Here is a 72,089-nt window from a genome sequence, read left to right on the forward strand (position 1 = left end):
TACCATATAATCTTTTTGCTTCCAAGTACATAGCAACAAAAACATATATAAGAACATACACAAAATTATTAAATAGTAATTGTGCTCAGTCCTATCTGACTCTTTGTGACCCCATGAACCGGGACAGCCAGGCTCCTCTGTCTTTGGGATTTTACAGGCAAGAATATTGGAGTAGAGTGCTGCTCCAGGGGATCTTTCCGACCTAGGGATTGAATCTGCATCTCTTGGGTCTTCTACATTACCAGGTGAATTCTTTACCACTAGCTCTACTTGGGAAGCCCTTAAAAAGTAATTACCTCTGATTGATTATCTGTATTTTTAATATTTCCAAAATTAGCATGTTTTTGTATGTGATTAAATGCAAGTATTTTAGAGATAAAATGCAATTTTTTTAGAGCAGATTTGAAGTATCCTGAAAAAGACATGGAGTAAAATTAAAAACCATCCCCAATGTAACTACCCAAAATAAACATAATGTGTCATACACACACCTCCAGTCTTTCTACTGTTAAATATATATATATAAACATAGGGAAATAATACATTATCCTGGGTTATATGTACTTTATAAACATTTGTCTCAAATAATGTCCCAAAGTATAAGACCTATTAAAAACATGATTTTTACTGGCTACATAGTATTTTTACATCATTTTATAAATCCTTAAGTAACTCTGCTGCTAAGTCGCTTCAGTCATGTCCGACTCTGTGCAACCCCATAGATGGCAGCCCACCAGGCTCCGCCGTCCCTGGGATTCTCCAGGCAAGAACACTGGAGTGGGTTGCCATTCTAGGGTTAGATATTTTCATTGCTTCCAGGTTTTCACTACCATTAAAAAAATATTAAAATGGCTAGAAACATGTGTCCCAATGTTCATTGGAGCACTATTTGCAACAGCCAAGACATGGAAGCAACCTGAATATCTATCTACAGAATGGGTAAAGACAATTTAGTACATTTATACAATGGCATGTTACTCAGCCATCAAAAAGAATGAAATAATGTCATTTGCAGCCACATGGATGAACCTGATTATCATACTAAGTGAAATCGGTCAGGAAAAGAAAGACAAATGCCAAATGATATCACTTTTATGTCGAATTTTTAAAAAATGATACAAATGAAATTGTTAACAAAACAGAAACAGATTCACAGACTTAGACCATAAATTTATGGTTTTGGGGGGAAGGACAGAGGGGAGGTAGAGATTGGGAGTTTTCTATTCATTTATTTATTTTTACAGCAGGTCATTGTTGGTTGCCTATTTTAAAAAGAACACTGACATGTAAACACGGCTCTTTTTAAAATAGGCAACCAACAATGACCTGCTGAAAAATAAATAAATGAATAGGAAATATTAAAATGAGACCCCGTATAATAATAGATGCTTCAATGACCTGCTGTAAAAATAAATAAATGAATAGGAAATATTAAAATGAGACCCCTTATAATAATAGATGCTTTGTTCCTAATATAATCTCAAAATAAGTATCCAGACAGGGTTTGTTAGCTCAAAGAATGAGGCTTTAGATTCTTATTAGCAATCACTCAACAGAACACTTGCTCTGCACAGCAGGAAGGAAACCTTGATCATGCTTTTTAATCTGCATTTTAAAAATCCTTAAAAGCGTTTCTACGTAAATATACCTTAGCTTGACCTAAAAGAAAACAGGAACTTAGTGGGCCTTTCACCTATTTCAGAATCGCAATCCGCTACCACCATTAGAACTTTCTTAAGCATGTAGAATTTTTCCTAAGCCATGAAATTAAAAGATGCTTACTCCTTGGAAGAAAAGTTATGACCAACCTAGACAGCATCTTAAAATTACTTTGCCAACAAAGGTCCAATACCTTGGCCACCTCATGCAAAGAGCTGACTCATTTGAAAAGACCCTGATGCTGGGAAAGGTTGAAGGCAGGAGGAGAAGAGGACAACAGAGGATGAGATGGTTGGATGGCATCACCGACTCGATGGACATAAGTTTGAGTAAACTCCAGGAGTTGCTGATGGACAGGGAGGCTTAGCGTGCTGCGGTTCATGGGGTTGCAAAGAGTCAGACACAACTGTGCAACTCGACTGAACTGAAGCATTTATCCAATAATTTTCCATGTAAATGATGCCATTGTTTATTATGTAGATGCGAATGTGCACATGTATGTATGTGTGTATATGTGCCTATATGTTTAGACATACAGACCCACACAAACATGTACACTGTTACATATGTCTGCGTGCAATTCTGACTCTTTTACAGAGGAAAACATGTTACCTCTTATTCTGAACTTTCCTCTCAGTTAATAATAGTATTGCCTCTCTTTCTATATCAGCATGGAATCTACCTCATTCTTTGAATGACTTTTAAATGTCACTTAGCATTTTAATCTTTTTTATGCTACAAAGTAGTTCATGGTATGGATGTACATTATTTAACAGTTTCTTATTTATGACCATTTAGGATTCTTCTAGAAATTATTTTTAATACATATAAAAAAATACACAAAAAAGGAAGCAAATTTAATTTTGCTTGAATTGGTGATGGAATATGTTCAGCTTTATTGGTCATTGAATTCGTTCATGTGTGCATTAATTGCCTCTTCTTGTATATTTCTATTTTTATTAGGCTATTAATCTTTTCCTTGATTTTATGAGTTCTGCCTATACTTGGAATAACTTTTTGACACATAGCTAAAATATATCTTGTCATTCCTTGTTTTTTGTTTTTTAATGTCTATTTTAATTTTTTTCCCAACAATATTAATCTTTTCCATTAAGATTTTGGGGTTTAATTGCACATATATTTTCTCTACCCAAATTATGTTGTCTATATTTTCTTTAAGTTATATTATAAATGACTTAAATAGTTAATTAAATTTGTTTGTAAAGCCACTTTTTTAAGTTTCCATATCATAATATGGCAAAAATTTAAACGGAAAAAAATGATAGATTTCATGTTATAAAAGACGACACAGAGATAGGGCCATTTCTCTGTTGTGTGTTGGGAAGAGTTGTTTTAATCTGCCCTTCATTGCTGATGTCAAAAAAAAAGGTAGATGTAGTCATTGAAAGGGTCGTGTAATTTTTAACGGGGTAGCCTATAGTCATATCCAAATGCCAGCTGAAGTAATTACATTTCGCTTATAAGCAGTTGCCAGTATAATTTCAGTTAGAATGCCACAAATGGATGGATAAAAACCGGAGGGCTTGAAACCTATTCAGGTCACTAGAAGATAAATGAGATGTGTGACTGGAGATAAGCTCAGAGGTAGAATTAATTTTTAGGCCGCTTCTAATGACCAAAAGCCAATGACTTGTTACCAAGACAGATAGATATGAGAAATAAATAAGTAAGGGAAGGTGAGGAGAAGAAAAATGATATATTATACAAAATATAATGGGGGTTTCCCCAGTGACTCAGAGGTAAAGAATCCACATGCAATACAGGGTACCTGGGTTCAATCCATGGATCAGGAAGATTCCCTGGAGCAGGGCATGGCAACCCGCTCCAGGATTCTTGCCTGGGCAATCTCATGAACAGAGGAGCTTAGCAGGCTGCAGTCCAGAGTCCCAAAGAGTCAGACATGACTGAAGCGACTGAGCATGCACATACATGCACAGAATGCAATAGCATGATTCACAACGTCTATTTCATGCCAAGCTCTATTCCAGGTTCTTTACACAGAAGGCCCATAAGAGTCCATGTTATTATTCTCATGAAACAGATGAGGAAAAGAGATACAGTAAGTGATCAGGAAGATGAAATGGTCACCCAGCTCACACAGTCATTTAGGGGCAGGGGTGGCATCTGACTCCAGATATTCGGACTTTAAGCTCTGTCACCCTCCGCTGAGATATACTTTCTTGAAAGTCTCATTTGTCCCCGTTCTGAACAGCATTCTCAGAAAGAAGCTCTTGACAGTTTGTTTTTAATTTCCCAATCTCCTCCTTGTTTACTGTTTTCCTTATTCAATAATTAAATGAGTTAATATTTATAAAGTACTTAAAACAATGCTTGGCACATAGTAAGCAGCATATACATTTTATTAATGAATAAAATAAAGAAGCTCAATTATCTTTATTGAATGCTTATTGTGTTGCAGGCACTCTGCCAGATACTGGAAATACAAAGTTGAACAAGGGATATAAAATCTTTGTTCCCTTTGACCAACCGTCAAATAGGGGGAAAAAAAAGACAAATTACAATTTCATAAATAATTTCATAACTTGTGGAAAGTGCATATACAGAACTATGATGTATCTTGAGAGCACCCAGGTTAAGAAGATCCTAAGATTCTAACCGTTGATCTGAGAACCAAGTGATGATAAGAAGGTAGGCAAAAGAAAGCTGGGGAGAGAGTCTTCTAGAAAAAGGGAAACTGAGGTGCAAAAGCCCTGAGGCAGAAAGGAGACCATCCAAGAAAGTTCAGTGCATGTTGAACAAAACCAAGGGGGGACATTTCAGGGGAGACCTCAGCTTCCCACAGGGTCTGCCTCTGCACACGCCTCAGCTTTTATTTCAGCTCACCTCTCTGCAGTACCCACTGCCTGGCATCACTCACTCCGTTTCTCACCAGCCCAGCTTGCTCCGGCTCCTTCCTGGTGCACTAGGTTCTGACCACACCTTCTCTCCCTCTACATGTTGGGCATCCCAAGGTTCCATCTCGGGCTCTTTCCCTTACACAGTAGATGTGAACCAGGTGAGCTTAACTGGTGTTAATCCTTCGCTTCCATCTGTTTCCTGGTGACTCCCAAATCTGCACATACTTAATTTTCTGCACAAATTTAAGAAACTTTATATATCCAGCTCCCTAATGTGTGGTGTCACCTGTGTGTCTCCTGAACATGTGCAAATCAGTGTGTTCAAAACTGAACTCCTTCAGCCCCTGCTGGGCTTTCTCCTCTCCGTTTTGGTTTTTAGTAAGTGGCACCACTATTTATCAATTGCATAAGCCAAGCCAGGAGGACAAGGGGGTGACAGGGCATGAGATGGTTGGATGGCATCACCTATTCAACAGACATGAGTTTGTTAAGAAGATCCTAAGATCTTCTTAACCTTAGGATTAAGATCTGGGAGAAAGATCTGGGAGATGGTGGAGGACAGGGAGGCCTGGCATGTTGCAGTCCATGGGGTCACAAAGAGTCAAACATGACTTAGTGACTGAACAACAACAAAACCAAACACCTAGAAACCATCTCTCACCTTCTTTCTCTCCTGTATGGGTTATCAGTCACCAAGCACCATTGCCTCTACTTTCTTCATATTCTCGGAGCCTCCCAACTTCTGTCTATGCCCCTTAGTTCAGGTTCTCCTTTTTTTTTTTTTTGCCAGTATTGTGTATTGGCCATCTAAATTCTTTCCCTCTCACCTGCTTTGTCTCAATCTATCTCTCACATCGTTGCTGGAATGAACTTGCAGACCTGTGGTAAGTTCACACATTCCCTCCCTCTTTAGAAACCCTTCTGTGACTCCATTGACTGTAAAAGTCAATCAGGGCATAAGGTCCCATAATGAGGCTCCATGTGTGAGGCTCCGTTTCCCTCTCTGGCCACTCTTCCTCTTTGTCAATTCTCATCTGGCACAAAATTTCACCTTGGTTCTAACCCAGTCGTGGCCTTCCTCCTGAAGCCTTTTGAAAGTGTTTCCCTCTGTCCTTTCTCTGAATGCTCCCTAGACTAACCTCTTCTGTCTCAGTAAAGCTGCTGTGATCCCATTGTAGAGCAGGGCTTCATTCTTCGCTTGAGGCCCAGCATCTTTACGCTAGCAGGGCAGCCGTGATGATGCTTTGGGTCCTCGAGTGTTGATGGCAACTCTGACCCAGATCCAGCCGTCCTGAAGTGACTCTACGTTTCCCTTCCACGGTGGACCAATGTACGTGTTAGCAGTTGTCCTTGGGGAAGGACTGAGAAATTGTGTTCACTTGCCATTGTGTTGCAAGATTAAGGATCCTTCTGGATACGACTCTAGCACCAACTCCTCAGTGGGTTCTGAGTTGGAAAGCTATCTCATATACAGAAACTGGAAAGTGTGAAATATATGGAGCTAGCATTTCTAATATTTAAAAAAATCAGGTGCATTATTAACATTTTACAAATAAGAGAAGCAAGATGCAGTGAGCTTGTGTAATCTGTCCATGTGATAAAGCAAACAGGCGGCAGCACTGCTAGAAATAAGGTCTGCCTTAAGGGACAGCTCACTCTGCTTCCGCCACTCAATTCAGGCCCCATCCGAGCAACATAGTCTGACTCAAAAAATACCTTCACCTTTGGGATTTCATCCATATTCCCTAGAGATCTAAACCTGTCCCCTTGTATTAGTATATACAGACTGTTTTGGTTCAAACTCCTGCTTTATTCCTAATTCATTTTCTATCTTAAAGTAAATCATCTTTCTATAGATGTTTCACTTTTAAAATATCAATATCAACAGTGCCTATATAATAGAGTTGGTATGAAGACTCAATGAGCTAAAGTATATAAAGGACTTAACAGGATATGGGGCATGTAATAGCCTCATTAAATGTTAGCTACCATCAATGTCACCAAATTATTATTGAATTATTATGCGTTATTACTAATTAAATAATATATGTAAAGGAATTAACACAATACCTGGAACAAAAACATTATCCATTGCTATATGATTTTAATATTAGTAATACCATTAATAATACACTTGTTTTTCCTGTTTGAGTGTGTTATTTTGGAAAAGTGAAGGGAGGGAGTTGGGAAGACTGGAAGACATTGATCAAGAAAGCCTAATCTCCCTCTTTTTCAGTGAATAAATGGAACATCATTTCTGGGGGAAAAAAAAAAAAGAAATATATAATGCATGAAGATAGATCCAGTCCTACCAAGAGTTTTCAAAAAATGTTCATATTTGACAGTTCTTTAAGGTATACAGCCAGAGAGGGCAATGGCACCCCACTCCAGTACTCCTGCCTGGAAAATCCCATGGACAGAGGAGCCTGGTAGGCTACAGTCCATGGGGTCGCTAAGAGTCAGACACGACTGAGCGACTTCACTTTCACTTTTCACTTTCATGCATTGGAGAAGGAAATGGCAACCCACTCCAGTGTTCTGGCCTGGAGAATCCCAGGGACCGGGGAGCCTGGTGGGCTGCCGTCTATGGGGTCGCACAGAGTCGGACACAACTGAAGTGACTTAGTAGCAGCAAGGTATACAGCCCCTGGAGAAGGGAATGGCAACCCACTCTGGTATTCTTGCCTGGAGAATTCCATGGACACAGGAGCCTGGTGGGCTACAGCCCACAGGGTGGCAAAGAGTTGGACACGACTGAACGGCGAACACACACACACAAAGTATACGACAGTTGTACATACATGGCCGAAAGTTGAATATGTTTCTAAATACATATATATATATATTTCACACCTTCCAGGGCCTTAGCTGTTGGAAGATCATCACTGCACTGCTATGAAAATCCTTAACACTACTCTCAGGGGTGGTCTCGAGTTTAGTGTCTGTGCGCATTTGATTCAATCACCTTTGAGCTCATGCACCGTCCTTCACGTTCCCCCAGTTGGTAATAGCCCAACCCATCACCCTAATTCATTGACGGGAAAGCAAAATGAGGCATCCATTTAGAAGACCGTTCGGTAATTTTTATGGTAGTAGTAAACACACACTTACCCAGAGTTGACCTAGCAAAGTCCCTGCTACATATTCACTCAAGAGAAATTAAAACATACATCCACACAAGGCTGAACATTTACAACAGCTCTGCTAATAACTGCCAAACACTGGAAATGACCACAATGCCCATCAGGTGGTAAATGGATACATAATTGTCAGATCTCTGTCCAGTGGAAAACTACTCAGCAAAGAAGGAAAAACTCCTGAGATATGGTACAGAAAGGATGCATCTCAAAGCATTATCTTCAGTAAAAGGATAACGACTGAATGAGTCCCTTTGTATATCATTTAGAAAAGACAAAACTACAGTGACAAAGCTCAGATGTGTGGTTGCCGGGGGCTGGGTGTTGAGGCAGGGGTTTTCTGACAAAGAGGCACAGGGAAATCTTGAAGGGGATGGATTTTGAGAACGGTTATATCTGTACACATTTGTCAAAATGCATTGGACTACATACTTCAAATAGATGGATTTTAATAAACCATAAACCTGACATTTAAAAAGCACAACAAAAGCATCCTTCTATGAATCACAGTTAGAAAAAAAAGGCATATAAAACTCTTTTTAACTGCAATTTGAATATGATGTTGGCACAGTACCATTTAATTACACCATCTTTTTGTGCTTCAACAATTTCATTCATTTGATACTATTGAATTTCTGTACGTACTATGGGTATAAAAATCTACATAATTAGAAAGGAAACAAGACACTGTAAAGACTCATGACTTAGACATACTGGTCTAGCAGGCTGTCTCTTGACAGTGTCCTGCTTGGATATCTGTGCCTTGTGAAGAATGAGACAGAGGAAGAAAAACCAGAGAAAAGAAGATGGAACTGACCTATTGACCATTCCTGACTCTCAGGATGTTTTCAAAATGAAAATCCCTTTGGTCTCTTTCTCTTCTTTCAAGTTGTCTTCCTAAGCTAAGTTTTACTGCCTACGGATAGAAATTCAGGGAGGCCTATGATTTTTTTAATTATGCTAGCATAACATTTTATGATCACTCTAAGTTGAAAAGTGTAATAAAAATTTATAATACCCAGTGTGATACACAAACCAATGCTCCAATTTTAATCTGGAGGCAAAGTTTCAGATTGCAGCCATCTGTAGATTTGCCTCCTGCCCATCAGAGCTTCTCATCCACCTTCAGGGAAGGGATTCTCACTGACTTCTTTTTATCCACATCCACTTTCTTCCCCATTTACCATTCAACACACATCTAAATGTTATAGCTGATCCCTCCCCGGCGGGATCCTGTGGGGAAAATGAGGAAGAAGGTGCAGTGCAAGTTTATTTGAGTCTCATCAGTGAATCAAAATGAAGCCAGACAAACACAAGAATAAAATCCTCCTGTTAGTTGAGAACTCTCAGGTAGCTGTCCTGGCATCTAACTTGGTGCTGATCCTAAATCATTTCACATATTGTCAATTTCAGAAAAGTGTACCCTGTAACTACAATGGAAGGAGTCACTACGCAACCACAGGAAAGATCAAGCATCTTTGTTTCCTGGCTAACACGAAGGACCATTTTTTTTTCTATCAAAGACAACTCTGTCTAATTTTATTACCCCTACCTCCTTTGCAAGGGCCTTCCCTGGTGGCTCAAATGGTTAAGAATCTGTATGCAATGCAAGAAACCCTTGTTCGATCCCCATGTCAGGAAGATCCCCTGGAGAAAGGAATGGCTACCCACACCAGTATTCTTGCCTGGAAAATTCCATGGACAGAGGAGCCTGGCGGGCTACAGTCCATGGGGTCACAGAGAGTCGGACACAACTGAGTGACTGACACACCTCCTTTGCCAAAGTTACTCAGAGGCCCAACACATAACTATGCCTTGCTTTCTGATAACTAATGGCAACCCACTCCAGTACTCTTGCCTGGAAAATCCCGTGGACGGAGGAGCCTGGTAGGCTATAGTCCATGGGGTCGCAAAGAGTCGGACACGACTGAGCGACTAAACTTTCAACTTTCAATACAGAACAAGCCCTTACTTTCTTAAACCTTCCCAGAGCCACTCATACAAACCCAAACCCGATCACAAACACATTCTCAGTCCCTTATCTGATTGGCTCCACAGTTCTTCATGGTATAACATTTTGCTTGCTCTAGCAAGTTAATAACTTTAACATCATTTGATTACATTTGTTCTTGACTGGGTTTTATTACTTGTAAGATGGCTTTGCAGTCTCTGAGCTTGCCAAATGCTCAATAGCCGATTCTTCTCTTCTGACCATGTCCGTGAGGTCCTTGGATTTCATGTGGGGTCCCTCCAACCACAACACTTGTTCCATGGGAGATGTATTCTGTTTCTCCATTGCCTCTTCACATGGCCCCTGTTTATTTCAGAGTTCTGTGGCATATAAACTCGCCACTGGGCTCCCAGAAGTCTTCCTAGGAAGAAGTTGACTCTGAGATGATGAATGGCCAGCTCACTCACATCTCCTACATGTCTCAACTGTGATCCAAGGGAAAGAGTCATGCATTCTTGTTGCCAGATACACTTGGGCAGAGAAAGCCAGTTCCAAGGCACCCACGGCTCTTCCTTACCCTTCCAGCAAGGTTGCCTACCTGCCCGAGTATCTTGCAATCTGGATCTCTCAGGTGAGAGCCAGGCATCATTTCTTTGTGCATCCCAACTTCAGGAGGCTCAAAGAATAGCTTATGCCGAAGAAAAACATCTCACTCTCTCTAGAATCTCACTCTTTTGTGCAGTTTCAGGCTGTCTACCAATTCCTAGGAATCTTGACATTTCTAATCATTAGCCAGTCACGTCTCTTTTAGGATGTCCACATTTATTGTACGTACTGGCTGGTGTCTTGGTCAAGACTACTAATGTAAAGTGCTGTCTCTTCCTCTAATATTGTGACCATTCTGATAGCTTCACTTTCCAGGAATTCTCTGGCCGTCCAGCGGTTAGGACTCCATGCTTCCACTGCAGGGAGCACGGGTTCTGTTCCTGGTCAGGGAACTAAGATCCCACATGCAGTGCACCACAGCCAAAAGAGAACATTTAGGAAACATTTATATGTATATTAAAAATGGTTTCACTTTTCTACAACTTATAGAAGTCAGAAATTCAAAACTAGAACTTTTCTTATTCTTTACTCTCAATTCCTATTTCCATTGGTGGTAGAACTTTTATAACCTATAGGCTTTCAAGGAAGTTTAGTGCCATACAACTAGTATTTTTCAGTCAGATCAAGGTTACTGGTTCTGTCCCAGTCAGATCCGTGGATGCCACATAGGTTGTCCTTCCCTGGACCTCATCAAATCTCTCTCCCCAATTCTACACCACCTCTGCCCACTGCCTCTCCATGCCAGGCCGGGAGTGATGTGCTTACGTGACAGTCTGCCCACTGATAGAGTTCTTACCACCCTTTCCTTCTCGATTTTTCTTCCTCATTTTTGGCAAATGTCGGGGTGCCTTTTAAAAACAGAAAAGGCTATGTAGATGTTTCTTTTTTGTTTTAAAATTTTTCAAGCTTGTAGCTCCTTATTAAGCTTTTAAGTCCAATTTGTAAATCCCACTGTGCTAGGGATTCCAGCTGATTTTGGACATCATTTTAAATGAACTTTTGAATAACTTTTGGTTCCACTTGGGACCTTTTAAAACAAAGCATTTTCAAGTATTTTAGTTTTCTTATTTTAATGTTTTAATTCCCTTTAAATATGTTACTTGACTTAATAGTTGCAAAGCTTGTTTGACAACTTACAGAGCCTAGTAATTAACAGCACTGATAAATAAAAAAGTGCATCATTGTATATATTTAGTGATATAAGAAACAATGCATTATTTTATATTCAACTTCATTATTCATGGATTTAATATGTGCAAATTCACCTATTGGCTAAAATGTAATTATAACTCCAAAATCAGTATTTGTAGCATGTTCAAAGTCATTCACAGGCATGTGAATGCATAGAGCAGAGAAAAATTTTGATTGTCTGCCCAGTGAAGTCAAGGAAGGTGGTGTTCTTTTTTCTTATTTCAACTCATAATAGTAAACAAGTATCTTTTCTACAGTTTATCCAGTGCTACATTTTTTTTCTGCATTTTTGTGTTTTGTTGGTTATTTCTGTATTCATAAATGGATCCTAAGCAAGGTGCTAAAGTGCTGGTTATTGTCTCTAGGTAAATAGGACTGTGATGTGTCTTACAAAGAAAATAGGTATATTGGGTAGACTTTATTCAGCCTGTTCACTCATGGCTATTGGCCATGCATGAGTTCAATGTTCATGAATCAACAATATGTATTAAATAAGGTGTCTTATCTATAAAACACACATAAAACAAGGGTAGGTATTGATTTGTTAATGAAAATGTTATGATCAGGCGCTCATAACCTAATCTATATTTCCCCTTGAAATCAGAATTCTGTATTCTCTAATTTGGGTTTCCCAGTGGCTCAGTGGTGAAAAAAAAAAAAAAAACTCTGCCTACAATGCAGGAGACAACAAGACAGGAATGTAATCCCTGTGTCAGGGAGATCCCTGGAGGAGACAATGGCAACCCACTGCAATGTGCTTGCCTGGAGAAGCCCGTGCACAGAGGAGCCTGGTGGGCTACAGTCCGTGGGGTCGCAAAAGTGAGACAGGACTGAGCGACTAAGCGCAGCGGAGGACTGCACTTCAGAGTGTGTCTCCAGGGGTTCCAGAGCGTTCCTGAGACCGTCCAGCAAGCCCCACAGAGGGAAAACAGGTGGGGTGACCAGTACTCCAAACAAAGGAGCTCTGCTTTTACAGACATTGTTTGTCTAGGCTTCAACGTTAGTATTCCATTTGAACAAATAGTTCCGTGACCAAAATCTTAAGAATACAAATGTTAACAGTGTAAATTATTATACATGTTCACTCTTAACAATAATTAAGGTCTTTTTAAAATTCTATATTGGATTATAGCCAATTAACAATGTTGTGATAGTTTTAGATGAACAGCAAAGGGACTCAAGCATACATATACATGTATCCGTTCTCCCCCAAACTCGCCTCCCAACCAGCCTGCCACATAACACTGAGCAGAGTTCCCTACACTATACAGCAGGTCATTGTTGATTTTCTACTTTAAATATAGCTGTGTGCATGTGTCCATCCCAGACTCCCTAACTATCCTTTCTTCCCATCCTTCCTCTCTCGGTAAGCATAGTTGGTCTCTAAGCCTGTAGGTCTGCTTCTGTTTTGTAAATAAGTTCGTTCGTGTCATTTCCTTTTAGAAGAGCTGGGTTTTTAATATAGGAAATAGGAATGACAGATATCCTCAAGTGTAGATTTGATTACAGTTGGTCTATGGTGATTACTCAATACACATTCAAGAACTATGTACGTCCTACAAAGCCGAAGGGATTTCTATGGCTGCCGTGATTGATATGGATAGATCTTAGCATGCTAGGAAAAGAACTGGGTTAGTAGAAGGAAGGTAAGATATATTCAAAAACTATGTAAGTCCTACAAAGCCGAAGGGATTTCTATGACTGCAGTGACTGATTAAGGATAGATTTTAGAATGCTAGAAAAAGAACTGGGTTAGTAGAAGGAAGGTAAGAAATATTTCAAAACCATAGAAAAACAAAACAACTGTGGAGTACTCTTATCTTCTTACAGCTTCAAATCATAAGATAAAAAAAATAGAATTGATACCTGTTTTCTTCTGAGCCCTCATCCATTAATACAACCAGCTAAATATAGACATCAAATAGTTTAGAATGAGGGGAAAAGACTCATACTACATCTGTAGAGGAAAAAAAGAGAGAGAGAGAACAATCCTGCATGTTAAATTTTAATTTAAAAAGTAGATAGAGGTTAAAAAGTGCTTTAAAAATAGTTCCCAATAAGTTAAGTTGTTAAATTTAACAATGGCCTGTACTACCTCTCGCCTTCCCAGAGCTGCCATCCACTCTCGCTCTCCTATGCCTCTGATTAATGCAACATTTATAATACATGGCGCTTGAGTGGGCCTACAGCACTATGATGAGCTGAGATGCCTAACTCTTGTAAAGATTCTATAACCAGCAGCTGGAAACTAAAATTAGGATCAAATCATTTAAGTTCAAATCATGTAAGTTCCCCTAACATCTGTCAAAGACTAGGCCTTTAATCTTACGATTAGGAATGGGTATTGCCATATGAACAGAATGTCCTGGTTAATCCAGTCATCAATGTTAAAGTGAAGCTTAAGGTGATTTTAACTCTCTGAAGACTCCACCACACAGGGACAGAGGCGACACCTGAAAAGCAAGACTTTTTGTTTTGTTTGCTTTGTTTTGTGCTGCTGTCTGTTATCTCAGTGAGTTCTCTAAAGGGGGGAAGTATTTCTCGGTTTCTGTATGGAATGATCAAGATTTTTGCTCTGAAGAAGCCACAGAGGGTCAAGGAAGGGTTCTCTGAGACCAGCAAGTGTTGTCATGGAGATATTTACCTTTCTTGAATGATATCTTTACACCTTATCTTTTTTCTCTTCCTTCTGCATCTCCTAAAAATCTAAAAGATTGGTGAGGACCAGTAAGATGGAGACACATTAAAACGTCTTCCTAAGGTTAGGGGATTAAACACAAGATGCATATTTCAGTATTCAGGTAAGCAAAGAGTAATTTTTAGCATAAGCATGTCATATGCAATAACTATTGGAGATAATTGAAAACTATACATTATCCAGGGTTCTCCAGAGAAATAGAGCCAATAGAGGATAGATTTGTAAATGTATATGAGATTTATAATACAGCATTTGTTCATGTGATTATCTAGTGTGAGAAGATCTATGATGTGCTGTCTTCAAGGTGGACACCCAGCAAAGCGGGTGATGTAAATATGAAGGCTTGAGAACCAGGGAGTCAGTGTAGATTCCGGTCCAGATCTGAAGGCCCAGAACCAGAAACACCAAGGGCACGATTGAGGGCTCAGCGCAAATAGTCAAACAGAGAATATGAATCCTTCCTTTGTCCACTCTTTATTCTATCCAGGCCTCAACAGAGTGAACGATGTCCTCCCACACTGTGAAGGTCAATCTGTATTACTTCATACCTGTGGGTATGCTCAGTCGTGTCTGACTCTTTGGACTGTAGCCCACCAGGTTTCTCTGTCCATGGGATTTTTCAGGCAAGAATACTGGAGTGTGTAGCCATTTACTCCTCCAGGTGATTTCCTCCTCCAGAGGATCTTCCTGACCCAAGGATGGAAACCACATCTCCCCCATTGCAGGCGGATTCTTCACTGCTGAGTCATCAGGGAAGGCTGTGTTACCTCATCTGCCAACCCAAATGCTAATCTCTTCTAGAACCACCCAGAAATTCTGCTCAACCAGATACTTGGCCATCACATGATCCAACTAAGTTGAAACATAAAATTATCTATCATCTTATATTAAAAACTGTGCTATTTTTCTGAAACTCAGATTTAAATGGGTATCTTTTTTTTTTTTTTTTCTGTTTGATAAATCTGATAGTCTTACTAGGCACATAGATAGTAAAGTGTGTTTGTACATTTGGGGACACATCCGTTTCTGAAGTTCAATTATAGCATATCTGATTGTGTCTCTGTAAGAAAGATTTTGCTTTTCCTAAAAAGAGAGTGAATTTAGAAATAACTTATGATTTTTAATTATTGTTGGTTTTTCATATTAATATAATTTCTCCCTCTATTAGTTCAAAAAGCAAGCAGTTTGATGCCATTTGACTTCTTTGGATGATATGACTTGGGATAATTAGAAATCAAATGCTGACAATGGCTGATTGAAATTACAACTAACATTTGTAAATGACTTCAAGATTCATAGCTAGAAAATATGTCCAAAACCTCCAATACTTTCATTGGATTTTTTTCTTCACTTCCATATAAATATCATTATACCTTAGCTCAGAGGAAAAAGATTATGTTCTCAAGCTTGGGAGCTGCAAAACTTTCTTCTTCCAATAGAAAATGCATTTATAAATCATTCATTAAACCTTAATAAATTTCTTTTCCAATACACTCTGCTCCATTAGGTATCAAAATCTTGTAACAGCTAATTATAGAATGTGAAGGTTACATATTTTTCAGACCAATAACTTTAAGATGCTAAAGAAAAGATCAAAAGATTATTTTTAATAAAGCTCAGCAAACCAAAAAGTGTAAATAGCATGGGTGAAGAAGCTTGGAAATGTCAATATGGTTTCTATATGAGATTGTACTTCTTTTGTAAGTAAACAAGAAAAAGAATTTAGGCAAGCCAATTTTTGCTAACATTCACTTTGGTTTAAATGGTGACATATGTCTTATTAACACAGGTTAAAAAATAGAAACTAATTAAGAAAATGCTTCATAATTTTTTTAAATGATTTTCCTTATTTAAAATTGCAATAAAATGTTTCAAATATACAATGGTAAATATGTAAAATGTCTATCTCCCCCATATAAACTGATCAAGAAAAATAGAAAGGTAGAAAAATTAGAATATTTTTCACAACAAATGTTGTTGTTTAGTCACTAAGTTGTGTCCAACTCTTTGCTACCCCATGGACTATACATAGCCCACTAGGCTCCTGTTATGCAGAATCTTCCATGGGATTTCCCAGGCCAGAGTACTGGAATGGATTGCCATTTCCTTCTATGGAGTCTCTTCCCTACCCAGGGATTGAACCCCCATCTCCTGAATTGGCACATGGGTTCTTTATCACTGAGCCATCAGGGAAAGAGAAGAAAAAGAAGTCTTAGTTGCTTAGTCGTGTCCAACTCTTTGTAACCCCATTACAAAGAGTAGCCTGCCTGGCTCCTCTGTCCACAGAATTCTCCAGGCAAGCGTATTGGTGAAAGTCACTCAGTCGTGTAAACTATTTGAGGACATGACTGTATAGTCCACGGAATTAGAGCCCATTGGGTTTCCCTGGTGGCTCAGAGAGTAAAGTGTCTGCCTGAAATGTGGAATACCCAAGTTCAATACCCGGATCAGGAAGATCCCCTGGAGAAGGAAATGGCAACCCACTCCACTACTCTTGCCTGGAAAATTCCAGGGACAGAGGTACCTGGTGGGCTACAGTCCATGGAATCGTAGAGTCCCACATGACTGAGCAACTCCATGGAATTCTCTAGGCCAGAATACTGGAGTGGGTAGCCTTTCCCTTCTTTAGTTCTCCTGCATTGCAGGAGGATTCTTTACCAGCTGAGCCACAAGGAAAGCCCAAGAATACTGAAATGGGTTGCCATTTCCTACTCCAGGGGATCTTCCCCATCCAGGGATTGAACTTGGGTCTCCTGCACTACTGGCAGATTCTTTACCATCTCAGCCCCCACGGAAGCTTGAGCCACCAGGGAAGCCCTTAATAGTCATTAGGAGCAGGTAAATCTACTTATTAAAAAATCTAGCTGAATTTTGCTAATTACAGAACCAGAATTTAAAGAGAAAATATTTCAAATTTGATCTTAAATAGACCAGTCACAAATAACCATAATTCTCTTTAAATGGACTAGCATGCTGAGTACAGCTTTCTGCCATGTTGATCCTAGCTCCATGACAGAGGGTTAAGCTATACTTATCCAGTGACAGGTCACACTTCAGAGTCTGCTGGATTTTTATTGACACAATACACAGGCTGGAGCCAAGAATGCACTGAAGGCAGGCAGAGTACAGATGACAGGGAAGAGTCATCACTCTCCTAACCATAGAGAATTTGTGGAAAATAAACCCAAGTAGAAGGAATGACTTCCTTCCTGTTACACCCTGAATGGATCTTCTTGTCTCTTTGTTGTTTGGTGGGGGAAGTCATCACTTGGGAGCCCTCAGCATTGTCTTGGCTCTTCTCTGGCGGCCGGCACACATGTGCAAGTCTACTACAGAGAGTAAACTGAGTGTGACTGACACACAAGGAGCGTATGCAGGCTGGCTGGCGGGCACTTGGTTTGAAGCAGGCACAGATATATGTTTAAAACAGGCCCTACTCTTTTAAACTCTCTCTTCCTCCTAATGTTCTTCTAAGTAAACTGCGTCCTCTGTATTATACAAAGCAAAAATGGCAAGATGGCTGTAAAACCACTTTTTAGCCACTACAGTCACTGTTAAAAAATCTTTTAAAATGTATCTTGCATTTTGAAATGAATATGGTATTGTGATATTTTATTAAAATTGTATTTTTAATTTTCTAAAACCATGAAGTGACAACAAAGGTCAATACACTTTTCCTCTTTGAATAAAATTGTATTAAGCTTTAATAATGTTTTTGCTTGTTCTTTATTTCTCTTCTTATAGAATCTGTAGAAATAAATAGTAAAATAAAATCTTTTGGGGTTTAGCCAAAACTTCTTTTTTCCTTAATTAAAATGTAAAATTGACCATTATATATAAGGCTTTGTGAAATTTAACCTTCTTAAAGCTGAAAAAATAAAGATCAAAATAATTCAGTGTAAACATGTAAAAATAATACAACAATGCTGCATTGCATATTTAAAGTTTGCTAAGAAAGTAGGTCTCACATTACATGCTCTTATCAGAAAATAATAATAATAATATTGATCATAATAATAATAAGAGTGGGGAGAAACTTAGGAAGGTGATGGATATATTTATAGCCTTGATGGTAATATCAGTTTCATAGGTGTGTACTTATTCCCAAACTCACTGAACTATATACATTAAATATGAACAGCTTTTTATATGTCAACATTTCAGCAATATGGTTTTTAAAAATAATATCAATTACAGTTTAAATTTGTATTATCATTTTATTACTAATGTTAACTTATTAAAAAAAAAAAGCCTTTCAAAATAAATCACCATGGTCTGAGATTAACCATTAACACCAGGTGGTACAGTGGGAAAGAATCCATCTGCCAATACATGAGATGTAAGAGACATGGGTTAGATCCCTGGATCAGGAAGATCCCCTGTAGTAAGGAATGACAATCCATTCCAATATTTGCCTGGAAAATTCCTTGGAGAGAGGAGCCTGGCAGGCTACAGTTCATGGGGTTGCAAAGATCTGGACACAACTGAGCACATAGAAGCACATAGATTAGTGCATTCAGAGGTGTCATACGTTATATAACACAAATAGGAGGGCTAAGCAACTCTAAATACTTTAGGAAAAGACAAGGGGAGTGTCAGAGGGAAACGACGGCAGTCTTCTGGGTAGAATATGAATTTGGGTGTGAAATGGCTTGAGAAGACCTTGCCTCATAGCTACAAAGGATGATTGATTAAGCAGGGACTTAAGGGCTTCTGGAGATACTGTGGATTTAGAAAAAGGTAAGAGAGTTACAATATAAGTGACTCAGAATGAATCAAAACTAGGAGAGGCTGAAAAGCATGCAAGCCTGATTTTCATTCTCAGCCATTCCTTCCATCTTAGATTAATTCCTAACCCACCTTTTAATACTCTGCTCACACTTACTGGGCTTCCCAGGCAGCACAATGGTAAAGAATCCACCTGCCAACGCAGGAGATGCAGGTTCCACCTCTGGGTCAGGAAGATCCCCTGGAGAAGGAAATGACAACCCTCTCCAGTATTCTTGCCTGAAAAATCCCATGGATAGAGGAGCCTGGTGGGCTAAAGTCTCTGGGGTTGCAAAAGAGTCAGTCACTCATGATTCAGGGACTAAACATCTTGGATTACCCAATTCTTTTGTTTCCAGGAAGCCTTTCACTTTATTTACTTCCAGACAAAGTCAAGAGTTTTTCCTCAGAGCAACTTACTTATACCCCATTTAAACCTATAGTATCAGTATTTTACTCGACTTTTGTGGAACTGTGGTCCCATTTCACAATACCCTGTACAGAGTATAGGATAAAATGGTAAATCTTTGGCATCCTTGAATTTAAAATTTATATTTAATTTACTTGTGAGTTATCTCAAAACAGTATGGTTCATAATAATATACTATTTTAATGGTGTCCAAAAGATGATGTGTGAGAAATTTACTTAGCCAATGATCCAGTTTTCATGTTATAACAGCTACTAACATTTAGATATATTATCATGCAGCTTATAGGAAATTATAAAAATTGACAAATTATGCAAGATCCCCATGATGTACCCTTCACAAAACTCCAGATGACCCTCTGTAAAGACACTTCGTGTTGAATTGACTGGATTTTTACTAAGTGGATTAGAAACTAATACTGAAAATAACCGATTCCAAAGTGAAGGTGCATATTTGGGGCAATCATAAAGCATACGTTATGTTTTCTTTGCTAATACTACCCCTTAAAGTTGAAATGGAAAACATTTTTTTTCTGGGCCTAAAAAATATCTACATTTCAATGTATAAAAGAATATCACATTTCAACGTATGCTAAGTCTGTTCAGACTGTTTGGGTATAATTTTTTGACGTATCATTGAACCAGGATTGAAAACCACTTGATTTCAACATATAATTCAACTATAATCATGATCAAATACTTTAATAAATTTCCTCACTGCATCCAGGAAAGTTAATACGTTTGATTTAATATGAAGATCTAATTAAATTCAATAAAATTTGAGCACCTGTTGAAGGAAGTATACTTAACAATATATTTTATGTCAGATTAAAAAACTACATGAATGAATGAGGCACAGTCTTTTTTTTTACCCCCCAAGGGTTTGACAATTTAACAAGGGGAAATGAGGCAATCACAAGAAGAAATAACCAAAATAAAATATTTTAAATAGTAAGTATCCTAAGAAGTGTAAACATTTAATTCAGTTTTCAATAAGAGCTTAGGGGGAAAGTTTTGAGAAAGAAGGTGGATTTGTAGGATGAGCAAAAATGTGGCTGCTATTGAGGGAAAGATAGAAACAAAGGCGGAGAGTCAGGGAGAACTAAACAGACTAGAGAAGGAGTCTTCTTGCACGGTTCCGTCAGGTGAGTACTAACTAGTGAGGTAGTCGGTCCCTCCCCGACCAGGTCTCTCCCCAGTGAAGACGGGAACACAATCAGTGTCGATCAGAGATGCTGTAAAGCACCAATCTTTCTAAACCGCAGTCAAACCTCACTCCAAGGATCCGATATGAGCCACGTACTCCTTTCAGACATGCAGGTCAGTATCCTTCTTCTCTCGTTGAATATTTTTATTTTATTACCATTTGTAGAGAGACAGTCTTAGTTAGCTCTGAATAATTATCAAGCAGGTGAAACTGGAGCCAGCTTCTGGGCAGGAGCAGTTTCCCCTGAGGATATCTGAAATTACGAAATTATATCTTCTAGTCAAGTGCCCTATTTGTTTCTAATTCAATGAAACAAAGGATGGAAAAGGAAGAGCTTGACACAGAGAATTATTTTCAAATGAAAAAAGACATACTATGTGTTTGAAGAGAAATGATGGCACATGCTTTTTCTGCTTTTTGACTGACCTTGAGAGAAAAAGTCCTCAAACAGTATATCTCCACAGAGTCACTGAAGTTTGCGCTTCACCCCAGTGGACAGTATCGGGGCATACTTCTGCAGCTCAGTGGGATCCTCATGCCAGCAGTGAAGTCTGATTGCTCACCCCAAGTGGACACAGGCCTCCCTGGTGGCACTAGTGGCAAAGAAGCTGCCTGCCAAAGCAGGAGGCACAAGAGATGCAGGTTCATATCCCTGAGTCGGGAAGTCTCCTGGAGGAGGTCATGGCAACCCACTCCAGTATTCTTGCCTGGAGAGGCCCATGGACAGAGGAGCCCCATGGGCTACAGTCCACAGGGTAGCAAAGAGTCAGATGTGACTGAAGTGACTCAGCACGCACAGCGGATAAGGGAATATGTCCTACCAGGCTTCTTCACAGCAAAGCTGTAATGTTTATCAGACAATCCTTCCCATGAAATGAAAGCAATTTCCTAAAAAGATGGATATGGAAGAAATTTCACAACCCAGAGAATATGTTTTTAGGAATCAAAATGTCTTTAAGGTCAATGTAAAGTCATCACAATATATCAATGCTACCCACTATTTGGCTATAAAAATGAATTTTCAAAATTTAAAATTGAATTGCAATATCATCTTTGGTTGGGAAGAGGCATTGGTGCAAAATAGGACCTTTCAAGTTAGAAAGATCTGAGTCCTGATGCCCAATATATGACCATGGATAAATCTGATAGCCTTACTGAGCTTGTTTTGTCCTCTGCAGAATGGAGGAAAAAGATACCTACATCATAGGCTCATGGTTATTAAGCCATGTAATTTAAATTACATAGTCTAAATTAAATGTTATCTCCTTTTCACTGATTTCCAAATTGGAAAACATACTTGGCATTGCTTAGTAATGCAGCCTGTGTCAAAGGTTCTTTAAAAAGTAGATACAGAAAGTCACCTGGATTTCATCAGTCAGAACAATGTTGTGATGTTATAAAGTACACTGATATTAGTCTTCAATTCCACAAGATGAGAAACTTTTCTTGAGAAAGAGCATGAGACAGAGAAAGAAGGAGATAACAGGAAATCACGGTCAGAAAAAATATATATATGCAAAAAAGAAAGTGAAAAGAATTTCCTGAGGTATCAACCCTTTTCAAAGTTGAGAAATAATTTCCAGTACTGAACTGAGTCACACCATTCATTCATTCATTCACCTATTCATCCACTCATTCATTCTTGCCACCAATAAATGTCCAATGCCTCCTTTATGACAGACACTTTACTAGTCCCTGATGACATGATGACTAAGAGAAGATTCCAGCATTGGGCAAAAGCATAGCCAAGGGACCCAGCAAAAGAATGAACACTGAGTCTGCAAATTCATGGCAGAGTGACATTTGCTTGGAGGAGCCAGAAGTTTTAAATCAGTTTATATAAAAACCCAGGTTGACATCTCATCCCCTTCCATATTATACAGCTATTTATTTTACAAGAACATCCAACAATGATTAAAGCTTTTCCAATAGCCACATTTTCTCATTATGCCCTCTTACAAAAGTTGAGGAGATGGATGACCAAGATTATACTATCAAATCCATGACAACCACCCCACTTAACCCATCAAGGATGGGTCCCTAGTGTGCTTTCTAATCTGTTGTTCATGGAGCCTAATAGCTCAGAGTATGAGGTCCCCACTGCTTCCTTTGCGTAAGTTCAAAGAATAATACATTTCAGAGTCAAGAAGTAGATCTTGATGTAAATCTTCATCAGTCCTTCTTTGCTTTGCATGACCTTGTGAGTGCATTCATTTGCCTAAGGGTACGTAAGCCACAGTTCATTCTTTTCCTGAACAGAGCAGTACTAGTCTACTTTCTTGCCAGGATTAAGGAGAGTCAAGTAACAAACACTAAAAGAATTGTTAGTCTCACTTGTGGATATTTCAGTTAAACCTCATCTCTTCTGGAGATTCTAAATATGCAAGATTGGCTAATTCCGTAGGAGTTCACCTAGACATCTTAAAACGGGGCCTGCAGGGTGTAGAGTCTGGCAACCATAAGCCTTCAGACTGAAGAGAATGTGACCTTTTGAATCATTTGTATGATTATATTATTGTATAATATCTTTTTATTGCCTAAAAAGGTTTTTAAAACCCTTTTTACTTAACTTATATGCAGAGTACATCATGTGAAATGACCATCTGGATGAAGCACAAGCTGGAATTAAGATTGCTGGAAGAAATATCAACGACCTCAAATATGCAGATGACACCACCCTTATGGTAGAAAGCGAAGAAAAACTAAAGGGCCTCTTGATGAAAGTGAGAGCTGGCTTAAAACTCGACATTCAAAAAACGAAGATCATGGCATCTGGTCCCATCACTTAATGGCAAATACATGGGGAAATAATAGAAGCAGTGAGAGAATTTATTTTCTTGGGCTCCAAAATCACTGTTGATGGTGACTGCAGCCATGAAATTAAAAGGCACTTGCTCCTTGGAAGAAAAGCTATGACCAACCTAGACAGCATATTAAAAAAGAGAGACATCACTTTGCCAACAAAGGTCTGTCTAGTCAAAACTATGGTTTTTCCAGTAGTCACCTATGGATGTGAGAGTTGGACCATAAAGAAAGCTGAGAGCTGAAGAACTGATGCTTTTGAACTGTGGTGTTGGAGAAGACTCTTGAGAGTCCCTTGGACTGCAAGGAGATCCAACCAGTCCATTCTGAAGGAAATCAACCCTGAATATTTACTGGAAAGACTGATGTTAAAGCTCCAATAATTTTGCCACCTAATGTGAAGAACTGGCTCATTGGAAATCACCCCGATGCTGGGGAAAATTGAAGGCAGGAAGGGAAGGGGACGATAGACGATAAGATGGTTGGATGGCATCACTGACTGAATGGTATGAGTTTGAGCAACCTCTGGGTGATAGTGAAGGACAGGGAAGCCTAGCGTGCTGCAGTCCATGGGGTCGCAAAGAATCAGAAGCAACTTAACGACAGAACAACAAAACTCATGGATTGGAGAAAGATTAAAAATATGGTTAATATTAATGGAAATTTGGAAAGTCCTGAATGACAGCTGCCCAGAAATTCCACCTCATATCACCATCAGTCTCTCTTTCAGTTCACCAAACATAGTGAGACTTTGATGCTGATTAACAAATCTCTGGATCTTTTTATTAGTATTTTTAAAAACACGTTGTTTTTGTGATGTTAAGGATCACTATCATGTAGGTGGATGGAATGCCCATCACAATAGGTCCTAGTTCAGTAAACAGCATCATCGTTCTTGCTGTTGCTCAGTCGCTCAGTTGTGTCCAACTCTTTGCCACCTTGTGAGGTGCAGTTCGCCAGGCTTCCCTGTCCATAACCATCTCCCAGAGCTTGCTCAAACCCATTGAGTCAGTGATGCCATCCAACCGTCTCATCCCCTTCTCCTCCCACTTTCAATCTTTCCCAGCATCAGAGTCTTTTCTAATGAGTCAGCTCTTGGCATCAGGTGGTCAAAGTACTGGAGCTTCAGCCTCAGCTCAGTCCTTCCAATGAATATTCAGGACTGATTTCCTTTGGGATGGACTGGTTGGATATCCTTGCAGTCCAAGGGATCAAGCACCATAGTTGGAAAGCATTGATTCTCCAAGACTCAGCTTTCTTCATGGTCCAACTCTCACATCCATACATGACTACTGGAAAAATCATAGCTCTGACTATTCAGATATTTTTTGCAAAATGATGTCTCTGCTTTTTAATATATTGTCTAGATTGGTCATAGCTCTCCTTCCAAGGAGCAAGTATCTTTTAAGTTCATGGCTGCAGTCACAGTCCTCAGTGATTTTGGTGTCCAAGGAAATAAAATCTGCTGTATATCTTTATATAAGATAAACTTCTTATCATGTGCTATCAACAAGGCAGATACTATTTTAATCTCTGAAAGTGAAAGTGAATGTTGCTCAGTCATGTCTGACTCTCTGTGACAGCGTGGACTATACAGGCCATGGAATTCTCCAGGCCAGAATATTGGAGTGGGTAGCCTTTCCCTTCTCCAGGGAATCTTCCCAACCCAGGGCTCAAACCCAGGTCTCCCACATTGCACGCAGATTCTTTACAAACTGACCCATAAGGGAAGCCCATTTTAAGCTCTGGGCAAGTGCTTCTGAGAATTTACAAGTGTGGGAACTTAAAACTTCTCTCTGGGTGAGAACAAGTAAACCACGCTTCTTCCCAGGTGCAGCTGCAGTGCAAAGAGCATGTGCTACTCCAAGTTCTATGCCAAGTCCAGGGGAACAAGGCAATGACAGTCCAAACTGGCCTGCTCTCTTCCCCAGTTACGTAGATAGTGTTCGTGGAGATTAGAAAGAGCACCCGCAGAGGAATCAGATGGCTCTAGATAGAAATCTGTGTGTCAATAAGACAGTAATGTCAAGGATTCCCCACCTATGAAACGGGAATGGTTGGAGCCACTATTAAAAAGTAGAAACCCTATTTCTCAGGGCTGTTGTGAAGATGCCTGCAAAAAATTAATGCACACTGCTCAAGACAGCATTGAACCAAAAATGTAAGTTGTTGTCATTATGATGTAAACACCAGACACTAAGATATTAAGGAGTAAGAAACACTGGATGAGGGGATATATTTGCCACCCAGAAGATTTTAAGCAGGTTGAGAAAGAAAGCATGTCTTATCTGTAACTGTCTCTAGAATCCAAAATTATGGTACCTTTTGCAGAGAAGATACAAAATAACTACTTACTACATTGAAATCACCTACATCAATGTGTTACAGATTTTCATATTAAAACCTGCACTATTTTGTCCTTACAGTTAGATGATCTGGAAAATGTAACCTGTACATAGCAGCAAAGCAAGGAAAATTTTTATTCTGACTCTTCTTGAAAAAGAACACTCTAGAAACATTGGGGCTGACTTAGTATTTCCCCATCACCTGTTACTGAAGTCCAGTTTCCACCCTTTTCAAAATATACGCAGTCCCTGTTACTGAGTCCAGATTCATTCTCCTCACCACCACATGCCAGGCCAATAAGTCAAGAGACAAGTTTCTGGGACAAGGAATAACTACTTTATTCAGAAACTCAATAGATGGAGAAGAGCCAGACTACTGTCCTAGAGAACCATCTTATCAAGCTAGAATGCAAGCTTCTTGTAAAATAAAAGAGGAGAGGATGTGGTTGTTACAAACTCCTTGCTGTGAGAATCCTTTGTTCTAGAAGCTGTCCACACAGGTCTTGTCACATAACCTACAACAAGACAAATGTTACTCTATAATCTGCAACTTTTTATCACTATAGGACTCAAACTTCCGCACAGTTGTGCTCATCTCACACGCTAGTAAAGTGATGCTCAAAATTTTCCGAGGCAGGCTTCAGCAACACGTGAACCGTGAACTTCCAGATATTCAAGCTGGTTTTAGAAAAGGCAGAGGAACCAGAGATCAAATTGCCAACATCCGCTGAATCATCAAAAAAGCAAGAGAGTTTCAGAAAATTTTCTATTTCTGCTTTATTGACTATGCCAAAACCTTTGACTGTGTGGATAAGAATAAACTGTGGAAAATTCTGAAGGAGATGGAAATACCAGACCACCTGACCTACCTCTTGAGAAACCTCTATGCAAGTCAGGAAGCAACAGTTAGAACTGGACATGGAACAACAGACTGGTTCCAAATAGGAAAAGGAGTACGTCAAGGCTGTATATTGTCACCCTGCTTATTTAACTTATATGCAGAGTACATCATGAGAAACGCTGGACTGGAAGAAACACAAGCTGGAATCAAGATTGCTGGGAGAAATATCAATAACCTCAGATATGCAGATGACACCACCCTTATGGCAGAAAGTGAAGAGGAACTAAAAAGCCTCTTGATGAAAGTGAAAGATGAGAGTGAAAAAGTTGGCTTAAAGCTCAACATTCAGAAAACTAATATCATGGCATCCAGTCCCATCACTTCATGGCAAATAGATGGGAAAACAGTAGCTGACTTTATTTTTGGGGGCTCCAAAATCACTGCAGATGGTGATTGCCGCCATGAAGTTAAAAGATGCCTACTCCTTCGAAGGAAAGTTGTGACCAACCTAGATAGCATATTAAAAAGCAGAGACATTACTTTGCCAACAAAGGTCCATCTAGTCAAGGCTATGGTTTTTCCAGTGGTCATGTATGGATGTGAGAGTTGGACTATAAAGAAAGCTGAGCGCAGAAGAATTGATGCTTTTGAACTGTGGTGTTGGAGAAGATTCTTGAACGTCCCTTGGACTGCAAGGAGATCCAAACAGTCCATCCTAAAAAAAATCAGTCCTGGGTGTTCATAGGAGGGACTGATGCTGAAGCTGAAACTCCAATACTTTGGCCACCTCATGCGAAGAGCTGACTCATTGGAAAAGACCCTGATGCTGGGAAAGATTGAGGGCAGGAGGAGAAGGGGACGATGGAGGATGAGATGGTTGAATGGCATCAGCGACTCAATAGACATGGGTGTGGGTGGACTCTGGGAGTTGGTGATGGACAGGGAGGCCTGGCATGCTGCAGTCCATGGGGTCTCAAAGAGTTGGACACGACTGAGCAACTGAACTGAACTGACCTGAATGAATAGAAGAGTGTTATACTTTTAAAGGTATAGCCTTGGGAATTGGCTGTCCTGTATGTCTCAGTCTATAGGCAACATTCTTTCACAGAAGGCGTAGAGCCAGCATGACTAAGTACAGTCAACAGAACCCAGAGTTTAAAGTAAAAGAAGCAAACCCAACATGGAGTCAGATTTGTTCTTCCCTATTCCATCGCCAGTGTTCCTCAGGCATCACCCGGCCTGTCTCACTCACCCTGTCCCCGGCCTGACTGCTACAGACATTTTATATTGAGATTGCTGACTCAGAGATCAATGATGTGGATTCCACGCACCGTGAGGATGAAGAGAAGTAATATAGAAAGAGTAATGTTTCCTTATGGAGCTCACAAAATGCCAGCCGCAAAGATAAACAGTTTGAGATATAAGCTAATAGGTTAGGCACTAAAATACAATGTGAACTTGATGATCTAAGATTTTTTTTCTCCAGCTTTAAAAGTCTATAATTTTACACTGTGTGAGAAGGAGAATAGTTTCTATTTAATGAGGTAAGTTTTAAAAATTATTAAAACATGTTTTCTTAAATATATGCCATCTTCCCTTTACTATGTCATAAACAATCTATATTACCTAGTCAATGTTATGAGACTAACTTATGGGTTTGAAATGCAGAAAATGTGCACACAATGATTTTGTGAAATGTTTATGCTTCTTTTCAAGTGATAAAATAGACTAATACGTGTATCTCCATTTTCACTTACCTAATAGGCTCTTCCTCATAACCATTTCTTTATATACAGAACAGAAGATACAATAAGTAGAAACTGCCAATGAATTTGCAAATGACATTGTTGAGCTCTGCTAGGGAGAGCATTACCATCTAATGGGTATATTTAGAAAATATTTATTCAGGACCTGATACTTTCCACAGTGAAATGACAGTGTTGGCAAATAATCATCCAAAGACATTCTTAGGTTTGGTTATACAAGGTATCACCTTGAACTTTAAAGCCATTGCTCAACCAAGGCCATTTTGTAAAGAAGTCTTTCACGTGGCTACTCTGTAGAGAGACGTTTGAGTCTTGATCTTTTAAAATGCTACTTTTAAAAATTCAACAAAAGGGCAAGTGCAGTGTGATTTCACTTATCTGAAATACTTAAGAGTAGTCAGACTCGTAGAGACAGGGAGTAGGATGATGATTGGCAGGTCATAAAAGGGACTGGATGGGGGAATCAGATCAGATCAGATCAGTCACTCAGTCGTGTCCGATTCTTTGAGACCCCATGAATCACAGCACGCCAGGCCTCCCTGTCCATCACCAACTCCCGGAGTTCACTCAGACTCATGTCCATCGAGTCAGTGATGCCATCCAGCCATCTCATCCTCTGTCGTCCCCTTCTCCTCTTGCCCCCAATCCCTCCCAGCATCAGAGTCTTTTCCAATGAGTCAACTCTTCTCATGAGGTGGCCAAAGTATTGGAGTTTCAGCTTTAGCATCATTCCTTCCAAAGAAATCCCAGGGCTGATCTCCTTCAGAATGGACTGGTTGGATCTCCTTGCAGTCCAAGGGACTCTCAAGAGTCTTCTCCAACACCACAGTTCAAAAGCATCAATTCTTCGGCGCTCAGCCTTCTTCACAGTCCAACTCTCACATCCATACGTGACCACAGGAAAAACCATAGCCTTGACTAGACAGACCTTTGATGGCAAAGTAATGTCTCTGCTTTTGAATATGCTATCTAGGTTGGTCATAACTTTCCTTCCAAGGAGTAAGCGTCTTTTAATTTCATGGCTGCAGTCACCATCTGCAGTGATTTTGGAGCCCCCCAAAATAAAGTCTGACACTGTTTCCACTGTTTCCCCATTTATTTCCCATGAAATGATGGGACCAGATGCCATGATCTTCGTTTTCTGAATGTTGAGCTTTAAGCCAACATTTTCACTCTCCACTTTCACCTTCATCAAGAGGCTTTTTAGTTCCTCTTCACTTTCTGCCATAAGGGTGGTATCATCTGCATATCTGAGGTTACTGATATTTCTCCCGGCAATCTTGATTCCAGCTTGTGCTTCTTCCAGTCCAGCGTTTCTCATGATGTACTCTGCATAGAAGTTAAATAAGCAGGGTAACAATATACAGCCTTGACGTACTCCTTTTCCTATTTGGAACCAGTCTGTTGTTCCATGTCCAGTTCTAACTGTTGCTTCCTGACCTGCATACAAATTTCTCAAGAGGCAGATCAGGTGTTCTGGTATTCCCATCTCTTTCAGAATTTTCCACAGTTTATTGTGATCCACACAGTCAAAGGCTTTGGCATAGTCAAGAAAGCAGAAATAGATGTTTTTCTGGAACTCTCTTGCTTTTTCCATGATCTAGCAGATGGGGGAATGGCTACTGTTTAATGGGTACAGAGCTTCAGTCTTACAAGATGAACATTATGAACAAATTTAATACCATTGAATTGTATAGTTAAAATGGTTAAAACAATAAGTTTTATATTTACATATATTTTGCCACAATAAAGTTTTTTTTTTTTTTAAAGAAAAGAACCAAATATATCTGAATCATTGGAGCTAGGATACTTAAATAAAGAATACTGTAACACTGAATTTAAGACACAACTATAAATCATCGTGCGTACTCCAAAAAATAAACTGGCACCAATTAAAATATGATATAATGAGTTCATTACTTTAAGATTGTATTTCACATGCACTAAGATAATTCTTCTAGATTTACTCAAAAATGGATTCTGATAATATAGCATGATAATGCATACTTAAAATGAAAATTATGTTGAAGGTGAAACTCCAATACTTTGGCCACCTGATGTGAATAACTGACTCATTGGAAAAGACCCTGATGCTGGGAAAGATTGAAGGCGGGAGGAGAAGGGGATGACAGAGGATGAGATGGTTGGATGGCATTGCCAACTCGATGGACATGAGTTTGAGTAAACTTTGAGAGTTGGTGATGGACAGGGAAGCCTGGCATGCTTCAGTCCATGGAGTCACAAAGAGTCAGACACAACTGAGCAACTGAACTGAACTGAAAATGAAAATTCAACTGACATGAATTCTTGTAAGTTTTCCTAAACTTTTCCTCATGCTCAAAATCTACCTCTTTAAATCACTTTTGGACTAACAGTCATGACTGTATTTTACTATACAAGGCAGTCCTTGGTGAGTTCAAGAGCATTTGTAATAAAACATTCTAAGAATGCATTAAAAGCATTGTGTCTCATTGGTTTCCTAGCTCCTGAGGCAGGCAATTATTAGAGTTAAGCTTAATTTGGCCTCTGGCTTTGGGACTGTTCTGAACTTGTCAAATCCATCCTTTCTCCTACCTTTCCCCCAACACTTTGTTTCCTAGTAATTAAAAAAAACAGGGCCTTAAGTGCATCATGGAAACTGCCAACATCCATTTCTGCCAAGTTCAGGAGCTACGGATGTGCCTTGCTCACAGCCATGCTACCTTTCTCTAGACGTGTCTTGATTTCTGAGATGTTAAAAATGTTGGGGAAGAAGCACTTGCATTCCTTTTCTAGGGCTGCTATAATAATCTATCACACACTGGGAGACAAAGGAACAGAAATTTACTCTCTCTCAGTTCCAGGGGCTAGAAATCTGAAATCAAGAAGTTGGCAGGGCCACGCTGCTCTGAAGGCTCTGGAGAAGAATCTTCCCCTTCCTCTTACCCAGCTTTTAGTGACGGCTAGCGTTCTTAGGTAGAATACAGCCACTGGTGTTAAGGTATATGTGGATCTAGCTCATCTAATAACCATAATAATGCATAGTTGTTGTTCAGTTCCTAAGTCGTGTCTGACTCTCTGTGACCCCATAGACTGCAGGACGCCAGGCTTCCCTGTCCTTCACCATCTCCAGGAGTTTGCTCAGGCTCATGTCCACTGAGTCAGTGATGCTATCCAACCACATCATCCTTTGTCACCCCTGTCTCCTTTTGCCTTCAATCTTTCCCAGCATCAACGTCTTTCCCAATGAGTTGTCTCTTTATATCAGGTGGCCAAAGTATCAGAGCTTCAATATCAGTCCTTCCAATGAATAGTCGGGGTTGGTTTGCTTTAGGATTGACTGGTTTGATCTCCTTGCTGTCCAAGGTACTCTCAAGAGTCTGCTCTAGTGCCATAATTCGAATAGTAGGTTGTCCCAAATTTAAATACCTGGTGGAAAGGAAGCCATTAACTTGCCCAGAGTCACAAAGTTAATTGCTAGAGAACCCTAGACTTGAATGCGCATTTGTTCAATGAAACAGTCCATACCTTATAGTTTCCTTGTGCTGAGCATGGCACAACCGAGAATGGTGCTCTTATTTTCCATTTACTGCCCATCTCCACACTTTAAGGACCCAGCCAGGCTCCCAGAACTAAACTCTGTAATCTGCAGGCAGCCCTTCCCTCACCTCCAGTCGGGTTCTCCCAGTGGGGGGTAGCAGCAGGAGAGAGGAGGGTGGGAGCAAGAGAGGGAAGTACAGGGGTGTCAAGCGCCTGCTCTGCTCCCGGGCCAGCAGTGGCCGCATATTCCCGAGGAAGTCTCTGACTGAGTGGTCCATCTCCAAGCACCACCGGTCTACTTGGGTTGCAATGATGCTTCTTTCAGGCATAGGCTGGCTCCTGAGTCCTTTACCACCCATCTTTGATCTTTAACCCTGCTCTTAGCTTTGTAAAAAAAATTGGCTAAACTTTCTTCAATCGCCCATGAGTGTGCCATCTGTTTCCAAACAAAGGAAACGGACGGTGTTTGCTTTCACAAACTAGCAGGATAGGTCAAGACTTTTTAAGGTAGAGGGAGCACCCTCTCCACTTTACTTTTCAAGAAAGAAGAGAGATCATTTTCTGGGGAGACTAGAGGCAGAAATGCTAAAGACAAACGTGAATTGTCTAAAGAGTAGTACTTAGAACCATTAGTGAGAGATTGAATCCAAGTCAAAGATAGGCTATTTCTCTTGAGAACAGTGTTTTCTTATCTTTACATCTTTTACTATGTATAAGTCCCATGCTAGCAAGCCCAAGATTTTGAAGATCTGTTTCAATAATGATGATAAAATAGCTACTTTTTCCATTAGCCAATCTGGAATACCAAGCTCAACTTCTGTAATGTGAGCAAAAGCAAGAAAATTTTTTTAAAAAGTAAATATTTTAAAAGACTCCATGGATTAATGGAAAGAAAATCATTATAATTCTATTATTCCTCCTAAACCACCATTTTTTCCTACTTCTGTCCTAAATCTACTTTATTAGAATTTATGAGAGGCTACAGATACCCGACTGAGGACCACTTGTTAGACACTACAGACGTATTAAATGTTTAGACAAATACCTTCAGAGGACACTAGAAATTAGTTTTTAAATTACACTTTATATATTAAAGTCATCTTTCTAAGATGTATTAAATTGATCTCATTGTGACAGTCACTAAGAAATGGAAATGGATCTTAAATGTTTTTGATATTCAAACTTACTGCAAAACTATTGATTCCTTCTGTGTCAGTAGATTAAAGACAATCATTTAAACTAAGGCCAATTATACATTCAAGCAAATTATCTACCTTGGACAAATAGGATTCTATGGACAGTGATATGCTGTCAAATAAAAATAATTTTACGGCTACGTTTTCATGAAAATAATTTTAAAAGTTCTCCAATGTAACTCCAGTTTCCTAAATCACCCAATAGTCTCCTTACTTTACCCTAAAGTTGTTCTCATAACTCACTACATTCTTTGCTAATGTTTTTTAAGCAACATCGCTAAAACATACTTGAATTGTACAGAAAAGATTCAGGGGAAATTTACTTTCTATTGCTTATTTTTGGGTAAAATTCTACTTTGACTCTCAGCTGGCAAGAAGTTTAATTAATTAGATGTCCCTTGAAACTAATATATGACTTTCACACATCTGTGTAAAAAAAAAAAAAATCAACTCAGGATACAAATAGAATAAAACAAGCTGTAAAAAACAATAAGCACTTCTTACAGGTGTTGGCTAAGTGTCTAGATTCACTTATACATAGTTTCTCAGGAGGAAGAGAAGTTAAATTCCTAAAGTCACTATCCTTTCTGAAATGATTTGATGTTTAAAAGACAGGCAAGGAAACTTTTTCTAATGCTTCATCACGGAGCCAAGTATCTGATCAGTTCAGTTCAATTCAGTTGCTCAGTCGTGTCTGACTCTTTGAGACCCCATGAATCACAGCATGCCAGGCCTCCCTGTCCACCACCAACTCCTGGAGTTCACCCAAACTCATGTGCATCGAGTCAGTGATGCCATCCAGCCATCTCATCCTCTGTCATCCCCTTCTCCTCCAGCCCTCAATCCCTCCCAGCATCAGGGTCTTTTCCAATGAGTCAACTCTTCCCATGAGGTGGCCAAAGTATTCGAGTTTCAGCTTTAGCATCAGTCCTTCCAATGAACACCCAGGACTGATCTCCTTTAGGATGGACTGGTTGGATCTCCTTGCAGTCCAAGGGACTCTCAAGAGTCTTCTCCAACACCACAGTTCAAAAGCATCAATTCTTTGGCACTCACCATTCTTCACAGTCCAACTCTCATATCCATACATGACCACTGGAAAAACATAGCCTTGACTAGACAGACCTTTGTTGGCAAAGTAATGTCTCTGCTTTTCAATATGCTATCTAGGTTGGACATAACTTTCCTTCCAAGAAGTAAGTGTTTTTTAATTTCATGGCTGCAATCACCATCTGCAGTGATTTTGGAGCCCAGAAAAATAAAGTCTGACACTGTTTCCACTGTTTCCCCATCTATTTCCCATGAAGTGATGGGACCAGATGCCATGATCTTCGTTTTCTGAATGTTGAGCTTTAAGCCAACTTTTTCACTCTCCACTTTCACCTTCATCAAGAGGCTTTTTAGTTCCTCTTCAGTTTCTGCCATAAGGGTGGTGTCATCTGCATATCTGAGGTTACTGATATTTCTCCCGGCAATCTTGATTCTAGCTTGTGCTTCCTCCAGCCCAGAGTTTCTAATGATGTACTCTGCATATAAGTTAAATAAGCAGGGTGACAATATACAGCCTTGATGTACTCCTTTTCCTATTTGGAACCGGTCTGTTGTTCCATGTCCAGTTCTAACTGTTGCTTCCTGACCTGCATATAGGTTTCTCAAGAGGCAGGTCAGGTGGTCTGGTATTCCCACCTCTTTCAGAATTTTCCAGTTTATTGTGATCCACACACTGATTTTCAAATGATGTAGTCCAATAGAGACTCCATGTTTAGTGCACTAAACATGAAAAGCTGCTTATTATAATGTTATAACATCTTTTATATTTTTACACAGCTTTCTGTACAAAGGTTTCTGATAGTTCAGAGATCACACCAAACTTTCCAATGACCTTCTTATGATTAATCATTGTCTAATTTTGCTTGGCCTCTGTGATGAACTTCATCAACATCCCCATAAAAATGATAATCTGGGCCCTTGGACTTGAATCTGTTTTGAGTCTTTCATCAAACACTGGGTTTTTCTCACCATACTGCGCCTGTGGTAACACAGAGGACAGAAGTCTTTAGGAAGCCTACATCTCCCCCGAAATTCTGGTAACAAGGTACAACCAGGTCCACACAAATACGTTTATTAAATCAAAGAGCAGTAACCCACTTATTCAGGCATTGCTTCTATCACCAAATAAGGGACTGTAAGGGGTAGACAACATAGAAAAAAGAAATGGTGCCCTGGTTCATATTCTGCCTGTAAGATCCTTGCCTATAACTCATGATAGTTGTTGCCATTTCTAGAACAATATAGTAATAGGAGGAAATAAGCTGATGAAAGGTTGTTGTTGAATCACGTGAAGACACCGGGATTCTTGGCCCCCAGAGGAGAAGAATTTAATCTGGGGCCAGAGACGAGGCTTGATCGCTCAGAGCTTTTGTGTAATAAAGTTTTATTAAAGTATAAAGGAGATAGAGAAAGCTTCTGACATAGGCATCAGAAGGGGATTGAAAGAGTACCCACTTGCTAGTGTTAACAATGAGGTTATATAATCCAAAGAATGTCTGGAGGTTGTAAAGACCTCATCAGACCTACTCCCATAATTTACATTTTAAGATAACACTGTCCTCAGGCAAGATACATCCTTGTAAAGACCAGGTCTACTCCCATAATTAACATTTTAAGATAACAGAAGGTTTAATCCAAAGACTGTCCTTAGGGAGGGTACATTATTGGTATATAATCCTAAGGAATGTGGAGAAAGAAAAAAAGTTTGTCCTTTCTTCCTCCTTGAGAATTCCAGACCCCTCTCTCCTTGGGGACCCCTAGACTCCCTATCAACCTGCCTAGGAACTGACTCTCTCACTGACATAACCAATTGTGTGTGTGTGTGCGTGTTTTCCTTCAAGGCAGAACAAATATACCTTGAAGCTGCAAAAATGGAGTAATCATATACTTCTCCTCAGTTCAGTTCAGTCGCTCTGTCGTGTCCAACTCTCTGTGATCCCACGGACTGCAGCACGCCAGGCCTCCCTGTCCATCACCAACTTCCAGAGCTTGCTCAAACTCATGTCCGTGGAGTCGGTGATACCATCCTACCATCTTATCCTCTGTCATCCTCTTCTATATATACTTCTACGTCGGTAAATATATTTCAAGCATATATGCTGAATTTTAAGTGTATATATATGCCTGTAAATACTTCTCCTATTTCAGCCTAAATGTGAATTTTAGGAACATGCATCTTCGGAATTCTTTCCCTATATGTATTTCTTGCTCAATCCAGCTCTATTTATGCTGTGTCTCTGCTGGTGTTAGTGTTCTGACTACAAAGGAAATTGTTGTCTATCTCACTAAACATTCTGCAACAGGAGAAATGTGTCACAGTACACAAAATAGGAACAGAAGATAACAACCTGTTAAGATTATTTTTTAATGTTTACTCGACAACCACAGCATGCAAAATTACGAATAAAATTTATGTAGAATATACTTTTAGTTAAGAAATACTCTTCTGGAGAAAGAATTGCTCTCTAGTGCATAAATAAATTACACCATCTGCTTATGAGAAGTTATACCTTCAGCAAGACACATTGTAATTGGAACATTCAATACTGAGTAATATGAAAGGTATACTGTAGCCTTGACATAGCAGCAGGTGGGGTGAAGAGCTAGGTCAGTCCCTTCTCAAAACCTGGGGCCAGTCATGCTTCTGCTTTTGTTTGTTCATTTTGTTTCCTTTTTAATGTTGTTTTGAAATTAAACAACAACAGCTACATATTATCTACATAGCATATTGCATAACACTTGCAATGGAGACTGGAGCAAAACTCCTTGGTGAAATATCACTCTTTCTGCAGGTTTAAGTGTCAATATTCACACCAAATAGTACAAACACAGCCTGTAAATACAGGTTTCTGTCAGTCTGCCAACAAATTAGTTAATGAAAAATTAAATCGTTTTTTGAAGATGGGGGAACTTTGGAACTATGGGTAAGGGAAGATTTGGGGTTTGTAATATTGGCAACTGCAGAAATAAGAGGAGCAATATGGTATCTGTCATTCTTTTCTCTTTTTTTTAATTTCCTCCATTTCAGGTGGTTGTGACAAACAGTTGTGTCCATGATCAATAATTCTTATAAAATGTTGCAAAATTGGTATTATTTCCATTTTACAAATAAGAAAACTGAGAATCAAGCTGGTCCGGTTATTTACCCAAAGGCAGCTAGATTGTGATTCACACTGAACCTGGCTTCTCATTGCTGTGCCTCTCCTTACTGCAGTAATTTATACCTCTCACAGTAACTTATGCATCTTACTAGACGTTCTCGCAGATATAACTGTCTCATGCACTGAATGTGTGATAAGCCACCAAGGAGTAGTCTTATACTGATTCCTCCCCCAAATCCCCCAAAACACTATCCAACACATAATAATCAGCCATATTTATCAAATGAATGAATAAATGAGTTGATCATCATTATTTTAAAATGTGAATGATGATCGTCATCATTATTTTAAAATTTGATATCAATTCATGATGCTACTATTAGGTGGTTTGGTTTTCATTGTTAATTCACTTATCACCAGAACTGCCTATTCAATCAAACAAAGCCTCCACCCTAGTTCCACGTCTCGGGGGACCCCACACTTCAGACTGTCTGCCTCAAAACTTTCTAAGCCTTCCTGCTCCGCCTGGCCCAGCGAAGGCAACCAGCTACAATGGTGGCCCTTGCCCTTATGCAATTTTAAGTTACTTTTATTCAAAGTCATACTCATTTGTTTCAATTATGGGTATTTGGACAAAGGACAAGAAGTAGGAGGAATATCGATGTGGAAAAACAAGTTAATGAAAACTACTAATAAAAAAATCGTTTTGCAAATATGCTGCAATATCATCTTCATCATATCTGTATTCAGAATATTGGAATTCTTTCAAAGCAAAGCAAGATGTTTCTAGAGGTTCACTTATTACTTTTTTTTTAAGAGAAAAATGGTAGGAGCACAGCTTTTTGATCTTTTGGGTAAAGACTAGCAAAATCTGCAATGAGTTGATAAAAACTTCTACAAGATGAAGGCTTCTGTCTTCAATTTCATGACTTAAAAACAAACACACAAATAGAACTAATATGACTGGGTATCTAAAGAGGAAAATCGGAGCCCTCCCAAAAGGAGGTAATAAAACAGATTTTTATTTAAGAAGCTGTGACAAGCATTTAACTTCAATTTATATATGGATATATCTTGGGTCTTTTTCAATAATGTAATTTTAAAAATGTATTTGTTGACAAGTCATGCTTTCAGTGTGCCAGTATCGAATAGAGAAAACAAATGAGTGTATCAACACAGAATGAATACTACCAAATATTGCATTAAAGGAGATTTTATAAAATTACTTTTAAACCATGCTAACATTTAAGATAACATTTTAAAGATAATTAACTAAAATCTATACCAAAATGTAAAAATTATACTAAAGGCACTCATGAGATTATGTGTTACATACAAATAGATCTTAAAGTTTGTACAATCTTGGCTCAAAAACAAATGATAGCAGATGGGAACCTTCTGCTATTCTCAATGTGTTCAACATAGTGGCTCGTTAAGGTGAAAGAGCTGAACTTTGTACGGTAAAGGGTTTTACTATTTCAGAAAAGGAAGCAAACAGAGATTAGTGTAAACATTTTTTTGACATCTCTTTAAAATGTTTTTTAATGGAACACCCCATTGTTTTAATAGGTCCCACTTACTTGTGATTATTTCTATTGCCTTTGGATTAAGATTTATATGTTCAAGCCTGGGGTTTCGTATGCAAATGAATGCCATTTTTTATGAATGTCAATCAAATGAACATAAGAAGATGACACATATTTTCCCATGCAAGTACCAACCAACATTTACATCTCTTTAAAATCATGCCAGAGACGCTTCGCCCTTCTGAGAAGGGACAAAAGCTCAGTGGAACAGACTACACCAGCCATGCTATGAAGCATTCAAGACTGCGCATCTCCAGGGTGGATTTATGGGACATAATGATCTGTGTATGATGTTTGCAGACTGATGCTTCCTCTGTCTGTGTGTTGATGGAACTCTTTAGTTAGCCTCCTTTGTTGTTGTTCAGTCACTAAGTCATGTCCAACTCTTTGCAACCCCAAGACTGCAGCACATCAGGCTTACCTGGCCTTCACTGTCTCCAGGAGCTTGCTCAAACTCATGTCCATTGAATCAGTGATGCCATCCAGCCATCTCATCCTCTGTCACCTACTTCTTCTCCTGCCTTCAATCTTTCCCAGCATCAGGGTCTTGTCCAATGAGTTGGCTCTTTGCATCAGGTGGCCAAAGTATTGGAGCTTCAGCTTCAGCATCAGTCCTTCCAATGAATATTCAGGGTTGATTTCCTTTAAGACTGACTGGTTGGATCTCCTTGCAGTCCAAGGGACTCTCAAGAGTCTTCTCCAGCACTGCAGTTTGAAGCATCAGTTCTGCGGTGCTCAGCCTTCTCCATGGTCCCACTCTCACGTTCGTTCATGACTACTGGAAAAGCCATAGCTTTGACTATATGCACCTTTGTTGGCTGCTTTTTAATGTATTGTCTAAGTTTGTCATAGCTTCTTCCCAGAAGCAAGCATCTTTTAATTTTGTGGCTGCAGTCACCATCTGCCTCATTATCTAGGGATAATAACAGTATTTTTTCATAGAACTGTTGTGATAAGTAAGATAGTGTGTATTAAGCTCATGGCACAGTTTCTGATACATTGCATGTGTTAAAAAATGCTATTACTACTTTCAATGTATCATTGGGATTATTAGTTGTTGTTGCTCATTTCCTTTTTCTCAAAATAATCTGCCTACCTTAGCCCCAAAACTACCTCAACCAACCAGTTCTTCTCAGTATATGTGATGCATTTAATATTAGGGCACCTCCACTCAAATATTTCATGATTAATAGTTTCCAAGAATAAGAAGAAAAACGTTTATGACATCCAATGCCAGCAATCCTTGAACAGTTGACAAGATTAAAAAGTAAGTAAACAAATAGATAAGAAGTGTGAATTATTAGAGGAGAAATTTGGAAGCCAGAGATAAATCTCTCAACAAAGGCCATTTGACAAGGTAGTAAAGGAGCCAGAGTTGGAATAATCATATTTGCCTGCTTGGGTTTTCTCACACTGACATTTTAGGTCAGAGTGTAAAAGCAGTCATATAACAAGCAATGTAACAGCAGACACATCAGAATGATCTCATTATAAGGAGTAGCTCTACCAAAGAGGAAACCAAGGCTCAGAGAAGCTAATACAGTTGCTAAAGTCACATTAGCAGTTAGTGAAATTCAGAACACTTAAAAGAAGATAACCCAGGAGGATTTAATTTTCTAAAGTGACATACACTGTTCTTCAAATTCTCACTATTGAAAGATTAGGAAACCAACACTGAGAACTAGCAAATTACCAGAAAAACCTCTCATTTGTTAGTTTGACTTTTGTTTTAATTATATTGAATTATTAATTATCCCAAACATATAGACAAAAGCAGAGAATAATATGAATGCCAATGCATTCATAACCCTGCTTAATTAGATCTTAATGTTTTGCCATATTTGCTTTCTATTTCTTCCTTCCGAGTAATACAGCAACATGGATAGGATTGAACCCGCTATGTGAATCGTCTCTACATCCTCTCACTTCTTTTCTCCCTCCCCAAGGGAAATACCTAAGCAGCTTCTAAGTGGAGATTTGAGGAAACCCAAGCAGAATGCTGAGAGGATGCCCTACACCTCTCTTTATGCCCACAGCCCCTCGGTCCCTGGAGTATCGGCACGTCCTACCTTGTCTGTTTCCTATCAAAGTGTCTTCAGTTGGATCTTCTGCTTGCTTTTTTTTTTTTTCCAAAGCAATCTGGTGCTTATTTTATTTTAGTTAGTGAGTTAAATCTGTTTCTATTTATTGTGGTTTCTGATGTGTTTTACTTAAACCTTATGATTTTTTTTTTGCTTACTCTTTTTCCTACTGCTTAAATTAATTTTTATCAACATGCAGTTGCTTTAGTATGTTGTATTAGCTACTGTGGTACACCAAAGTGAATTACTGAATCAATCATTTTTTATATACACCTGTCTCGTCTTTTCCACAGTTTATCGTGATCCACACAGTCAAAGGCTTTGGCATAGTCCATAAAGCAGAAATAGATGTTTTTCTGGAACTCTCTTGCTTTTTCAATGATCCAGCGGATGTTGGCAATTTGATCTCTGGTTCCTCTGCCTTTTCTAAAACCAGCTTGAACATCTGGAAGTTCACGGTTCACGTATCGCTGAAGCCTGGCTTGGAGAATTTTGAGCATTACTTTACTAGCATGTGAGATGAGTGCAGTTGTGTGGTCGTTTGAGCACTCTTTGGCATTGCCTTTCTTTGGGATTGGAATGAAAACTGACCTTTTCTAGTCCTGTGGCCACTGCTGAGTTTTGCAAATTTGCTGGCATATTGAGTGCAGCACTTTCACAGCATCATCTTTCAGGATTTGGAATAGCTCAACTGGAATTCCATCACCTCCACTAGCTTTGTTCACAGTGAGGCTTTCTAAGGCCCATTTGACTTCACATTTCAGGATGTCTGGTTCTAGGTGAGTGATCACACCATCCTGATTATCTAGGTTGTGAAGATCTTTTTTGTACAGTTCTTCTGTGTATCCTTACCACTTCTTCTTAATATCGTCTTTTTCTGTTAGGTCCATACCATTTCTGTCCTGTATTGTGCTCATCTTTGAATGAAATATTCCCTTGTTATCTCTACTTTTTTTGAAGAGATCTCTAGTCTTTCCCATTCTAATGTTTTCCTCTATTCCTTTGCATTGATCGCTGAAGAAAGCTTTCTTATCTCTCCTTGCTATTCTTTGGAACTCTGCATTCAAATGGGAATATCTTTCCTTTTCTCCTTTCTTTTTCACTTCCATTCTTTTCACAGCTATTTGTAAGGCCTCCTCAGACAGCCATTTTGCTTTTTTGCATTTCTTTTCCATAACCAGACCACCTGACCTGCCTCTTGAGAAACCTATATGCAGGTCAGGAAGCAACAGTTAGAATTGGACATGGAATAACAGACTGATTCCAAATAGGAAAAGGAGTACGTCAAGGCTATATATTGTCACCCTGCTTATTTAACTTCTATGCAGAGTACATCATGAGAAATGCTGGACTGGAAGAAGCACAAGCTGGAATCAAGATTGCCGGGAGAAATATCAGTAACCTCAGATATGCAGATGACACCACCCTTATGGCAGAAAGTGAAGAGGAACTAAAAAGCCTCTTGATGAAAGTGAAAAAGGAGAGTGAGAAAGTTGGCTTAAAGCTCAACATTCTGAAAATGAAGATCATGGTATCTGGTCCCATCACTTCATGGGAAATATATGGGGAAACAGTGGAAACAGTGTCAGACTTTATTTTGGGGGGCTCCAATATCACTGCAGATAGTGATTGCAGCCATGAAATTAAAAGACACTTACTCCTTGGAAGGAAAGTTATGACCAACATAGATAGCATATTCAAAAGCAGAGACATTACTTTGCCAACAAAGGTCCATCTAGTCAAGGCTATGTTTTTCCAGTGGTCATGTATGGATGTGAGAGTTGGACTGTGAAGAATGGTGAGCGCTGAAGAATTGATGCTTTTGAAGTGTGGTGTTGGAGAAGACTCTTGAGAGTCCCTTGGAATGCAAGGAGGTCCAACCAGTACATCCTAAAGGAGATCAGTCTTGGGTGATCATTGGAAGGACTGATGCTGAGGCTGAAACTGCAATACTTTGACCACCTCATGTGAAGAGTTGACTCATTGGAAAAGACCCTGATGCTGGGAAGGATTGGGGGCAGGAGGAAAAGGGGACGACAGAGGATGAGATGGCTGGATGGCATTACTGACTGGAGGCACATGAGTTTGGGTGAGCTCCAGGAGTTGGTGATGGACAGGGAGGCCTGGCGTGCTGTGATTCATGGGGTCACAAAGAGTCAGACATGACTGAGTGACTGAACTGAACTGAACTAATTAGTAAAGAACTTGCCTGCCCATGCAGGAGATGCAAGAGACAGAGGTTAGATTCCTGGGTCAGTTAGATCCCCAGAGGAGGGCATGGCAACCCACTCCAGTATTCTTGCCTGGGGAATCACAAGGACAGAAGAGACTGGCGCTACAGTCCGTAAGTCACAAAGAGTTGGGTAGGACTGAAGCAACTTAGCCCACAGCAGAGCTTCTGCCTCACGGAAACAGCCAGGGCATCAAGGATACAGCAGGCAAGCCACATGGGGCCTGATTCAAGTCCCAGCTATGGCTATGTGTTTGCTTTCCCCACATCCTAGGCCAGAACTTCCTATAAAACTGTCACCCTAGCAACAGGAACCCCAGTGCATCTCTCTGTTCTATTTCGCACTGAAACATGTCTCACATCATCTTTTAGGTTCAAATGCCAAGCCTGGTTCTGGCCCCAACTCAAGAGGAGCATTTTAAATTTCCAGTAAGACTCAGGCTTCCTGCCACCATCTGTTTGGTTGTTTAGTCACTCAGTCATGTCTGACTATTTGCGACCCCATGGACTGCCCACCAGGCTCCTCTGTCCATGAGATTGTCCAAGCAAGAATACTGGAGTGGGTTGCCCTGTCCTCTATCTCACAGAATTTGCTCAAATTCATGTCACTGATACCAGCTTCCAACCCGAGGAAACAGTTTGCCTCGGACTCCCATTCCCAGTCAGCTTACATTCGCCTAAACCAGAGAGCGCTTAGCACGTTTTCAAGTCTTCCTCTGTGTTTTCATATCTCTCTATACTTCCTGTTGGTTCTCTACGTTTGGAGCAAAAAGACATACCTAATTGTGAACTAACTTCACCAACTCGACCTGAAGTTGATTTTCTAAATGAGCTGCACAGTTATCAGAACAGAAAAATGATGGAAAAAGCAAACCCTTATCAGAATTTTTTTTTTTTTCAAAAAAAAGACAGCTTCAGGAAAATACATTTAGGCCAACTCTTACACCTGTCAGATTCAACAGTCTTTGCTGATTTTGCCAATCCATGCAGCTTGTCAATGATGTTATTCACTTATCCATTCATTTATTCATGAAAAAAGCAATTACTAAGAACTCATTGCATGTGCTTGGCTAGGTGCTCATGATATGGCTGTGCACAAAGAACAGCAGCCTGGCACTCAGATCGAATGGATGCATGGCAAAACAGGGTCAGGACACAAGGAACAACCTGATCACTACCCCAGTGATATTAGTAATACATTAGCGTTTATGCGTTGACTATAATATTCTAGGCTCATACACATGTTTATGCACAAGTAACTTAATCCTTACAACAACATTATGGTTAAAGTAGTATTATAATCCTCATCTTATGAATTAAGAATTAGTCAAAGAGATTAAGGACCTTGGCTAAGGTCACACAGCTAAAAAACATAGAGCAGGGATATGATTCCAGGCAGACAAGCTTCAGACTCCATGGTGCTAACCCCTCCTCACAGAGACAGAGCTTCCCAACCCTGGGATCAAACCTGTGTTTCTTGTGTCTCCTGCATTGGCAGGTGGATTCTTTACCACTGCTGCTGCTGCTGCTGCTAAGTCGCTTCAGTCGTGTCTGACTCTGTGCAACCCCAGAGATGGCAGTCCACCAGGCTCCCCCGTCCCTGGGATTCTCCAGGCAAGAACACTGGAGTGGGTTGCCATTTCCTTCTCCAATGCATGAAAGTGAAAAGTGAAAGTGAAGTTGCTCAGTCGTGTCTGACTCCTAGTGACCCCATGGACTGCAGCCTATAAGGCTCCTCGGTCCACGGGGTTTTCCAGGCAAGAGTATTCAAGTGGGGTGCCATTGCCTTCTCCTCTTTACCTCTAGAAGCACCTTATTTTACTCTAAATCTGCCTGTGGCGTGAATGTCTGCCAGGAAGGGTGCTGGCCGTTGGGCTTTCAGAGTTAAGAAAATACTGAGTTTGCCCTCAAGGAACTGTTGCTCTACTGCCTGGCCCTATGAATTAGTTTTCTATCATTACTGTATAAACTACCACTTAACAGCTGAAAATAATGCAAATGCATTATTTTCAGCCCTGCAGTTCAGAAATCCAGTGGGCTTGGTTGGTTTCTATGATCCAAGTCTTTCAAGGTATTGGAAGACTGGGATCCTATCAGAAAGCTCTGGGAGGAATCTGCTTCTAAGAACGTTCAGATTGTTGGCAAAATTCAGTTCCATGTTGTCATGGGACTGAGATTCCTGTTCCCATGCTGCCTGTGGATCAGGAGTCATCCTCAGCCATCCTCAGAGACCGTCTGCATCCCCTGGGTATGGTCCCTTCCCTCCATTTTCAAAACCAGTAATAGTGGGCAAAGCCTTCTCACTCTTCAACTGTCTCCCCTTCATCCTCATCTTTCCTCTGCCTCCTTCTTCTGCCACACCTTTCACTTTCTTTCTTCCCCCTTCCTTTTCCCTGATTACCTTGAGACAGTCTTGATAAACCAGGATAACCTTCCCATTTTAAGGTCCATCAGTTAGTAATCAGTACCTTAATTCTATCCGCGAAGACCATCAGAGTACTTAAACTAGGGTTGCCTGATTACAATTACAGGCATTTCAGGGCATCTTTACAGTTCTGCCCTCCACACCCTCACTTGGAGAGCCGTCAGTGCACCAGTATCTTTCCTGGTGATACTGCCTCACATCCAGCAAGAGAACACCTTCTACAGGGGCAGGAGCAGGGGAGTCCTTGGGTACAACTCCGGAGCATGAAGCACTGAATACATAGGGCAGAACTGTAGGCTACTAAGAAACAAGGAGGAGTCAGAGATGTCCCATGAAACTGGGAAGCAACATCAGTGTAACTGACGCAGAACTGGGGGAGGGAGGAGGATATATGAACTTTTAAAGCAGAGAAGTCAAACACACGACTCAATGGAATTCACTATTTTGCCCCAGGTTGATCAATCAGGACTTTTCTGTCAACCACTGTCAGACTTTCTGAGGAAACTGGATTCTGCCACCTCTCCTTCCTGCACCCTGCATTGTTCTTCAGAACTTTAAAGGTTGAGGAATGTACATACAGATTGTGTGTGTGTGTGTGTGTGCACACGTGCACTAAGTTGCTTCAGTCATGTCTGATTTTTTGTGACCCTATGGACCGTAGCCTGCCAGGCTCTTCTGTCCACGGGATTCTCCAGGCAAGAGTACTGGAGTGGGTTTCTGTGCACTCCTCCAGGGGACCCTCCCAACCCAGGGAGTGAACCATGCCTCTTACATCTCCTGTATTGGCAGGCAGGTTCTTTGCTGCTAGCACCACCTGGGAAGCCCCCAGGGAGCTATAGAAGATGTATATTTGACTACAACAGTTTTGTTTTGCTTTAAATTAACTTTATATTGCAATGCACTCTCAATTTTGCCCCACTTTCCAGCATTCCCTGTTACTTAGAGCAGCCCGGTTTCCCTTACTCCTATTACATGCCCAAGTCCTATAAGCACTTCTGTTTCCTCCACAGCTGCACACCCCACCTCCCAGGGTAAAGATGAATCTACCAACCAAGGTCACATGAGGAGGGGGGACTCTATGCCCCCGAGCTTTGGCCTGCCGTACCACTGGCTGTCCTCACACTTGAGACATCATCTTTCTCCTAATTTGTCCTCACTTCTCCTTTGCCTCCAGCCCTGTTCATTCTTGCAAGCTTTAGCCGTTGATACCTAGCTTTTGCCTTCCTCATCACCATGGCAACTTGCTGGACCACAGGTATTACTTGGTCCAGCTAGTTGCTCTGGCGTACAAAGAGTAAGCATCCTGTTCCCATCATCCAGGGGAGGCTGAGCCTTTGTGTTGATTTGTGTTGATGCATTTGCATTCAATGAGCTAGAAGAGAAAAGCAGAATGGCATTTTGATATTTGGCAAAACTAATACAATTATGTAAAGTTTAAAAATAAAATAAAATTGGAAGAATAAAAAAAAAAAAAAAAAAAGCAGAATGGAACAGATCCAAACATTTGTTTGTTTCCATTTTTTTTGACTCACACTTGCAAACACTCTTGTCTGTGTTCCATATTAACCTTCCTCATAGTAACTATTCTCCTGTATACTGCTCCCTGTTAAGTGTAATAACCAGACATCCCAACTGCATAGGATCATTTCTGTTTATGCTTGTTGCCCCATGTAACTATTTATAGCATTCTCTTCCCTGGTGGCTCAGATGGTAAAACATCTGCCTGCAATGAAGGAGACCTGGGTTCGATCCCTGGGTTAGGAAGATTCCCTGGAGGAGGAAATGGCAACCCACTCCAGTATTCTTGCCTGGAGAATTCCATGGACAGAGGAGCCTGGCGGGCTACAGTCCACGGGGTCGCAAAGAGTCGGACACGACTGAGTGATTTCACTTTCTTTCTTTCTTTCCTTTATTCTCAGAAATGTCCCTATTGGGGTAATAAATTGTATGGTCACCGTAAGCATTAGTCAAGTCAGAGTAGCGTCCCTGAAAATATACCAGAATGCCAGATCCCTCCTCGCTTATTGTAATTTGCTGCAAAAAAAAAAAAAAAAAGAAAAAGAAATGATACTTTTCTAGATCTCACTTCCCATGCACCCCAATTTATTTTGTCCTTTTTTGTGAGACTCTCAGGCATAACCCCCTCACCACCTGCTTTTCGTGTGCTATTTGCTCCCTTACAATTTTTCCTGATATATCTTGATGTCCTGTTCTGGTTTGGTCTCTTATATCCTCTTGCCACTCACATATTGATATTTCATTCTTTTCCCTACACCTTGGGATTATGGGTTTCTTTTTCATCTCAGTTTTGAATTAATATACCCTTCAGATGGCTTCACGGAGGCTGAGTCCCCGTTCGCCTTCATTTCTGAGTCCATTAGGACTTATCTGCCGACCCTTTGTGCTGGTTTGACTCCGCTTTCATAGTTATTTTCTCCTTTTGGTTCTGGCCCTCCCCTCTCCATTCTCAGTCCAATAAACTCCATCATTTTATGATCAATCGTACTTCAATTACCTCAGCTTTTAGTGTCAGACTTTAAATGGCCGGAACGCACGCCTTTTCTCTCTCTTTAGCAAAAATTTGACCTCTGCTTGGCTTTTTGTTTATCTCACCTAATCTAATCCCATCCAGTCTTATTTCCAAGGGACACCTCCCTAATCCTTTAATTTGCATAAACAGACCCATGACCTTCTGAACATTGTGTTGGAGCAGGAGAATGGCACGCAGATGGTTGTTCCTTCAATGGGATTCTGTGTGGGGGTGATGGGAAAGGGGATCCACTTTGGGTGAGCCCAGTTCTAAGTCACTGTGTGGGCAAGCACCTTCATGCAAACGGGAAGTAAGCCACCACAGTTTTCCGGGCACACGGAACATTCCCCTTTTCCTTGTGCTCACATGAACAATCCAGTGACCAGACAGGGAAATCTGTTTCTGAAACTGTCCTTATATGTGAATGGTGTCTAGATCAGCAATTGTACTGGAGAAATAATCTCTCTCTGACCAGTATTGACTTGGACACCTGTACATCTAACCACATGAGTCCCTCTCAGGACTTATGAACCATCACAAGAGGGGCAGCCACTTCAGAAAAAAAAGCCTTTCTATCATCCCCAGTGCCCAGGGCACCAGCCCTTATCTTTACCCATTTCTTATAACAGATTTAAAAGCCTAATTAATAACCACTATTCTGCAGTAGTTATTTTCAATTCCTCATTTCCTTTGCATTGGTTTCAGCAACAAACACCCATCCGTACTCCGTTTGGATCTCTCAGAATCCAAATAGAAAGCAGAAATGTTTGCAGGTATTTCAAACAGAGAGGAAGAAATACAGGTATTGGTTACATCTATGGGCTGGAGGAACAAAAAGAGAAGACCTGTTAATAAAAGCTCAAGGTCATTTTACACCAGAGGCTTTCACAAAAGGACATCAGCTCTTGAGAGGGATCCCAGGAGCCTCTGCAATCACAGCACTGCTACTGCCACCAATACCGTCACCCTCTCTGTGGCTGCCGTCACAACCACTGCAGCTGGAGACCCAGAAAGACCAAGAAAGGAGAGCGGAGCTCCTCTCCCCTGTCTGCCAGGCTCCCTCCCTGGGAGAGCCAGCCTTAGGCCAGGTGGCAAAGGAATCCAGGAATTTAATATCTGGAGCCCCAACACTTGCAATGACTCAGAAGCATCCAAATGTAGCTATAAATAGTTAGTGACTTGCACAGATTCTGTGTCATCCTCAAGCCCATTTTTCCTGTCTTCTTTTGTTTAAGAAATTTGATGTGGAATTCTAACACATAGTCAAAGCTATGACTTTTCCAATAGTCATGTACGGCTATGAGAGTTGGACCATAGAGAAAGCAGGTTGTCAAAGAATTGATGCTTTTAAACTGTGGTGTTGGAGAAGACTTTTGAGAGTCCCTTGGACTGCAAGGAAATCCAACCAGTCAATCCTAAAGGATATTAACCCCAAATAGTCATTGGAAGGATTGATGTTGAAGCTGAAACTCCAATACTTCAGCCACCTGATTCGAGGAACTGACTCATTTGAAAAGACCTGATGCTGGGAAACATTGAAGGTGGGAGGAGAAGGGGACAGCAGAGGATGAGATGGTTGGAAGGCATCCCTGAGTCGAAGGACATGAGTTTGAGTAAGCTCCGGGAGTTGGTGATGGACAAGGAAGCCTGGCATGCTGAGGTTCATGGGGTCACAAAGATTCAGACATGACCAATTGAACAATAACAAATCCATACATAATTCCAGTAAAAACAGAGCACCCTGGCAGAATGGGCTCTGGGGTGGTCTGGAGCCACACTCACCTAGTCTGCCCCTCCCCTTCTGCCATGGTCTGTAGGAAGCTGTCTGAGCTGCAGGTTCGCCACAGCCCAGACAAAAAGTCCACCATTTATGGTTCTTCATGTTATGAGCAGAGTATTTTGGAGCTGGTTCTACAGAGGCTAAGAAGAGATAGGGGTGGCTTTCCTTCTATGAGTGAAGACTTACTGTAAGGATATAAGGGATTAGGAGAAGCTCCTTGGCTTCTAGCATGGTGCACGGGGTGTAGCATATATTCAATACGTGTATTTGAAAGAAGGTACATCAGGTCACCATTCCTTCCTAAGATATATGGTCACATTGGGTCTCAGATGTTCTAATACTAGCACGCTGCTGCTGCTGCTGCATCGCTTCAGTCGTGTCCGACTCTGTGCGACCCCGTAGATGGCAGCCAACCAGGCTTCCTGTCCCTGAGATTCTCCAGGCAAGAACACTGGAGTGGGTTGCCATTTCCTTCTCCAATGCATGAAAGTGAAAAGTGAAAGTGAAGTCGCTCAGTCGTGTCAGACTCTAGCGACCCCATGGACTGCAGCCTACCAGGCACAGCTTATCAAAGCCTCAGGGAGAATGAGAACCAACAACAGCTCCATGCAGTCTGCTCTGCAGGTTGGCCCAAGAACCTCTTCACTTCTCAAAGGGAGGCTGCAGAAAGTTGAGTTGTCTCTATATTTTATTCTTCTCTTGCAACTCAGAGGATATCAAACCTGGCAGAGATCATTCTCTTTCTACTCCAGGTCATTTCTGGATTCTCCTGCCTCTGACAATGACCTCAGGGTCAATCGGTAAAGCTCAAGATCAAGTGAGTCAGTTTTTCTTGCACTGTATGCAAAAGATTATAGCAACCTCAAGCATTAATATCCACTTAGGCCATATTCCATCAGGGAATAGGAGCTTGGCAGAACTTTATATTATCATGGGCTCATCTCCATGTAAAGATGGGTGACTTTGTACAGGTGGTTAGCTTGGTGATAGGACAACAGTTTGTGCTTACGATCTCAAAGTGAAAAGTGAAAGTGAAAGTCACTCAGTCGTGTCTGACTCTTTGTGACCCCCTGGACTGTCATCCACCAGGCTCCTCTGTCCATGAAATTTTCCAGGCAAGAATACTGGAGTGGGTTGCTATTCCCTTCTCCAGGAGATCTTCCTGAGTCAGGGATCAAACCCAAGTTTCTTGCATTGCAGACAGATTCTTTACCATCTGAGCCACCAGAGAAGTCCTCATGACATCAAGCCACAGTTCAACTCCGTCCTTCCTTATGCCTTTTTGCAGCTATAAACAAGGACTAACTACCGCTTATGCTCCTACAGTACTTGTGCCAGACTTTTCTTACATTCCATGTATTGTGTTGAAACTATCTGTCTTAGCTCCTGTTTCTCTTGCTAAGCCATCAATTCATAGAGAGGAGGAAATACCTTACAATATTGTATCCTTGGGGTATACTCAGTGTCTGGTTGGCTCCTCTTGAACTAAAATGAACCTCTGGCTTTAAATTAGTCACCTACTAATGACAATTTTTCTCTACTTCCATAGTAATAGAAAGTCAGCGAGGTACATTACTGCCCAAAGAAAAATTAAACTTCCCAGCATTTCTGTCACCTAACTGCAGCCGTGAGAGGTAATGTCTACGCAATGTGAAAAGTAATGTGTTTCATTCTGGAATCTTTCTCTTAAAAAGCTAAGGCATGAGACTTCCCTGGTGGTCCAATGATTAAGAATCTGCCTTGCAATGCAGGGCATGTGGGTTTGATCCCTGGTCAGGGAACTAAGATACCACATTTCTAGGAGCAACTAAGCCTGTACACTTCCCCTATTGAGTCCAAATGCCACAGCTAGAGAATTCACATGTTACAATGAAGATCCTGCATGATGCAATGGAGATTTAAGACAAGACACAGACAAATGAATAAATAAACAAAAGATAGGGAGTGAACTCCTTTGGGTGTTTTCCTCTGTAATGCTGGCTGGAGACCATGGACCAGGGCAGCTAACTAACATCCATCTACGCTGTGGAAGATGTGTGTCAGGGAGGGCAGAGCTGCTACCAGCCCTTGCTGGGGTCCAGCCCCAGCTGATCCAGGGAGTTCGAAGCGGGGACGGCGTCGGCAAGGATCAGGATACAATAGCTTCAATTAGATATTAATTAAAGATGTAAAGAGTAATAGAATGAGGATAGCTCAGTAGGAAAATTCAGTGGAGAAAAGAGGCTGAGTAGCTTGGTTTATGTGGGAGACCAATAAAACTTCAAGACAAGAAGCTTGCACCACTTACGTAGGCCGCAGGCGTCCTTCCGTTCTCCCGAAGGAGAGGAGACACTGAGGCCTCCCCGGTCGGATCTTAGAAGCCCAGGCAAAATTAGTAAGCTTGGTGGGTTCCACGCTCCAGATGGAGACTCAGCCAGAGTGAGAGAGAGAGCGACATGGGGAGATCAGTATTTCGAGAAACTGATCCCCATTCTTTTTTTTCCATGGTCTACTTTTATACACTAAGATGTTATGCAAAAGTCATGTGGGATCAGCAGTCCTGACTTTTATCAAAGTCAGGTGCTTCATACAAATGTATACAGAGGTCTTAGGGGTGTTACATCATCTTCTGGCCAGGGGGCCTGCTGATAATTTATGACCCTCTCCTTGTGACAGCGGTCAGTCAACCAGGACACTTATTTCTCCAGGGGTGATTATTCTTAAAACAGACGCCACCCAAATAAAGTTACATTCCTATAGGGTGAGGATGTAGTGGGTTTTAGTTAAGGAAAGAATTTACTTAGCCTAAGGTCTAACGTGATTAATATCAAAGGTTAATACTTATTTCTTCTATATATTCATTAATGTGTGTAAGGGCAGGGGATATGGAGACTTAGCAACAAACATTGGCTCAACAAATGAAAAACCCTTCACGAATACAATTTCTAATCAGCCCACTATACTTATACTAATGGTTTTCTAACTTTTCTAAGGAACCTGTTTTTAGAAGGTTTAAAGCATCTCGTGCCTCTCAGGGTTGGGAGGCTGTGAGCAATCACATGTGGCCGGACAAGCCTGTCAGGCAGGCTAGAGAACCTTCAGAGGAGTTTGTAGGTTAAAACACTCTTGTCACGCCCAGGAGTTTTTATTAACTGGAGCTCTAAGTTAATTCCTTCTCCGAAAGAGGTGGTGGGGGACAGCCCCCCTAAAGTCAGAGGTGTAGGTGAGAGCACAAAGTAGTAAAGTAGGCAGGCTCTGGGTATGGGGGTAGATGCTCAAGGATTTCCAGGGGGACTCCTGAGGCTTGATCCCACCTTTGCGTATGTTGAGCCTCCTTCCTCGTGACCTTTGCCATGGATGGAGTGCCTCATGCTGGCCCCCAACAAGCCCTGCCATCCCCACTTCTCTCTGATGGAGAATTTCTCTTTATGAAGGAGAAATATAATCCAATATTTTTAAGTCCCTGGACACTGAGTTTTTTCATTAGTTTATATATTAGCTAATACAACTCTCTAGTTCCAAATTCTGAACATAAAGAATGTCAGCCAGAGGTTCAACAGGAAACAAGAGACACACACAAAAGATACCTCAAGAAGGTTTGTTTATGAAATGACTATCATATATGTGGGCTTGTAGAGGAATCAAAGAGACCGTGTGGTACCCTGGCTCTAACAGGCCCTGAGCTTTTACCACTTCTGGGACCTAAGAGCTGAGCTAAGGGAACAGTTTGTCAGCTCTTGAGAGAGAGATGGTTATAAAGAATTAGAATTCTTAATTGGAGTATTTTTTTTTCTTCAGTCAAGGAACCACCCAGTCCAACACTCTGACATCACTATTTTCCCCATCTTCTCCATCCCTGAAGGCTGCCCTTCCAAAAGATGGAAATTCAACAGAAAACTGAGCACCCAGGAGTCCTACTGATGTTGCCCCTGAGGCCAGCCTCTTAGGGCAGAGAAGGGCAAAGAATGCCTGCAAAGCAGCACACGGAATCACAGGTTCAGCTCAGAGAGGAGCTCTGCCAAAGAAAGGAGGAAAGTAGAGGTGCAGAGAGAAGAGCGTTGTGTCCTGCCTTTGTCCTTATATATGTTTAAGTATGGTCTTCAGTGAATTTCTAAGAAGCTGCCTAATTAGAATTTCAGTGGACTTAGTCCTTCCTGTTGCTGGTAATGCAATGACATAGTCAACAAATAGTTCAACACACATTCCTTAGACATCAGCTATGAATCAGTCCTAGGCAGTAGAGACTAGAGTCTTGGGACTGGTCCCGGAAGAGCTGATGGACTAAGCATATTTTCCTCCTGATCTTTTCTAGATATTCGACTCAAGATATTGTCAGTGGTCTATGCCACATTTTAAAAATTTTCTTGAATGATGAGACATGGTGATGAGAGCTGTCTGCATCTAAACTCATATTTAGTAAACAGGGGTCCATTAAGAGAAAAATTAGTGCCTGGCAGTCACTAAATAAATCAACAAAAACAAACAAAAAATGTGATTACAGCAGAGACTTCAGGACAAAATGCTGCTGCTGCTAAGTCGCTTCAGTCGTGTCCAACTCTGTGCGACCCCAGAGACGGCAGCCCACCAGGCTTCCCGTCCCTGGGATTCTCCAGGCAAGAACACTGGAGTGGGTTGCCATGTCCTTCTCCAATGCATGAAAGTGCAAGTGAAGTCGCTCAGTCGTGTCTGACTCAGCGACCCCATAGACTGCAGCCTACCAGGCTCCTCCGTCCATGGGCTTTTCCAGGCAAGAGCACTGGAGTGGGGTGCCATTGCCTTCTCCATCAGGACAAACTAAAAGCACTGTAAATAACATAATGAAGAAGACCATATCAGTCAGAATTCTTAGTGGCAAGCAATAAAACCCAAATTTGACTATCTTAATCAAAATATAATTTATTGGAGGCAAATCAGGAGTACACAGAATTGAAGGAGACTGAAGGATCTAATTAAAAAAAAAAAAAAACTGGGAAGATTCTAAATATATAAAGTAGAGACTCCACATCTAGAATAAGGAGATGCCCCTGAATTACAAATTACGCATGCTGGACTTTTTTCTCACATAAGAGTCATGCTAGTCTGTATACGTGGTTCCACCCTTTCCATAGAGTCAATCAAGGATCCAGTTCCCTCCATTTTGTTGTTCTGCCATTTCCTAAATCGTTGTCCTTTTTTGCAAGGTCAGGACTTCATTGCTACAACAGCCTCAGTGAAACCTCCAGAAATGGAGAGAAAAGAGCATCGGGGCAAGAAAACCAGTGTTTGAACTGCTCACATCCCGTTATCTGAAACATAGTCAATTAGCCGTATCTAGCTACAAGGAGGAATGGAAGTTTGCATCTGAATGTGTCAGTCACTCTCCCTGCTTAAAATCTACCAAAACGAATAAAAGAAGAATGTGAAGTGGGCATTGTCTCAGCCACATTAAGAGAACCCCAAAGGATTAGCCAAGCAGGAGCCATAGCAAACCATCCTGCCCCTGCAGTGATTCAGACTTGTTACTGCCTCCTATATTTACATCGTCCACTAAAGTCTCAGAATATCAGAAAAGAGTGACTTACTGGCCTAGCCAAAATCACCAGGTACCACCTATGGATACACTGAGGCAGGCAGAGAGGGGATCCAGCCTCTGAACTCCACAGCAGGACCCAGCATTGACACCATCAAGAGTTAACATGATACAGAATTCCCCGAATTGGAAAACCAGAAGAAAGTGCTTGATATTAGAAAGCTGGAATATACTATAAAATATGTTATGATAAAGAAGCTCTCACCTTAAAATCATTCTACGATCTATTTTCTTTCACTTGCTTCATTTGCCCATTCTGGTTCTATGTATTATAAACTCTACAAATTGTTGGTGGCGCAGTACCCAGAATATCATTGTAAATACCTGACCAAAATTTTTGGTCACTTTCAAAAGAAAAAATGTGATGATTTTAGAGAGTTAGGGAGTATTCTCCTTAATTGATAGTTCCTAGCTAACTAGGGAAATAACCCTCAGGTTCGGTTTCAGGGTAGTAGAAAATCTGTGAGTTGGGAGTCAGGTCAACCTGGGTTTAACCCATGTCATGTAGTTTGGCCAAATAAGTTTTCCTCTTTGAATTTCATTTTCCCATCTGTACAGTAGGGACAATAATCTTACTATATAGAGCTATTTAAAAGGGTAAATTAGAGCATGAATAACAACTGCTTCACATATGGTAAGCACTCAGAATTATCAGTTTCATTCTCGACCACTTGCATCCCCCAAATATGCTTCATTGAGTCGCCAAGATAATGTGATGCCTGCTTTAGGGATGGATACAGCATATACTCCAGTTAAAAGGCATCATTTCTGGCCAGAAAACATATGGCCAACACACATGAATAGCTTGAATTGCCTAGGCAGTTTTTCTAATGAGTACTTCTTCCTCATCCAAATTATAGTTTAAGCCTGTCTGGAATTCTAAGCAGTTAATAGTGTGAGATCTGATTGCTTTAAAGAGGTGGATCAGAGAATGTAGCAAAGATTATCCATCTGATTGGTACCCCAATGTAATTTTCAAAAAAGATTAAAACATGACTCTCATGCAAACAAAATAACCACGTGCCTAATGTTTTATTCAACTCATTAACTAACAAGAATGTCAGTAAGATGATAAAGGTAGTTTAAAGCCTGTTAAGAATGGTGATGTTGTGAGTCAATCAAAGGAATATTGGAATTTTTTTTTTTAACTTTACAATATTGTATTGGTTTTGCCATATATCAAAATGAATCCACCACAGGTATACATGTGTTCCCCATCCTGTTTATTTGGTAATAGATACAAAAGCAATTGATGCTCTACAGAGCAATAAAACGGCACCCTTTGAAAGTATCTCTCTTACTGGAAGATATCTTCATGTTAACATGTAGCTTCTTGATGTCTGGACTCTAACCAAATAGTAAATAGCTAAGTCAAACAAATGTGCATTCTGCTAGATAATTAAGTAAAGTGTGTGTGAGTCTATTTACAAAACCCTTATTTTCAAATTTTAGATAATTTTTCTTAAAAACACTAAGCCCATTGTTGACTGGCTATAGCTCCTAAATGTAAATACTGATTAACAGCCTTATTTGGGTTATTAAAAAATGATCAATTAAGCACCTCAGCATTTCCAACTTTGAAATGAATTAATGCAAATATAATCAAAGCATCACATTTCCTCTCAAATCATGTTTCTAAGAGAGGCAACAGCTCCCTATTTTCCCTTCCCTTTCTTGACCATAATTTCACAATTTGCTAAAAAAAACACAAACGATAAAGAAGATGACATATGGGCAACAGATTTCTTTGAACAGCAACAAAAATTATTACATTTCTACAAAGTTATTACTCTTGGATGACCTTAAGAAGTTATGTGTGAGAAAAACCCTCACTTGCCCTATTGCAAATGGAAGTAAAGAGACATTTTAAGGTTCACATTCTCTTAAAATAAACTAGGAATTCAGATTTTAAATGACAATCAAACTGTCTGGTAGCTCCAGGCTGGCCTGAGGCGAAAACTGTAAAATCTGCGAAGTGTGATTTCTATTTCTCTCGTCCTCTTCCAGGAACCTCTCTACCCTTTTCTACCCATCTGTCCATGACAATATTCACTCATCTCGGCTATTCCATCTAATCTCCCATGATACTGCCCATCTCAGAGACTAAGAAATTCCTGTGCCCCTGTATATTCGATCTATTGTGCATGCACAAAACCTTTTGGAGAGAGTTTCTGCCCAGTGTAAGAAGCTGCTGGCTGCTGACCTGCTCGTTTGTTCCCTGTCTCGTGTAATAGTGTGAGTGAGCATTTTGTGTAATTTACCCAGCATCTGATGGGAAAGGGCAATCAATACAATTCCGCAGAGGCAAGCTTCCCGGGATTCTTTTAAAACCAAACTTGTAGAGCTTTATTGCGTGGCCCTTATTGACTGATGCTGACTGTCCAAGTTCAGGCTGACGTTGTCTCCACCTTCTTTAATAAAATTTTTTATAGTCCATGAGTCGGATGTTAGGTCAAATACCATTCTTTTTCCCCTTCACCTTGTCAGACATTGAAGAGTCTGGATATGTAAGAGAAGTGATATGAAAAGGTAATTTAAGAATGACATCTATTGTGGAGACTGTATAAGGCAATACACTTGCATCTCATAAACAGTGTACATAGCATAGCACCATGGGTGTGTAAGTATCCGATGCTTGCTGTTTTTTTCATTTTGAAATCTTTCAAATATTTTATTTATGTGAAAGAGAAGCAAATTCTAAGTAAACTCACCACTATACCATGAACATCAGTTATTTCAAATAAAAAAAGTATTGATTGAATACACAATGAGCAGAGCATTCTGGGTGCTAGCAAAGAATATAAATATCATACAATATAACAAAGGGTCTCAAACTTTCTCGACTCTCAGCACCCTCAGGGCCTCGATAATTTTTTTCACAGCACTCACTTAGTAAAAGTAAACACTTATCATTTCATTTATTAAGTAATTAGGCTCCACTAACATTAACTATTCTATCATAACAAGTTACTAGCCATTTGAAAATAATGCACTAAAATCAAGAAAATATACAAATATTTTACTTTATTTGTATTTACTAACAGGATGCATATGTCTGTTGAATCAGTACAAATTCTCAAATATTAGCATCAGACTGGGCTTGACTGCCTTCATTTATCGCCTCACATTCGTTTTTTGCATTTTTAAAAATCAAAGCAAGACCCAGCTTTGCAGATCATGAAAAGGAATATAAAGTGATCCAATATTGAAACTACCAACTACCTCAGGCTTGTAGTTCAGGCAGTGACCAGCAGACGTCAGCTGCCAGTGTTTCCCTGCGAAATGTAAGATACCCAGCAGCAAGCAGTGACCAACAGATGTCAGCTGCCAGTGTTTCCCTGCAAAATGTAGAATACTCAGCAGCACCCTGATAAATTCACCATGGGGCCCCGAGTGCAATGGCATGTGGCATGTGCTTTGGGAACCATGGCGATATGTGTTATTATTTCTATCCTCAAAAAAGTTATAAGTTATTAAGCATTTTAATATCCTTAAAAACTATCATGAAAATAGAAAACACATTTCTTAAAACCACAGTTGGAAAGATGAAGCCTGGACCTAAAAAAAAAGAAAAGGAAGGAAATAGAAACAAAGAAAGAGGAAGAAAGAAAGAGAAAATGAAAGAAATATTAATTTCAAGAAGAACCTTGAAATTCAGGTAACATCTTCACAGGTAAAAATGGAGACCAGAGGAGCTGTGATGTCAGAGCCGCAGATCATTCTGAATGTTTTGGTGCAGGTTTTGAGCAAGAGACTGTGGATGAAAAGGGAAGTAAAACACAGTCAGAACCCTTAGAGGTGTTCACTCATCCTCCAGTAAAGGAAGCAGAGCAAACTACCTTTTCTGATGCAGAATTCACAGCATGAGGAATGGAGTGGGAAACAGTTGTCAAAACTAAGGCTTGCATATGACTTAAGTCATATTTAGAATAGCTTCAATGCCAGTACAAAAATAATCTGGATCTCTCTTACTATCACTACTAAGAAACTAATGGAAAACATCACCTACTTCTCTTATTATATATATGACCATCAAAACTTATCCAAAGCAGTATTTGTTACTTTTAATATGGACCTATCAGACTAATGAGCAAAAGTTCCAAACCAGATGAGCAAAACATCCTGAAATTGAACAGAAAAATCCTTACTTCATTTTTATTCATTTCCCAAATGAATCAAATTTCCCAAACTATTGCTCTCTACTTTTTTGCCAAACCAGGAAAAATGTATAAGTTCTGGCATAAAAAAAAATATTAATAATTTTACCCAGGCCTTTCAAAAGTGTTTATGTAACAATACGCATGTTCATGCTAAGTCTCTTCAGTCTCCAACTCTTTGCAACCCCACGGACTGTAGCCCACCAGGCTCTTCTGTCTATGAGAGTCTCCAGGCAAGAATATTGGACTGGGTTGCCATGCCCTTCTCCAGGGAATCTTCCCAACCCAGGAATCGAACCAGCATCTCATACATCCTCTGCATTGGCAGACAGGTTCTTTACCACTAGGGCCCCTGGGAAGCACTTTTGTAACAATAGCACCATTTATAATTTGGCAGCTACTGGCTGAGATGATTTTGAGCTTAAATAGGAATTATTATACTCATCGGAGAAGGCAATGGCACCCCACCCCAGTACTCTTGCCTGGAAAATCCCATGGACGGAGGAGCCTGGTGGGCTGCAGTCCATGGGGTCGCTAAGAGTCGGACACGACTGAGTGACTTCACTTTCACTTTTCACTTTCATGCATTGGAGAAGGAAATGGCAACCCACTCCAGTGTTCTTGCCTGGAGAATCCCAGGGACGGGGGAGCCTGGTGGGCTGCCGTCTATGGGGTCGCACAGAGTCGGACACGACTGAAGCGACTTAGCAGCAGCAGCAGCAGCAGCATTATACTCATATATCTAAACTTTTACTAAGACTATCAGACACCCACACAACCTGGAAACATACACTTACTGCGTAAGAAATTAAAATTGTCCACAAGATATACTAGCACTTCACTGAAAATAGTCCTTTTTAAGGTAATTATCATCTGTTCATCAAGTAAATGTTAATCCATAATAAACATGGCAAGTATTGTCTTAAGTTTGTCTTAAATTCGAATGAAGTTCTTAAACGATTAAAGACTTCCAAATATTGTATTGAAAAAATATCCATGGGAATCACAAAGTGGCCTTGGTGATTCTGGTTTGAAAATTTTACAGGAGACTTATTAGTAACAAACATCAGTATGACTTTTATATATATATATATATATATATATATATATACACACACACACGCATAATTTTATATATATACACATAATTTTAAATTACAAATAGACTTCTATGCTGGCTCATATTGTAAAGAATCAGCCTGCAATGCAGGAGACAAAGGTTCCATCCCTGGGTTGGGAAGATCCCCTGAAGAAGGGAATGGCAACCCACACCAGTATTCTTGCCTGGAGAATCCCATTGACAGAGGAGCGTTTGGGCTACAGTCCATGGGGTCACAAAGAGTCAGACATGACTGAGCAACTAAGCTGCTGCTGCTGCTACTGCTGCTAAGTCACTTCAGTCGTGTCCGACTCTGTGCAACCCCAGAGACGGCAGCTCACCAGGCTCCCCCATCCCTGGGATTCTCCAGGCCAGAACACTGGAGTGGGTTGCCATTTCCTTCTCCAATGCATGAAAGTGAAAAGTGAAAGTGAAGTCACTCAGTCGTGTCTGACTCTTAGCTACCCCATGGACTGTAGCCCACCAGGCTCCTCCGTCCATGGGATTTTCCAGGCAAGAGTACTGGAGTGGGGTGCCATTGCCTTCTCCGTTTGACCTCCTAACCAACTGCAATTAAGGGTTTTCTCATTCACACATAAATTACAAACTGATAGTGAGATCTAATCTCCACCATCACCCATAAAGGTCTTATTGATTATATTGCTTTTATTGGTAAGGAAACTAAAGTTCAGGGAAACCAGTGATGGCTAAAGATCACAGTGTATAAAAGACGCTCATCTCTAATTTAGGGCTTCTGACTAAAGTTCAGAGAATTTCAGTGATGGCTAAATATCACTGTCTATAAAAAATGCTCATCTCTAATTTAGGGTTTCTGACCCATATTTTATATGCTTTCTAATAAATGCCTTTCCAAGGATAAAATGGATGATAGGCCATCAGATGTGATTTGAGAATCTCCATGTTTTGTAGCCAATAAAGACACCCTCTCTCCCTTGCTGGGAGCCTAAAGTTCTGACATTTGGGCCGTTTTCTTGGGTTAAATCATTAGCTAGCTTTCAAAATGAAGATGTTAACTTGGTCGGAAGTAATACATGTGAATGCTTTTAATACATTTCCTGACATATAGAAAGCATTCAATGAATGCTTGTTATTACTTTTTAATGAATGCATTAACACTCAATCTATGAGTAAGGAGTCATTTGTCAAACTTACTGTCACTTGGCAGAGTAGACCTGGAGAAAACAAGACAAGGAGAGATAAATCTGACTGGGGCTGGGGAAAGAAAAAAAAAAAAGGGTGGGGGAGTCAGTTCCCACCTGAACCCTGAACCCTTAGTCAGAGGCACTGGCAGATGGGTTCCTGTGATTTTTAGTTTGATGTTAAAAAGAAGAGGAAGATTCTGCAGACAGGCGTCCTCAGATGTTTTCTTCGGGGCAGCCATACGTTAATTGTCATCCTTCCAGGCTCTCTTCTTTTCTGCATTCTCGCCCTGGCAATCTGCTCTTCGCTGCTGGCTAAATTTGCAGTGAGTGGCAATTGGAAGACATTGTTAGAATTGAGAAAACAAATGGCGTAAGAGTCACACTGGTGAGGGCTGAGTTTCCCGCCTCCGCTGGATCACCCACGGTAGTTTTAGGGTTTCAAAGTGTCACCTTGAGATGCTGGCTGCAAAGTTTTGTGTGTATTTTTCATGTAGTAGAGTTGCCTAAACTTCCACTAGTTCTTGCTCAGGCAATATTTTCCAGGGAAAATTCATAATCCGTCTTCAGCTGCGGTCTCGTCCATGGTTTGTGGTTCCTCATCCCCAGCTGTCAGGACCATCTGCGCTCTCTCTTTTCGAGGAAGGGCCCTGGGTGCCAAGTCTTCCTCCCCATCCCATGCCTCACTCCCTGGAAAGAACAGACAGATATAACTCTGAATTGGCAGGCAACTTTAAAACACTAGGGCTTATAATAACTCGAGATGAGATGCTCTAAATCTGGTTTATTTCAAATAGCAGAGAGCCAGAAGAACTACTGATGAGTCACATAACCCAGAACCACAGGTTTCACTTGGACAAATCTCCCGCAGATCCAGCCCTACAGGGGCAAACTTTATATTAACGGATGATGTGGTCATCTTGGGGAATATTACTGTTTTGTTTCTATTAAGTTCAAGTGAGCAAATCCTTTTGCAAAGGGCTCAGTTCTCTAAATTTAGGATTTTAATATTCACTGGGGATATATCTTCTTATTCTCTACGAAGAATAATGGAAAGATGCTCTGCCATCCAGAAACGTCGTCTTCCCTCCTCTTCCTCCTCAGATCTGTCTCACCTTCGAGTGCTTCAGTCAGCTTAGCACACATACAGAGTGTATCCAGGTGAGTGTGTGCACAGGAGACATCCAGCTTGGCTACTTTATGTAGAAACTGAGCATTTCACCCAGGAATTTCATTCTGTTCATTGGTGACCCAGAGTTACTGAGCTACAAAGGAATAGAAGTAATTTTCAAGTCAAGAACCTCATTCAGAGATTCTCTATTTTGACTGCACGTTGAAATCACATGAGACATTTTTAAAAGTGCAATTCTCTGATCCCTCCCACAGAGATTCCCGTGTAACTGCACCAGGGTGGGGCCCACACAGATGCATCTTCCTCGGTGACTTATTGCGTGGCCGAGGTTGAGAGCCACTGTGTTGGGGGAAGCACCTCTGCTACGTGCCTTTTTGCCAGTGGTGGACACTGGCACATACCAGACTGGTGACATGTTACCTGTGCGAAAACTAGGGCAGAGGGCGTGCATACCTGCTGGGGCCAGCAGTTGACCAAGGATGCTGCTTTGCCTCATTTCATTCTCAAGACCTTCCCATAAAGACTATATATTAAATTTCTGTTTTTCAGATCATTGTTGTCAATCACTAAGTGGTGTCCAACTCTTTGTGACCCCATGGACACGCCAAGCTTCCCTGTCCTTCACTATCTCCCAGAGTTTGCTTGGAGTCGTGTCCATTGAGTCGGTGATGCCATCCAACCATCTCATCATCTAATGCCCCCTTCACCTCCTCCCTTCAATCTTTCCCAGCAGCAGGGTCTTTTTCAATGAGTCAGTTCTTTGCATCAGGTGGCCAAAGTATTGGAGCCTCAGCTCCATCATCAGTCTTTCTAATGAATATTCAGGATTGATTTCCTTTAGGATTGACTGGTTTGATCTCCTTGCAGTCCGAAGGACTCCCAAGAGTCTTCTCCAGCCCCACAGTTCAAAAGCATCAATTCTTTGGCACTCAGCCTTCTTTATGGTCCAACTTTCACATCTGTACATGACTACTGGAAAATATTTTTCAGATAGTGAAGCTGATATATTCCTGTCAAGAGGACGAACTGGCAAGAACTATGGATTGCTTCCCTTCACAATAAACCCCAAGGAAACAACTGGAGCAAGAGAGGATTATGGTTCTAAAGGAAGAACAAAGCAAACTGCCAGAAACTCTGGGGGAATTTGAAGATTCTTGTGAGCTGGAGGGTGTCTGATAGAGACAAGACAGGAGGGGCTATGCTGAGGTCTAGAATGGAGGGTGGAGAGAGGGAGCAGAGAGGGGTGAGTTCAAAGCATGTTCAGTTCTGCTCTTGCTTCTTCTGTAAATGTTCACCTACACACACTCTCAATGGAACACTCTTTGGCTGCACTTCAGTCTCAAAGGATGACCATGGGAGTCCACAGGGTAACAGCAGAGCAAGACAAAGGCCCTGCCGGGATGGCATGTTGGTGAAACAAATACTGGTGGCCGCTGTCCCTTGAGCTTGTGCTTCTCCACCTTCAGGCTTCCAGGTTATGGAAAGCATGCGTCTTCCAAGGCTGACTCGTCTTCAGAAGTTAAATCTGTGATCCTGACCCAAGCAGACGTCTAGTGGTCTGACTGCAAATAGGCGTTGGCAGGAGAGGTCAGTGATGACCAAAGCTCAGACAATTTTCTTTCCTTAAACCAAGGATTCTTAACCTAGAGTTCAGGACATGTCCTTCAGTGATGAATATCAAAACCACAGTAGCGTCAGTAGTATCTGTGATTTCCATCACCAGCTTAATCACAGTTATTTTCTTATCACATTACAGTTGTTGCAGATAGTTATTTGTTAGACATGATGCTAGAGTGTGTTATTTACTACATTAACAAAGCATAGATAGTTTTAACACAGCATATTTTAATATTTTTATAACTTAATTTCAGTATGATTGGTTTATTTTGTAATCACATAAATTTTATTTTATGTGTTTAAAAATGACATCCTGAGAAGAGTTTCATGGGTCTTCCCAGTTTGCCAAAGGGCTTCATGGCCCAAGAGGATTAGGAACTTTGCCTTATTCTCACCAGAAAGAATACAGAAGGAACTTTGTGTCTTCCGTAACATGCATTATCACACCGTGACAGAACAGTGAACTGACATTCAGCACTTTCTCCGTACCTCCTCCTATCTTGCCTTTCTGTGCTGCAGACTGGAATGCCATGAACCTACATTGTTCAGACTTCAAGAGAGCACTTTCTAGATCATAAGACATGTGTGTGTGTGTTTATCAGTGTATTTCTGTATCCTCCACAGTCTAGATCTATATCCTTTTGCTAATGTATGCCTGCACGTGCACACACGTACATACTCACACGTATACTCAGACAGTGCTCTCCAGAGTATGCACACCTAACCTCCTGCCAGTAGCGCATGAGGATTCTGTATCCCTATCACTTGGAAATGTCCAGTTTCTCAATTTCTGCCAACCCAATAGAATTAGAGAAAATTCAGATCCCCAGAAATGAGAGAAGAGAGAGGCAAATACAGTAGAGGTAGACGACACAATAAAATGTAGATATACAAGCACACAACTTGGACAGAACTTTAAAAAGCAATGCATTGAGTAAAAGATAAAAAATTGAGACCTGGAACACAATATAATTTATGTAAATTAAAACTACACACAAACAAATCAATAATACTTGTTTTCTGAGAATATATACAAACAAAAGGATACACAGCAACACCACGACAGGTTCACCTATGAGAAGCAAGCGTGACGGGGTAGGAATAGATATAAAAATGAAATGACAAATACAATGGGAGGACATTTGCATGGACCATGACGATGATGTCCAATGGATTGAGGGAGATGATTAACTCAACTCTCTGTATCTGAGTGCCTTTTGTCCTTAAAAAAATAAAGAAGAAAGAAAGAAAGAAAGAAGGAAAAGAAAAACCTAACTCAAAGTGTTGTTTGTTTCCCAAAATGTATTCAGACAGCCCAGGATAGAGATAAGTTGCCAAGACAAATCTTGCTTCTCAAATCATGGCTAGTGAGGAAGCAAAGAAACAGAGAAGCCCTAATGTATTTACACGTATGCTCTTAATTTCCTCTCATAGGAGGATTGAGAGGCATTAAAACTAATGCCTGAGATGTATGTAAGTATTCCTGTTTTCTAGAAGAGAATCCTGAGACTCGTAGACATCGTATAACAAGTCACAGGGCCAGAAACTCAAGTGAGGTTTTCTGACTTCAGAGCTCATGGTACAGCAGAGCCTCAACAAATCCCCCCGCTGCCCCAAGCTCTGTGTAGTTTCACTGGCATTTTACACCGGGTGTGACATTCCATGCAGCCACACTGATAATTAAGTCTCTATAGGCCTATGGAGTTCATAGCAGACAATGGTTCCTTGTTCTCTGTTTCCAAAACTTTCACTAGTGGCAAGATTTTACTATATTCCATCTTAGAAGTGAACTGCTGACAGCAGTTAGAGAAATATTTCTTTTAACTGCTGTGGTCTGTCTATACGTTTTGTATGGATATGAATGTTAAAGAGGGTGTGCTCTTAGGGGAGTACTCAGAGAAGGGCTTAGGGTTGCTGGTACAGAATCACTCATTTCTATAAATGTGAAGGAAAAATCAGAACTTCATTACACAAAAAGTGAAGGATCAGAAGTGACTCAAAGACCAGAGACCTCGGATGAGTTGAAAAAATGGAGAAAAAAAGAACAACAGAAGATGAGACAGAAGAAAAAAATTAGTTCAGTAGATCTTTTTAAAATTAAAAATTTTTATCAGAGAACTGTTATTATAGCATCCTAATGGCAAAAATCTCATAATTAGTAAGTGAACTTCTAAACAAATTGGTGTACATAAGCAACTTTACACTCTCAGAGTTCTTTTCAAATTCAGACTTAAATTGAAGAAAGTAGGGAAAACCACTAGAACATTTATGTAAGACCTAAATCAAATCCCTTATGATTATACAGTGGAAGTGACAAATAGATTCAAAGGGTTAGATCTGATAGAGTGCCTGAAGACCTATGGATGGAGATTCATGACATTGTACAGGAGGCAGTGATCAACACCTTCCCCAAGAAAAAGAAATGCAAAAAGGCAAAATGACTGTCTGAGGAGGGCTTACAAATAGCTGAGAAAAGAAGAGAAGTGAAAGGCAAAGAAGAAAAGGAAAGATATACCCATCTGAATGCAGAGTTCCAAAGAATAGCAAGGAGAGATGAGAAAGCCTTCCTCAGTGATCACTGCAAAGAAATAGAGGAAAACAATAGAATGGGAAAGACTAGAGATCTTTTCAAGAAAACTAGAGATACCAAGGGAACATTTCATGTGAAGATGGGCTCAATAAAGGACAGAAATTGTAGGGACCTAACAGAAGCAGACAATATTAAGAAGAGGTGGTAAGAATACACAGAAGAACTATACACACACACAAAAAAATCTTCATGACCCAGATAATCACGATGGTGTGATCACTTACCTAGAGCCAGACATCCTGGAATGTGAACTCAAGTGGGCCTTAGGAAACATCACTATGAACAAAGCTAGTGGAGGTGATGGAATTTCAGCTGAGCTATTTCAAATTCTCCAAGATGATGCTGTGAAAGTACTCCACTCAATATGCCAGCAAATTTGGAAAACTCATCAGTGGCCATAGGACTGGAAAAGGTCAGTTTTCATTCCAATCCCCAAAAAAGGCAATCTCAAAGAGTGTTCAAACTACCACACAATTGCACTCATCTCACACGCTAGCAAAATGATGCTCAAAATTCTCCAAGCCAGGCTTCAAAAGTACATGAACCGAGAGCTTCCAGATGTTCAAGCTGGATTTAGAAAAGGCAGAGGAACCAGAGAAATTGCCAACATCTGTTGGATCATCAAAAAAGCAAGAGAGTTCTGGAAAAACATCTACTTCTGCTTTACCGACTATGCCGAAGTCTTTGACTGTGTGGATCACAACAACCCGGAAAATTCTTACAGTGATGGGAATACCACACCACCTGATCTGCCTTCTGAGCAACCTGTATGCAGGTCAAGAAGCAATAGTTTGAACTGGACACGGAACAAACGTGAAAGTGAAAGTCGCTCAGTCATGCCTGACTCTCTGAGACCCCATGGACCATACAGTACATGGAATTCTCCAGGCCAGAGTATTGGACTGGTTCCAAATTGGGAAGGGAGGACATCAAGGCTGCAGTTATTTAACTTATATGCAGAGTACATCGTGTGAAATGCCAGACTGGTTGAAGCACAAGCTGGAATAAAGATTGCCATGAGAAATGTCAATAACCTCAGATACACAGATGACATCACCTATATGGAAGAAAGTGAAGAAAAATTAAAGAGCCTCTTGATGAAAGTGAAAAAGTTGCTTAAAACTCAATATTCAAAAATCGAAGATCATGGCATCTGGTCCCATCACTTCATGGTGAATAGATGGGGAAACAATAGAAACACAGAAAGACTTTATTTTCTTAGGCTCCAAAATCACTGCAGATGGTGACTGAAGCCATAAAATTAAAAGATGCTTGCTCCTTAGAAGAAAAGCTATGACTAACCTAGGCAGCATATTAAAAAGCAGAGACACTACTTTGCTGACAAAGGTCTGGCTTTTCCATTAGTCATATATGCATGTGAGAGTTGTACTATAAAGAAAGCTGAGTGCTGAAAAATTGATGCTTTTGAACTGTGGTGTTGGAGAAGACTCTTGAGAGTCCCTTGGACTTCAAGGAGATCTACCCAGTCCATCCTAAAGGAAATCAGTCCTGAGTGTTCGTTGGAAGGACTGGTGCTGAAGCTGAAGCTTGAATACTTTGGCCACCTGATGCAAAGCACTGAGTCCTTAGAAAAGTTCCTGATGCTAGAAAAGATTTAAGGCAGGAGGAGAAGGGGATGACAGAGAATGAGATGGTTGGATGGCATCACCGCCTTAACGGACATGAGTTTGAGTAAGCTGTGGGAGTTGGTGATGGACAGGGAGGCCTGGTATGCTGCAGTCCTTGGGGTCCAAAGAGTCAGACACGACTGAGCTACTGAACTGAACTGATAGAACACACACATATAAACATACATTTCTATTCATGGAAAGGTTGAGAGGTTTCTTGGAAGGGACTTAATCACTTATGAAAGTTAATGTCATCTCTTCTCTGATTAGTGTGAAAGATGGAGTTGATTTCCAAATCTTGAAGGAATAAAAACAATTTCACTCATGCCAGAAACAGCTGTCCTCATCTACCATCTAAGAAGATAGATCCAAAAAGACTTGACTCTCTTGTGGCTTTGCAAGGCATCCTGAAAGAAACCAGAATGATGTGATTTTTCCAAGTTTGTGTTTCCTTATCCTTCTTGGTATCTTTTGACTACCACTGTTCCAGCCTTCCTCCTCCAGTAAAAGCCCCAGTGTTTTGCTGTAAATACAGAACAGGTTGAATTATTCCACTTCTAGGAGGAAGATTATATTTGCAATTCCCAGGTGATACTTCTTTCCTTCTTGGAAAAAGAGAATCTTTGTACTAACAGATGGAACAGTTCAAGTAGCCAGTTTCGAGGCTTTGGAGGCTCATGGCTGGCTTCTGCAATGCTTCCCTCAGTGTTAACCCCATAGTGCCACACTTCAATTAAACTGCCAAGAGAATAGGAACTAAAATTATTGAAATAATTCAGACCATAAATAATAGCTAATCAGTTATTATATCCAAGGCACAGTGCTAGAGCCTTAGAATAGCAAAAAGAAGACTACATATATAGTCTTGTCCTGAGACTATTTTCTATCCAAAAAAAATAATTATGCAATTAATTTCTTAATGAAAAATTGAATGTGTCTGGTTTGTGCCAGACATTGTGCTAGTTAACTAAGATTATCTCCTTTCATTCTCATAGCAGCTCTTTGAAATACATACTGTAAGACTCAGGAAAAATAAATTAAGTCTCCGATATTGCAAAATCAGTGGAGAGCTATCTGATTCTGAATCCCATTTTTCTCAAGCGGAGCCAGTTCTTTCCACAGATAGGGCTTTTTATTCATTCTCTCACCTATATTTTTGTTTGCTGAATTTAAGTCAGTAAGGATTATCCTGTAGTGTTAGTTGCTTGGTCATGTCCAACTCTTTCCAACCCCATGGACTGTAGCCTGCCAGGCTCCTCTATCCATGAGATTCTCCAGGCAAGAATACTCTAGTAGGTAGCCATTCTCTTCTCCAGGGGATCTTCCTGTAGAATTCCCATTTATTTTTAACACATCTATATATTCCTAATACTGTCTTAAGACAATAATATCTGAAAGACTAATATCTGAAACTCCAAAGCTTTTTAATAGGCTTCCCAGGTGGCGCTAGGGGAAAGCATCTGCCTGCCAAAGCAGGCGATGCAAGAGAGGTGGGTGCGATCCCTGGGTCAGGAAGATCCCCTGGAGGAGGAAATGGCAACCTACTCTAGTATTCTTGCCTGGAGAATTCCATGGCACAGAGAAGCCTGGTGGATTACAGTCCACATGGTCGCAGAGTTGGACAGGACTGAGCATCTGAGCATAGCAGTATCCCTTAGGTTATGTTTTCATGATCCACCTATAGGAACTGTTCGAGTAACATTTGCACCTCTGCAATGGAGTAAAAGATCCTCTTCCTTCATCTTACAGACTGAAACAAGACTGACTAATTGAAGTGTTATATTGTATGTTTAAATACTATCTCATTTCCTAAAGAAAAATGATGATTTATGAAACGAAGACATTTTCAAGAATTTATCCTAATCTACAGTTATTACAGCTCATTTATAAATTAACTGTTATTATGTGCAGAACATCCAGACAGAAGTCTAAGGATGGTCTACCATGATCTCATCTAAAGTCATTCCACTGAGTAAGAAAAAATACTGGCCCTTTTTCATCCAGTATGGGCAACATAAGCTTGAAAAAGAACAACATGCCAAGGACTCAAATAAAAACACCTTCTTATATCTGCCCTAGAAATGCTAAGTTCTCTCCAGGCTTTGATCTTAATCCAGCAGTGGGCAGGCTCACCCACTGATTTCTCTCTTTGTTGACCTATGAGAGATGATTCATGCATTGATCAAGAAAGAAACAACCATCCATCAAGTTAAGAGTCCTTGGCTGCATGAAACATCAGCAAACCCAGCCAGTGCACTCCCTGTGTCCCAGTATTCTTACACATTAATTCCAAACCTGCACCCTGCAGATATATTTGGAGCAGTCTCGAGCTACTGTTATACAGACAAATAAATCACATTTAATCAGGACTGTGCAGCATCTAATAGTATCCACTTATATAATCCGTAAAAATCATCAGCTTGGGGTGAATATTTTAGAAACCTTGAACCTTAGGGGTTCACATACAAACACACACACACACATACACACACACACAAATACACACATGCTAAACATAATATTATGCTAGAAGTAGTATTCCTTAATACAGTAGTATTGGTACAGTAAATTACACAACTGGGAGCATCACTTTAGTATTTAATAATAAAAAAAATCATAGACTATTAATATTGGAAAAGACCTTCAGCTTATTTTTTCTTGCTTCCTACCCAATTCAGAAACCCCTTCTGCAGTTTTAAAAGGCAAGCATCACTTGCCCTCTGGTTTAACTTCCCAGTGATGGCAATTACACGGTGTTATAAGGCAGTCTACTTCATTTTTAAGCAACTGTCAGAAGTGTTTTTTACATAATAACCTCCAAATCATCTTTTATATCTTTTATCCATTGACCTTAATTAACCTACTAAGTTCATGCAGAAGAAAATCTAATCCCTCTCTCATGTGACAGCATGCCAAAATGTGACCACAATCATTACTTTGGCAATTTCTATGTTTTTTAACAAGGTCTTCTTCAAAGTCGCTCTTCTCAGCAACTCTAATAGCTTTGCTCCAAAATCTGTCATCTCAAACAGTCTACCTGTTTTCCCCAACACGTAGCCTATTTCCACATTGTCATCTCATTTACATTGGTTTAGATTTAATTTTAGGATTCTCATCTCCACAATTTCATGAATTCAAAAAAAAGTAAGGAAACTTCTTTTTAACTATTTATTTCAAAAGGTTTTCATACTCTGGGCTGGGCTGGGGGTCTGGGAGGGAGGCTCAGGAGGAAAGGGATGTATGTATTCATATAGCTGATTCACGTCGTACAGCAGAAAGCAACACAACCTTGTAAAGCAATTACCCTCCAATTAAAAATAAATTTTAAAAAGTTTTGCAGAAATAATGCAAAGAATCTTCTTACACTTTTCAACCAGATTCTCC

The sequence above is a fragment of the Bos javanicus genome, chromosome 10, assembly GCF_032452875.1.
Source record: "Bos javanicus breed banteng chromosome 10, ARS-OSU_banteng_1.0, whole genome shotgun sequence".
Classification (NCBI taxonomy): domain Eukaryota; kingdom Metazoa; phylum Chordata; class Mammalia; order Artiodactyla; family Bovidae; genus Bos; species Bos javanicus.